Source organism: Pituophis catenifer, unplaced genomic scaffold, assembly GCF_029215685.1.
Source record: "Pituophis catenifer annectens isolate HBS135680 unplaced genomic scaffold, rPitCat1.0.hap2 SCAF_2, whole genome shotgun sequence".
In the NCBI taxonomy this organism is placed as follows: Eukaryota; Metazoa; Chordata; class Lepidosauria; order Squamata; family Colubridae; genus Pituophis; species Pituophis catenifer.
Window position 1 is genome coordinate 171,630,315 of NW_027256882.1, and position 72,089 is coordinate 171,702,403.

Sequence of the window (72,089 nt, forward strand, 5' to 3'; positions counted from 1 at the left end):
TTAAATTGAAAATGAATACAGCAATAGAGAGAGATGAAGGAATTGGAGGGGAGCAGGAAAGAGAGAGGGATGGAAGAGTAAGGAGGAAGGAAGGGAAGGGAAGCCGGGGGGGGGGGGTAAGAGAGAAAGAGAAGAAGAAGGAGGGGAAAGAAACTTGGAAGAAGAAGAGGGAGAGGCTAGGTTTGAGGAGAAAGATTGCTGTACAATAAAAAAAGAAGATGAAGTGGAAGAAAGGCAGCTCTGAACAAACAAATATAAATATATTAGGAAAAAGAACGAATTGTTAAAGAATAAAAGAAGACAAATATGTACAACTAGTGAAGTTAGAATTTAGGGATAAATGAAGAAGGTGTTTATATATGCAAGCATAGAAATACTGAGGTATATTCAAAAAAAAAGGAAAGGGGGGAAGACGATATTGACAAAAATTGTAATTGAGTAAAATGTATTTGAATTTGACTAATTGTATAAGATAAGAAACTGCCAACACTCTGTTCAAAAAAAAGAAAGAAAGAAAGATGTGGGTGAAGGTGGGAGAGGAGAAAAGAAAAAAACCAATAAAACTTGTTTTTTTTAAAAAAAAAAAAAAGAATGAAGGTCAGATTCCAAAACTGGGAATACACACCTTCATCTCAATAGGATATCTCTCCCTCCCTCTCTCTCTAGCTATCATCTATCCAACCATCCATTAATTGAGGTGCAGTGGCTTAGTGGTTCATTGATGGTGGAGATGGTCTCAGCTCCAACGGTTCAAGCCCAGACACTGTGTGGCAGGGTGAGCTCCTGTCACTCTCCTCAGCTTCTATCCACCTAACAGTTCAAAAGCATATTCTATACAAGTAAGTACTACTTCAGTGGGGGAGCTGGTGCTTTTTTCAGATTGTCTGATTCCTAATAGCTCTGAAGCTTCCCGGCTGCAGTGCCCTGTTGCGAGGCAGCTCTGGGAAGTGAGGGGGCTTTGGGTAACACTGCAGGAAAAGCCACTTGTTTTTTCACTGGTATGAAGTCATCTCGCCCTCCTGTGGCACATCTTGGGAAGTGTGCAAGCATGTCTTAGAGCTGGTACCTTGGCAAGCCAAACTATTACTCTGCAATAGCATTGTGATTTCATTCATTCATTCATTCATTCATTCATTCATTCATTCATTCATTCATTCATTTAACCATGAAGTTGGTGGGAGAAAGTCTTGGGGAAGGATTATCTCTGCCATTTAAAGCAAAAATCTTTACTTCCGATAAATAGGGATTAATAAAGTGATAAATTGAGAGGAACCCTGAGAAAATCTGCTTGGAGAGAGTAAATCCAGGATAAAAGTGTTCTAACTGAGGTCTCAAACAATGGCCATCAAAGCTGCCGCCTGTTACATTCTCTGTGCCTTCCAGCATCCAATGAAGATGAACACTTTGCAAAGAATAATACTTCTCTTGATACATCTAAAGGAGTAGTTTGTCACTGAGTCTATATCAAAGTGTAACATCTCATCACTTTACATTATAGAACACTAGCTGGACGCCTGTGCTTCGCTACAAAACTATGTGATCGGGTGTGATAAATTGACACTTAAAGCCTGAAACTTAATGTAGAATGTGTAACTCCGTAGCATCAGAGCATGTTAATATAAGGCAATTGGCAGTTGGAACAGAGGGGGAGGGGGAGTAGAATGTCCCAGCCTGCAGGCCTGATGAGTCACACACTGGCCACGCCCACACCTGATTTAGCGAAGGGATAGCATCACAGTCTGTTAATATAAGGCAACTGGCAGTTGGGACAGAGTTTCTTTCAGGTGGGGAGGGGGATCTAACTCCTTAGCATCAGAGCATGTGAATATAATACTATATATGAAATAATCATGATTTGATGGTCATTTCAAAAAATCCTTTCTTAGCAAGCCAAGAGGAACATACGTGCCAAATTTCAAGTTTGTAGGTTTTACGGTTCTGGAGATTTCATGATGATGTGTGAGTGGTTTTCACTTTTATATATATAGATAAGCAGGCTTCCTAATGAGAAGCTATTTAGCCATTCCCTCCCTCCCAGTGAACTACTAATGTTAGCTGAAGTTCCTGCTGTCCATGCCTCATGAAAAACAGACTACATGATATGTTTCTTATTGCTGACATTACCAAAGACATGCTGGCTAATGGCACTATGTATTTACATAATGTTAAGTTTGATCCAAAGGGCAGAGCTTTTTTTTTTTTAATTAGATTGCAATCCTGTAGACATTTGAAATAAGTCTAATTGAACTCAATGGGTCTCAGTTCTCACAACTCCACATAGTTTGGGTTGTTTGTGAAGAGGTTTCAAGGAGATACTTAGTGGTTAATGTTTGAAAACTAAAGAAAGTCAGAAAACAGTTAACTATAACTGCAGTATCAGCTGGTCTTGGGGGGCATTTTTGGGAAAGTACAAGTATTTAAACAAATTGGAAAGATAAATATGAAGTCCAAGTATTTAAATTACACAATTAATTAAGGATCAATCAAAATCCAAAAGATGAATGCACTTGACCGCAATCCAAACAATTTCATTTCATAATCTTTATTTCTCAGCTGCCAGCAATAGAGAACTGAAAGGGCTCTTAACCAGACAAACAGCCCTTAAAACACACTCAGATACTCAAAATCCACCTATTTTTTTACTTTTGTTTCTTGATTTGTCTTCCAGGGACAGAGCAGAGGAACTTATTCACTGCATTAAAGCAATATGTCTGCCTAAGTTGGTTACAAATCTAGTTACTGAATTAGTACAACATGCTAACTTTGGTTAGTTTTAACATTTGTTAGTGTTTTTGGTTCACTGTATTTATTTATTTATTTATTTATTTATTTATTTATTTATTTATTTATTTATTTATTTATTGGTTCGATTTATATGCCGCCCTTCTCCAGAGACTCAGGGCGGCTTACAATACGTTAAGCAATAGCCTTCATACTTTTGTATATACCTGCTTAGTAGGGCTTTTGCCCGCCCCCACCCAAGTGATGTTCTAGTATTGTTCAACGTCATAAAATGGGTTGAGTAACCAGGTTATGTTTGTTGTGTAAAACAGTCTTTGGTTTCTTCTATGCTAACAAGTTTCCAATTCAAGAAGACTTAGAGCTTAGAACTTAGAATAACTTTATTGTCACTTTGAATGTACACTAACCAGCATACATTAAAATGAAATTTCATTGCATACAGCTCTCAAAGGATCACCACCTCCAATATACTCTACATAGACATGACATGACATGATTAATTTAATTAATTAATTAATACATTAATTAATAATATGTATATACCCACATATATTATATGACACAGAGAAAGAACACAGTCTAGTTCAGATATATAAAGGTACATGGCGAGAAAAACATGCAAGTTTACCAGACGGATGGCATAAGGAACAAATCTGTTACAGAATCTGGTAGTCCTGCTAGAAATACTTTGAAACCTCCTCCCAGAGGAGAGCAAAAGAAGCAGACCGTGAAGTGGGTGTGTGGGGTCTCTAACAATGCTTTGAGCTCTGAGTACATAGCACTTATAAGCAGTATCCTGAATAACAGGAAGTGAGCTTCCTATAATCTTCTCAGATGTCCTTACCACTCTCTGTATGGACCTTCTATCTGAGGCACTGCAGCCACCAAACCAAACACTGATGCAGTTTGTTAAAATGCTCTGTAAAAAGTGGTGAGGACAGAAGGAGAAAGATGTGCTCTCCTCATCAGGTGCAGGAAATGCAGACACTGGTTGTGTCTGCATTTCCTGCATTTCCACACAAGGAGGATGTGTGGAGAGACCAATTGAGATCGCTGGTTATCTGAAGTAGCTGAAAGAGTAAATCTGTAGTTTTAATTGAAGCTTTCTTTCCTGGGCTTCTTTGTTCCAGCTCAATTATTTCTCAACAAGTTTGGGAGATGCCATTTGTTTGAGAGGGCAATATTGGGAAAGAGGAATCTAGCAAACATTGCAGTTATTAAGGAAGAATGAATATGCTGGACAGCCAAGACATCATACAATAGATCATCCATCATATTTACCTCTGAGGTTAAAGATCAGTAGTGAATTTCAGGAAAGCTGATTAACTGTTTATCAAAGACATGATGAATCTGTCTTTCCCTCTAATTTCCCCCCTAAAGTTGTTCTATTTTCAGACTCATTTACTTCAGCAAAGGTTGTTTGGCCAGAAACAGTTCTTTCTCTTCTTTTAACCAATATTACTTATATTTCACCATAATATAATAACAATACAATACCACATAAATATGTGTGTGTATATATACATATCAGGGGTGGGTACTTACCTCCGTTACTGGTTCGCAACGCATGTGCAGATCATTCATGATGACATCTGGGTGGGTGGGCGGAGCCTCCCACCGCTGTTACTATCGGTTCGCAAGAACAGGACCGAACCGGGAGCAACCCACCACTGATACATAGATACATAGACATAGATATACAGTACATACTGGTAGATATATGTATAGTGTATTCAAAAAGTATTCAGATCTCCTTCACTTTTGTCAATTTGGTTATGCTGCAGCCTGATATTACAGTTGTTGAAATTCATATTTTTCTCATTAATCTACATTCAATACCCCATAACGACAAAGTGAAAACAGAATTTTAGAAATGTCTGTTAAGAAGACAACCTAATCAATCAATCAATCTTCTTACCTGGGAACTTTTCTTCCCCATATGGATTGAAATCTCACTTCCGTTTCTTCACTTCTGATATAGCTGAAATACATTTCGAAAGAGCAGGTTTACTTACTTCCTAAACTCTGAACAGCCTTGCACAATTGCATATACATCAAGAATAACCAGTTCCAAAATATTACAATTTTAGTTACTGGAAAAGATTTCACATCACATTTCAGCATTTGTGCAATTTTGACATATCTGGGGATATCAAAATTGCATTTTATGAATAATTGTTCTATTTTAGATATAACTTAGGGACCTAAATAAGCATGGTCCAAATTAGTAATGCCAGTGGCTATTTTATAGATATTTTATAAAATATTTTATAAAGGTGATGGCAGTGTGGAGGGTGGTAATTGGTAATAACTTGCAGTGCTATCAAATTCATTTTGTCTCATTTTTGAGGCTGATAAACTGCTTTGGAATATGCGGTCATTATTATGATGAATATGAATTGTACGTTACTTTAAAATAGTTATATTCAAACATAGTATATAATAATGAAGGATTATATTAAGATAGGAGAAATTAAAATTGTCTTCCCAATTTTGCCCATTTGCTGTTGGGGAGAATTTCTATGACAAAAATGAGTGTTTTGACTAGAATGATTTTTTGTTGATTGTTGTTTTAGATAATACCTGTTCCAACAATGATGTACCATTCAAGCAATGGCAAGCAGACATATCTAAGTTTGGAAGACAAGAGAAAAACCATCAGATAATTATAAAGGCAAGATGCAAAAAACGAAAAGAGAGAGGGGGGAGGGAAGAAACAGAGAAAGAGAGAGAAGAGACAATTTATGAATTTAAAATTGTATTCTGCAGCTTGTAGTTTGGTTTGGATAAAAGAACGGGGGTTGCTGAGAAACAAAAGACTTTTAGAGTTAGAAGACCATGACCTGAGGTATGGATATTTATAGTAAATGAATGCATTACGCACTATAGACAAATAGTTGGTGAAATTGACATAATTTGCTGAGATGGACAAACTGACATCTTTGATTAGAAAAAGTTCATTATTAACATTCATCAATGACTGAAAACTCCTTATGGACTTTTTACATTAAAAAGAAAATGATTTTATGACTTATGGTTGAGATTAGAAAGAACAGGTTATAGCAGGGTGTCAAACTGGTGGCCTGCAGGCCGGATGCGTCATGAACAGGCCACGCCCACCGCACTGGGCGGTGGGAGGCCGATAGGAGGTGGTCTTGCAAGTACCCCGGGCCCATGCCATGAAGGGCTTTATAGGTAAGTATCAACACCTTGAAGCGGATCCGAAGGGCCACTGGCAGCCAGTGCAGCTCGCACAGGAGAGGTGTTACCCGGGAGTAACAGGAAGCTCCCGTAACAACCCGCACGGCTGCATTCTGGACCAGCTGGAGCCTCCGGGTGCACCCCAAGGGCAGCCCCATGTAGAGGGCATTGCAGTAATCCAACTGAGAAATAATGAGAGCATGAGTGACTGTACGCAGGGCATCCCTGTCTAGGAAAGGGCTCAACTGGCGCACCAGGCAAACCTGTGCAAAAGCCCCCCTTGTCACGGCCATCAGAAGATCCACCAAGGACAGCTGTGAATCAAGGAGGATGCCAAGATTACGAACCCTTTCAGAGGGAGTAAGCAACTCCCCCCCATCCGAAGTGATGGGGTTACTAGATCATGAGATGCCGGCATCCACAGCCACTCAGTCTTGGAGGGGTTGAGTCTGAGCCTGTTCCTGCCCATCCAGACCCATACCACCTCCTTAGACATCATGGAAAAGGCATCCCTGGGTTGATCCGGGGTGGAGATGTACAGTTGGGTATCATCAGCATACTGATGATACCTCACCCCGAAACTGTGAATAATTTCACCCAGCGGCTTCATGTAGATGTTAAAGAGCAGGGGGGAGAGAACCAAGCCCTGTGGCACCCCACAAGTGAGGGGCCTCAGAGAGGATCTGTGACCCCCTGCCCAAACAAACTGTGTACGGCCCAAGAGGTAGGAGGAGAACCACTGTAAAACAGTGCCCCCCACCCCCAACCCCCAGAGCCGTCACAGTAGGATACCATGGTCGATGGTATTGAAAGCCGCTGAGAGGTCAAGTAGCACCAGAATGGAGAAATAACCCCCATCCCGGGCCCACCAGAGATCATTCACCAGGGCGACCAATGCCATTTCTGTGCTGTGTCCGCGCTTGAAACCCGATTGGTACGGGTCTAGATAATCCGTTTCCTCCAGGAATTGTGGAAGTTGGTATGCCACCACAGACTCAACAACCTTCGCTATGAAGTGAAGGTTGGAGACGGGATGAAAGTTGTTCAGGGAGGCCAGATCCAGAGCAGGCTTCTTGAGAAGGGGACGAACCACCGCCTCCTTAAGTATGGCGGGGAAGACCCCATCCCTCAATGAAGCGTTGATAATTGCCTGGTTCCAGTCTCCAGTCACCTCTCTGGTTGCCGCAACAAGCCAGGAGGGACATGGGTCCAACAAACATGTGGAGGCCCCCAATCTACCCACAATCCTGTCCACTTCATCTATGGAAACAGGATCAAAATCAACCCAGATGTTACCTTCAGGACTTGCTCCCACCTCCGCGTCGGATCCTGCCCAGTCAGAGTCTAAACCCGTCCGGATCTGAGTGACTTTGTCTTGCAGAAATTGTGCAAAGTCCTCAGCACTTCCTTGTAAGGGGTCCTCTCTCGCTCCCTGATTGAGAAGAGAGCGGGTCACTCGGAACAAGGCCGCTGGGCGATTTTCTGCAGACGCAATGAGAGCAGCAAAATAGTCACATTTCGCCGCTTCCATTGCCACAAGGTAAGACCTAATATGGGTTCTTAACTGTGTTCGATCAGGTTCGGAACAGGAAGATCTCCAACAGCTTTCTAGGCGTCTCTTCTGATGCTTCATCTACCGCAGCTCCACGGAAAACCATGGAGCTGCCCGGGATCCCTGTCGGAGGAGAGGCCGCAAAGAGGCGATTCGATCCAGTGCCCCGGTGGCAGCCCGTTCCCAGGCATCTACCAGGGCCTCTGGCAAATTGCGGGATAGGTCAGTGGGAAATGTCCCAAGCTCCGTCAGGAACCTGTCAGGGTCCATCAGGCACCTGGGACGGAACCAATGAGTCGGTTCCGCCTCCCAGCGGTGGGGGTTGACGGATGGAAAGTCTAGCTTAAGGAGGGAATGGTCGGTCCATGACAGGAGCTGAATGGAAAGTTCACCCCTACTCCAAGCATTTATCCACTGCCCAGACATAAAAATCAGGTCGAGTGTGTGCCCACCACTGTGAGTTTGGCCCTGTACAACTTGAGTCAGGTCCATGGCCGTCATGGAGGCCATGAACTCCCGAACCAACTCAGATGTCTCACTGGCTGACGGGAGATTAAAATCTCCCATAACCATCAGGTTGGGGAGCTCAACCATCAGTTCAGCTAAGACTTCGAGCAGTGCGGGCAGGACTGAAGACAAACAGAAGTGATTCACACCCACCTATCTGAGGGACAGTGACCTCCCTAGGTCTAAGACCTTCCCTAATAACAACCACCACCCCACCACCTCTCCCGTGGAGTCACGGCTGGTGTAGTATATGGAAACCTGGTGGACATAAATCAGAGAGAGGGATCCCTCCCTCCGGACCCAACCAGGTCTCAGTGATACAAGCCAGGTCCGCACCCCCCTTGTCAATCAGATCTCGCACGAGGGGAGCCTTGTTAACAACGGACCTGGTGTCCGTTGTTAACAAGGATAACAATAGAGTTGTTAACAATAGAGTTATATATAAAATTGGATGGAATAGGTAGAAGCATTCACACAATCAGCAATTGTATTATTTACTATGAGTTGAGAGGGAGCTGTAGTAGGTTTTAATGGCATGAATGACTGGTAATTTAAGGGGATGTTGGGGAAAAATATTTTCAGGTAAACAGCTGATCTCTTCTCAAAACTCAAATCATCTTTAGAGAGATTGTCTTTCTTTCAAGATCTTCACAATTTGGTTAGTCTAGTGATTTACTATGTGAAGATATTAACTATAGGTACGGTAATGTGGAAACAATTCCTAGTTTAGTGCCAGCTGATGATCCCTCTACAAATAAAATTTTGGGGCTTTGTGAGGAATCCCTAGCAGAAACTGGGACCTATAACCTCCTGGTAGGTGCATGGTGCAATACATTTAGTTAGAAATTCATAAAGAATGGAAGAAGGAAACAAAAACAAAACTAGTAGACTTACCATTTTCTAAAAATAAGAAAAGGAAAGAACACTGTGGTAGTTAATAATCTTTTATCTGACCTCTGGGGAAATCCAGAGATTCTTCTCAAAAATCAGAAGCATTTTTAGGACTTCCCCAGAGGTCAGATGAAAAGATTATTAATTACCACAATGTTCTTTCCTTTTCTTATTTCTAGCCAACTGTTTTAAATCTACCACATACTGGTTTCATTCCCCATCCTTCCTCCTTACCACATTTATTTATTTATTTATTTTTATATTTAAATTTCTATACTGCTCTTCTCCCAAAGGACTCAGGGCGGTGTACAGCCAAGATAAAACCCACAAATATAAAAGTTAAAAGCAAATTAAAAGTATTAAATAATTTGGCCGAAACTAAAATAACATAAAACAACCATTAAAATAACATTTAGGCCAGTCTTGCCTGCTGAAACAAAAGCGTTTTGAGGGTGCGGCGGAAGGTGCGAAGGTCGGGAATCCTACGAATCTCCGGGGGCAGCTCATTCTATAGGGCAGGTGCCCCCAGTTCTCCCCCTGGGGGTCACCAGTTGACACTGTTTGACAGACAGCATCCCGAGGAGTCCCTCTCTGTGGGAGCGTTCTGGTCGATGGGAGGCTATCGGTGGCAGAAGGCAGTCTCGTAAATACCCAGGTCCTAAGCCATGGAGGGCTTTAAAGGTGGCAACCAACAGCTTGAATCGCACCCGGAAGATCACTGGGAGCCAGTGCAGCTCGCGCAGGAGCGGTGTTACATGGGAGCGACGAGTCGCTCCCATAATCACCCGCGCGGCCACATTCTGGACCCGCTGGAGCCTCCGGGTGCTCTTCAAGGGGAGCCCCATGTAGAGAGCGTTACAGTAGTCCAGACAGGAAGTGATGAGGGCGTGAGTGACTGTGCACAAGGCATCCTGGTCCAGAAAGGGACACAACTGGTGTATCAGGCGAACCTGATAAAAAGTTCCCCTGGCCACAGCCATCAAATGGTCTTTTAAAGACAGCTGCAAATCCAGGAGAACACCCAAGTTGCGAACCCTCTCTGAGGGGGTCAAGGTCTCACCTCCAATAGTCAGTGATGGAACCAGCTGATTATGACGGGACGCCGGAAACCACAGCCACTCGGTCTTGGAGGGGTTGAGCCTGAGTTTGTTACTCCCCATCCAGATCTGTATGGCCTCCAGGCACCGGGCCATCATGTCAAGGGCATCATTGGGGCGGCCCAGGGTGGAAATGTACAGCTGAGTGTCATCAGCGGACTGATGGAAATCCACCCCAAAGCCACGGATGATCTTGCCCAGTGGCTTCACATAAATGTTGAACAGTAGGGGTGAGAGAGACCGACATCTTACAGCTATTTCAAAATTAGGAAATAGGGGAGTCAGGTTAGCTACCTGGCTCATTCATTAATTTTGGCATTGGGAAAACTTCTCAGTAGCAACAGCACTTAGACTTATATACCACTTCACATTGCTTTACAGCTATCTCTAAGCAGTTTACAGAGTCAGCATATTGCCCCCAACAATTTAGGGTCCTCATTTTACCTACCTCAGAAGGATGGAAGGCTGAGTCAGCCTTGAGCCTGGTGAGATTTGAACCGCCAAATTGCAGGCAGCCGGCAGTCAGCAGAAGTAGCCTGCAATACTGCACTCTGTGCTGTACCACTGTGCCACTGTGGCTCAAAGGAAATATATCAGAAGCAGAATTGCTAAGAGGAGAAAAAAATAGTATGAAACCACACCAAATACCTCTTCAGACTATGCATTATCCCAACTGGCCAGCCAGTCAGTTAATGCATATGAAAAATCTTTATCTTCATAATAGGGGAAATTATTTGTGGTTTCCAAATGAGGCCTACCCCACTGTAGCAGTGTATGATGTGCCTTACATATGCATGTATTTTATTTCCTAATCATATAACTAACTTAGAGTTAGAGGAGGGAAAGATAAGTCCCTCTTATAACTCCTCCTCCTTTGGTAGAAGTAGACTTGAGAAGGGTAAATTTTACAGGAACAGGAAGAAATACTGCTTGGCAAATATATTACATAATAGAATACAGATAATAGCCAAGTACAGTGCTATTCAGACAACAGGAACTGGATCATTATTGACACTATAATGATTAAAGTAAACTGAAGCTTTCAAAACAGAACAAATACATCAAGGTCAAATATAATTTCTGAGATGTAAATAGACAGGGTCCAGCTAATTCTAATATAATCTTGATAAAAATAATGACTGAATGAGTTCATCGATCTCTTGAAGGCAAATCAACAAACAAAAGTGGGAAGTTTCCTCATTCCTGAACCCAGGTGCTTTTTGTGAATCTGGGCGTGTTTTAAGAACTGTTTGTTTGGTAAAGAGCCTTTTCAATTCACTGTTGCAGGCAGCCAAGAAATAAAGATTATCTGTTTAAATTGATTGTGTACAACTGCATTAATCTTTTGGACTTTGATTGATCCTTAATTAACTGCCCCATTTAAATTGCTGAGCACATTGTAAGCCGCCCTGAGTCTTCGGAGAAGGGCGGCATATAAATCAAATTAAAAAAAAAAAAATACTTGGACTTTCATATTTATATTTTCAGGTTATTTGTACTTCCCCATAAATTCCCCCAAGGCCAATGATACTGCAGTTATGTTAACACATGCATTTCCTGACTTTCTGTAGTTTTGTGAATACTGACTACCTAGTAAGCATCTCCTCAAAACCTCTTCAGAAACAACCTGGAAACTATGTGGGGTTGTGAGAACTGAAACCCACGGAGTTCAATTAGATTTATTTAAAAATGTCTACAGGATTGCGATCTAATTTAAAAAGCAAAACAAAAGCTCTGCTCTTTGGATCAAACTTAACATTATGTAAATACATAAGGGCAGTGGTGAAATCCAATTTTTTTTACTACTGGTTCTGTGGGCATGGGTTGGTGGGCGTGGTGTGGCTTGGTGGGCATGGCTTGGTGGACATGGCAGGGGGAGGATACTGCAAAATCCCCATTCCCTCCCCACTCCTGAGGGAAGGATATTGCAAAATCTCCGTTCCCACCCCACTCTGGGGCCAGCCAGAGGTGGTATTTGCTGGTTCTCTGAACTACTCAAAATTTCCACTACCGGTTCTCCAGAACCTCTCAGAACCTACTGGATTTCACCCCTGCATAAGAGCCATTAAACAGCACGTCTTTAGTAATGTCAGCAATAAGAAATCATTACCGGATTCTGTGCTTCATGATGTTTGGACAGTAGGTAACTTCAACAGATTTTTCTCATCAGAGTTGGTTTATGTTACATAATGTAAACACGATGGAAGAAAGCAGGATGCTTTATAATTAATAACAGTTTTATAAAAATGTTCCTCATAATGACAACATTGGAGATTCCTCTCCTTGGACTACTGCAGTGAGCCAAAATAGCAAGGAGGTTGGCATTCCATGGAAACAATTCACAAAGGGGACCTGGTTCAACTGAACCCTTTACCGCAATGTGTTTGTTCTACGCATGTAAGAAACCACACTTTCTGGTTCGTGCATGTCTCTAGGATTATTAGGGCCAAGAGAAATGTGTCTAGGATTTGGGAATACTCAACCGTTAAACCTTTTCTCAGTTTCCTACATGGTAACCAGTGGTGGGTTTCAAATATTTTTACTACCAGTTCTGTGGGCGTGGCTTGGTGGTGGCTTGGTGGGGGTGGCAGGGGAAGGATACTGTAAAATCTCCATTCCCACCCCACTCCAGGGGAAGGTTACTACAAAATCCCCATTCCCTCCCGATCAGCTGAGACTTGGGAGGCAGAGAATAGATGAGGGCGGGGCCAGTCTAATTTTTTACTACTGGTTCTCTGAACTACTCAAAATTTTGACTAACGGTTCTCCAGAACTGGTCAGAACCTGCTGAAACCCACCTCTGATGGTAACACTGATTTCCTTTTTTAGTAGTTGTTTTATGAAACAGTGAGAGGATGGACTTTTTTTTAAACCAGGAAGAATGATAAAGATAAACATAAGGGTAGGCTCCACATTGCTGGATCTGTCCAAGCAGAAAATAGACAACATCCACCAGGGAAACTGAATGTGCACTGCCCTCAACAGTCCAATTCAAACAGAGGATTCTAACCAAACATGGGATTGGTTCAGGGCCTCTCTTTTCCAGATTAGATCCTGCAAATAATGCATAACACATCTGAGAACAATTTTTGAACTACATAGCCTTGATCAGTGGTGGGATTCAAGTAATTTAACAACCGGTTCTCTGCCCTAATGATTTCTTCCAACAACCAGTTTGCCAAACTGCTCAGAAAGTTAACAACCGGTTCTCCCGAAGTGGTGCGAACTGGCTGAATCCCACCACTGCCCTTGATATGTTCTTGTACTACATCCTTGGGTGATCACCAAAACCATGTTCAATCTATTGCCTGAAAGCTTGTTTTGAGCCCTTTCTCTGAAAACATGGAAGCCAATTTATGGGGATGGCAAACCATAGTACTTTAGCAGAGCACAGATCTAACCAAACATGGGGTTGGTTCAGGGCCTCTCTTTTCTAGAAGTGATCCTGCAAATAATGCATAATACATACTGAGAACAATCTGTCCTCTTTCCAAATGCAGAGTATATTTGGTCACTGTGTGTCAGAGCACCTCTGGCACAAGTCCCAATTTTGGAAGTTTATCTTCAATACGATCTTTGAAGCGGAACAGCATTTGTCTGGCAAGATAAGAGGAATCAAGATTTGGGGCTGAAAATTAATCATTTATTAATTTTTAAAAAACCACTAAGTCTTGCTTGAGTTCCAGTCTAGCAGCCAGACCTCCTGCCCAAGGGCTGTACTGGAATGAATAGTTTGCACTCTTGAACAGTTGAACAGTTTGCACTCTTCCTGGTTAGTCAATGGAAATTGACTGAGCTCCATATGGAGCTGGGCCAAGGGTTTGACCTGAGATATTCACAAAGCAAAGTTGTGTGCTTCTGGAGAAAAAGAAGCAGCAAGAATTACTGCTGAATTTCTCTGCGTCTTCCAACAATTTGAGTTTGCTCAAAGGGATTAAGTCTCTAAACTAGTCAAAAAGCAACCACATATAGCCGTGATGGCGAACCTATGGCACGTGGGCCCAAAGTGGCACACGGAGCCATGTTGCCCGACATGTGTGGCGTCGTCTAACCCTCTTCCGGGTTTCTGGCACGCATGTGCGCACGACGAACAGCTGGCCTTCATGCGTGTGGCAGTGCCGGAAACTGGAAGAGCTGGTCTTCCATTTTCCGACGTGGGCATGTGCACTGGCCAGCTGATCATCGCGCACACATGCGCCCCATAACTGGAAGACTAGCTGGTCATTGCACATGTGCATGTGCACACTGGAAACCGGAAGTTAATTTCCCGGCATGCACATGCGCGCACATGCCCCCTTTGCAGCTCTCTTCCAGGTTGCGGGTCTGATGAGCGCATGTGTGCGCGCAAAGCACACAACACAAAGCGCTCCCTTTTCGGGACTTGGTGCCAAAAAGATTCGCCATCACTGGCATATAGCATAATTTTCTGTCTTAGAAAATTTTATACCCTGAAAGGTAACAAAAGACCATCACAGTAATATTCCGCAGCCTTTATTTTTTTGGAAGGCATGGAAATTTTGTTTTTATCAAATTATCGTTCCTCAAAATATCATGCCTGAAACACTCTAGAGAATTCATGGCAGAAGAATTATCAAAAATGTTTGCCAAGGTTTGAAAGGGAAAAGGAAGGAATCGTTCTAATGTCTAATAATTTCTCCATTACAGTTCCTTCTCTAATACAATCATTACATTCTAATTCTAACCTAATCCATCTTTTCATATTCCTGTTATTCTTAATTTAATGCCAGAGAAGCAAGTCAGGTAGACATTTCTGTATCCACAAAAAGAAAGTTTAGTAAGGCTGATAGCCTTCTTTTTTGGGCAAAAGGAAATCCCACCCTTGCAGAAAGTTAAGGGGCAGAAATGAAGCAGTCCCACTTTTCTCTAGTCTTTCCAGGGCTGGGATATAGGCTGTCTGTGAACATCAGGCTGGTTCCCTGCCTGGTAGTTTTTCAGAAACTTTAAAGACTGGGTTGTTTTAGAAATACTTTCACTGATTTAACGCTGCCACTTTATTTTTTTAAATGGTTTACTGTTATATAGTGGTTGTGGTTTCTTTTTCTCTAAGTTATGTCATGGATATTTTCTGTTGTATCTTTTTGTGTGAGCCATACAGAATCTTTTGATTGGGGCAACATATAAATCAGGGGTGAAATGCTCCCAGTTCGGACCAGATCGCCTGATCTGGTAGCAATGGAGGCGGGTGGTTCGGAGAACCGGTAGCAAAAATCCCTGCCCCCACCCCCATGCCCAGCTGAGCTGCACAATCATCAGAGGCTTTTTTTTTTACTTTTAAAAGCATTTTTTCTACAACCTCTTCGGAGGAAAAAATGCTTTTAAAAGTAAAAAAAAAAGCCTCTGATGATCATGCGGCTCAGCTGGGATTGTTAAAGGCTTTTAAAAGAAAAACAACCCTTTTTTTCTTTTAAATGTCTCTGACGATCCCAGCTGAGTTTTTTAAAAAGCCTCTGCTGATCAGGCAACTCAGCTGGGATCGTCAGAGCCTTTTGAAAGCATTTTTTTACAACCTCTTCGCCCACCCAGTCACATTACCCCCCACCACCAAGCCACGCCCACAGAATCGGTAGTAACAAATTTTAGATTTCACCACTGATATAAATATATAATTATAATATTTTTATACCATTGCTAGCTCCCGTATATCCATTCTTGAAAATACCTATAATGCCATAGGGCATTTATTTGCTTTACATTTTGTTAACTGCACGAAAGAAAGAAAGAAAGAAAGAAAGAAAGAAAGAAAGAAAGAAAGAAAGAAAGAAAGAAAGAAAGAAAATTTTAAATCAAATAGGAAGATAGCTAAGTGGTGCTAAGGAAGGCATAGCTAGGTATAATGGGTGTTTAATTTGTGGTTCTCCTGCTGTTTTCAATAATGAATTTAATTACCTGTAGTTGACAAATAAATCATTACTATAGTGTTTGTACTGAAAAGTATAAAGTATAACCAATACCAGGATTTAACTATGCCCCATATGGAACTGGACCAATAATTTTACTTCAGATAGTCACAAAGCAAACTTTTGTGCTTCTAGAGAAAAATGAAACAAGAATTGCTGCTGAATTTCTCTGAGTCTTCAGAGAAAACAAGGCAAGCTGGACTTTTCACTATCCTTTACATGCCTGATGGATCAGCTTCCTATCCAGGCTGCAGAATTTGTTTTATTTTATTTTATTTTATTTTATTCTTCCCCAAGGTGCATGATCTTTGTTTTCCTCCAAAGAATTTGCAGGTTTACTGATATTTACAGAAGTAACAAAATGCTCTTGTGGTCCTTCTTGGTCCACAAATTCCACAGGAATCTCTGATGCTATTATTATTTTATTTTATTTTGCTTTGTAGGAAGTTAGTACTCACCCCTCTCCTAGAAAAATGAAATATTTTAGGATATGCTAAAAAGGCAGAATATTTTCCCTAAAAGAGAAGCAGAAACTCAGCCCCCCACCTTTGTTAATGGGCCATTAAGGCCCGAGCCAGTCTATTCTACATAACAAAGATCGACCCCCTTCAGGCAGAGCCATTTAATTGCCCTTTATTGCAACACCCACCAAGTTTCAACCAAACTTGGCACACAGACAACCTAAAAAGCTAGCTATGAACTCTGGCAGCAACCAATCAGGATACTCTTCCCGGGCCCCAGGAAGTTCAAAGCCAGAGAGGGCATAAAACCAAGGCACACTCAGCATCTCTGCCCTTTTCTGTTCAGGAACTCAAACCATGTGATCCTGTCCACCATTAAACCATCTCTCCAAGCAGTCTCCATATTTCCAGTGTCTTTTTCCCCATTTGGAGCTGAACCCAGAGGATATTTCTTCTAATAGCTTTATATTTTATTTTATCTTGTGAAATGTATTGGTTATCCATCTTACCCAGGGTAACTCTGGTTGGCTTATAAAGCTATATAAAGCTATACTGCTGCCTAATTAAAAGATGGGGAGGGCAGGACCAGAATGAGGGAGAAGGTGGGATCTGTTGTCGATCTCTCAACCACCTCCAAGGTGATGTGCTACTGACAGAATCTACCCCACTAGATGCCCATATACCTCCTAAAACCTGGGAACTTCACTTTCGGAGATTGTATGAAGGCCCCTCCAGCGAGAATATAAGGGATACAATGAAGGCTCCCTCTCAAAGTCAGTCAAAACACAAAAGGGGGTTAAACAGGGGTGCATTTTGGCTTCTTTGCTTTAACAATTACAATTACTTTGCTTGCTCCATTAATCCTCCAAGACAAATTCTCCTCATCATGGATCAAGACTGTCAAGTCCAACCTTACCAAACTAGGCTTCTCCCCAGCTGCAATACTCAAGTTGGACTACGACCAAGCACAACAAACCTTGCGAAAAAGGGTAGAGGACATTGAAAAGCAAACGGACTTAGAGAAAGCTCCATTGTTTCTGGCTCCAGACGCCATTAGATATGTTGTTACTCCTGCCAGCTCTCTCAGATACTTGGAATCAGCAAACCATTGGAAAGCATTTTCGCTCACATGTTGCCATGCGCTTCCATCGGCTGTCCTGTACAAGTATAAAAAGATACCAGTGACTGAAAGACTCTGTTCCTGTGGCTCAGGAGAGGTGGAGACTGTTAGTCACATATTCCTTCAATGTTCTGTAGGAAGTTAGCACCCACCCCTTTCCTGGAAGAGTGAAATATTTTAGGAAATATGAAAAAGGCAGAATATTATATTTCTCTGTATGAGAAATATGAGAAGCATATTTTACAGACAAAGCAGCTCCCACCTTCCTGCCCCCCACACTTTGTCAATGGGCCATTAAGGCCTGGGCCAGTCTATTCTACATAACAAAGATCTGCCTCCTTCAGGCAGAGCCATAGTAGGAATTGCCAAAGATAGGATTAGCCCTCTACACAATAGCAGCAGAAACTCACCACATGTGACCTGGGAAGCACATGTGACCATCAGCCAGCAAGGCCCCCACCCCCTGGGAGTCTGACAACCAATCAGGATACTCTTTTGGGGCCCCAAGAAATGCAGAGCCAGAGAGAGCATAAAAACCCAAGGATTTACTGTATCTGCCCCTTTTATGTTCAGGAACTCAAGCCATGTGATCCTGTCCACCATTAAACCATCTTTCCAAGCAGTCTCCATGTCTCCAGTGTCTGTTTCCCCACTTGGAGCAGAACCTAGAAGGATGTTTCTTCCAACAGTTCCTTTAACACAGAGATTCAGAAAATCCTTCCAATTATTGCCAGGTATCTGGCCATTCTGACACTGCTTACCTCCAGTGGCTGTTTAAGAACAAACAATCCAAAACTACAGCACAGGTGGCTAAATTCTGCACAGCAGCACTGGGGATTCATTGGAAACACGTGTCTAATTCACCATAGCTATTTTATACAACAAATGTGGCAAATCCTTTGCATTGCTTATTTCTTTCCCTTTTAGTAATAAACTGACTACGGGCCACACAGTTTATGGATTATAATTTTAGTATAGTTAGACCATGTGTAATTGACAGACTGAATTTTATCATAGATTTTATCTGTTATTTGTTATTTTATTCTAGAATTTTTAATTGTATATTTATTGAGTGTTTTTATTTGTTCTGGTCTCTGATATATGACTGTAATAAACTGAATTGACCACATTATCTGGATAAAATAGAATAAATATAGACCTATTTTCCAATCATGATGATGCTCTTTTTATCAGATATTCTAGTATTACTAGATATAATATGTAACTGAACAATGAAGCACTCAGGATATACCATTGCTTAAGTCTATTGCTAGTTTGCACTACATCTGAGAAACATCCAGCTGTATTGCATCTCACCTTGAGCCTATAATTTATTTGAAATGCATGTAAGAGGGGGAGTCAATTGTAGAAGATATAAGTTTGTGCTTAAAGGCAGGACCAGCTTTGGGCTAAGGCAAAGAAGGCACTGGACTAGGATATCAAAACTTAGGGAGTACCAACCCTTTGCATTGACTGGAAGTGGAGCCATCACTCAATGTACCTTAGGGGTGCCATATACAGTAATCTTAAGCGAGTACCACTAAAAGTTTTCCATGAAAATTGAATCACGTTTGCTTTGGATCTACAGATAAAGTGGAGGCTCCATCCACCTGCCTGGACATAATATGCGAGCACTGCACATGCGCAGAAGGCTGTGTGCATACGCACTCACATTTGCGAACCAGTAGGGAAGGTAAGTGAATCCCACCTCTGTGTTTTAGCCAAATTTCCAGTAAGTATGTCTGGCATTGATTCACCAATTGATTAATTCGCTGGCCAGTTAGGGCAGTTATTTAGAAGAAGTGACTTCAGTGTTTATATTGATTCAAATTGTTCAGCCAACATGCAACTAGAAGAAATCCCAGCTTTCATTTCCAAGCTTGTTCTCTCACCTAGCCTGTGTAATGGCTTCTGATAATCAAGGGGACGAGGAGATGAAGTTATTGGCTTGTGTTATTATGACATGTACCTATGCCATTTTTTTGGTTCTCTGTTCCACTGGGCATGTATGGCTGTTTTACAAAAGTAGAAATTTGGAATTGAAAAACTGAACTTTTCTCAAAATTTCTGAAAAGAATAATTGAGTGGATGGAGGGCATTTCTTTTTTCTTTAATGTAATTTTTATTAAGACTTTTTACATATATAAAAGAGAAATATAAGAGTGTGTGTGTGTGTGTGTGTGTGTGTGAGAGAGAGAGAGAGAGAGAGAGAGAGAGAGAGAGAGAGAGAGAGAGAGAGAGAGAGAGAGAGAGAGAGAGAGAGTATGAATCGTAATTCAAACAAACAAAAACTCAAATAAGCATTGGGTCCCCCAGAGAGGAATGTTTATGTGTGGAATCTGAAAAATAACGCTGTCAGAAGCCACCACACAATGAACATCCTGTTCCTTTTTCATGTGCAAGACCATAAAATGATTGAGCTTCAAACTCTCACTTGCAGCCCCCACTTGTACATTTTTGTTACCCCTCATGTAGAGTCCTTTGACTCAGGATCTCCTCAGGTGCCACAAATGCTCTTCTCACCCACTGTTAGTTAGGTTTGGCTTTTTATGAAATTGAAAATGACAGTTAAACCTTTTTTATGGTTTGTGTTCCACTGATTCCTCAACCCTCCATCACATCCATGACCTTTCTTTTTCTTCCTCATTGTTTTTTTGCCCTCAACTGTCCCTGCTTGTCAATCCATAATAACCACAGATTGGGGAAATCTTATTGCTACATACTTTGTTTACCATCCCTCCAAAGGAGCCAGTTTCTCAAGTTGTGACTATAAAACCTAGTAGCCATCCTGGAAAAATCAGACATCATCTTCCAAGGAGCTGCAGCAATGAAGGCATTAGTGCTCACCCTCCTCTTCCTCCTCATTGCGGCCAGTGAAGCCAAACGATATTCCAGATGTGAACTGGTTTCAATTCTAAAGTGAGATGGCCTGGATCGATATCATGGCTACAGTTTGAACAACTGTGAGTTTACTCTATCTTTTTTCTCCACCTTTACAAGTTTCAGGTTTGCAAGGCGGATGCAAAATGAGGAACTTCCTTCCCAGAAAGAATTCATCCAGACCACCCAATGAATAAAAAGCTCTGTTCAATTTTCTTAGAATGGTAAAATATGCTTTTGTCCCATCCCAAATGTCTCAGAAGATCTCCCTGCATTAACACCCTTATTTTAAGAGGGTGATCAATATCCACTTCATGGCCTGTTTGCACAACAGCAGAATAGGAGTGTGGTTAGACCACTTCGGTTTTTGTATTTTCACAATCACTGGCTTAGATTTCTTCTCTTCAAAATAGAGTTTATTTGTGCCAGGATAAGCATCCTCTCAAATGAAAGATCCTTCAGATTGCCCCAAATCATTTTAATTCAGGATACAGTTGAAGGGGCCATCACAGAAGATTTTCCACATTTGTGATATTGCAAAAGTCCCACAATGGAAAAGTACCTCCTCCTTGGAAAGCCCAGTTTAAGAAAAGAGAAGAAAGGAGAGGTGGCTTTATGTGCCATTAACAACGGCAGGAATATCTTGGAGATAAGATTCAGTTTTATTCCAAATTCTCTTGAAGGTGTCCAATATATATTGGACTTCTCAGGTCCTTCTTTGGTTCAGGAAGAATGAATATATGGTTAAACATTCTGTTTTAAATGTTCTGTTTAAAAAACTAGAACAGCTTTTTCATTTACAGCATATGCTTTTTATAGACCTATGCCTGTTTGTTTTCTTCCAGGGGTCTGCATGGCTTTTTATCAGAGTGGATACGACACCCAAGCTGTGGGACAGCAAAACTGGGATGGCAGTTACGACTATGGGATTTTCCAGAGAAACAGCAGCTGGTGGTGCAACAATTACCAGGGCCATACAGCTAATGGCTGCAATAAGCCTTGCAATGGTAAGACACATATTTTAGAGGACAGATAAAGAGATAAGCTTTAACAAACTTTCAAAATTCAAGAGAATTGACACAATGAGGTGGTATGCTTATATTCCTTGCAGTGTTGCTTCCTGACCTGACCTACTACTTATTTCACCTACTGTATTTTCTGGCGTATAAGACGACTTTTTAACACATGAAAATCTTCTCAAAAGTCGGGGGTCGTCTTATACGCCGGGTGTCGTTCTCCTGTAACCAGACAGACCAGCCCGAAAGGCTCTGATGAGCCTTAAATGGCTCTGGCGATCCAAGCTCTGACGATCCCAGCTGCGTTTCCTGCTAATCAGGCAACTCAGCTGGCGATCCAAGCTCTGACGATCCCAGCTGAGTTGCCTGCTAATCAGGCAACTCAGCTGGGATCGCCAGAGCCATGTAAAAGGAAAAAAGTTTTCCCCCTCCAGCTTGCTTACCTTAGCTGCTAGTCGCAATGCTTGCCTTGCTTCACTTGCCTGAATCCATTCCATCAGCAAGCCACTCCCTGCCTACAATCAAGCAGGCAGGGAGTTGTGGACTTCAACTCCCAGAATTCCTCAGCCATCAAAACAAAGCTGGCTGAGGAATTCTGGGAGTTGAAGTCTACAAGTCTTAAAGTTGCCAAGGTTGGAGACCCCTGTTCTATTGGGTAACTTTTTTTCCCCTTTGGAAGCTTTAAAAAAAATAGTTAATTGGGGTTTTTTTAGTTGTTCTTTTTTAGACCTAGCCATTTAAAGTTTAGGAAGTTTTAAATTTAGTTTTCATATAAAAATAAAAATAAAATAAAATAATATTTCTGCAGCTTTCTGAGATTTAGTGTGTTTCTGTAGTGTTTCACTCTAACTACACAAACACATAAAATCTCACAAAGCTGTATGTGGAATTTTGTGTGTGTAAAGTGTGAAAGTTGTTTTTTGGGGCTTTTTGTGGCTGTGTGAGGTTCCTGCTTGTTGCAGGGGCCATTTTGGGTCTAGCACAGCTGCTTTTACATTGTGGGTGAGCCAGTTGATGTTTTTTAATTTTTATTTGGTGTGCGTTGGAAGAGGGATAGTCTTATACGGTGAGTATAGCCCAATCCCTATATTTTAACAGGAAAAGTCGGGGGTCGTCTTATACGCCCAGTCATCTTATACGCCGGAAAATATGGTATTTCACTAGAAAAGCAAAACACGTAAAATATCTCTCTAAATCAGATGAAATTTTGTAGGCAAATTCTAGTCCTTCTTCCCCTTTATTGGTCTCTGTAATTGTCCAACTGCATCCAATGCTTCATGAAGATTGGCATCAAATCACCCTGTCTCTCAAAATTCTGTCATGTTCCTACTTCTGTCATCTTTGATAGTATCTAGTCAACATGTCTCCAGCTGGTCTCATCCTTTTTCAATCTGCTTCCCCACTGAGTACCCCATTTCTCAATTTGTCACAAGTTCTCTAACTTCCATCACAAAGAAAAATCTCACTTTGTACCTCCACAGCACCCATCCCAGTGTGGTCTGAGTTCTAATGAATACCAGACACATATTTGATGAGGTTCCCCTGTCCCACATCAACAGTCTTGTGATCTCTTTTGCTTTTTTCTAGACTGGAGACACTAGACCAAACTAGCTCTCCATCCACAATGTAAGAGGTAGCTTGCCTAGCAGAGCCACCTGATCCCAACTTCACTAAAATTAATCAATGTCCTGCCAGAGAGAGAGAGGTTAAGGGCAACAAATTCAGCACCAGAACACCACCTGGCTAAGGAACCCAATTCTCTGCTTTCTGTCTTTTGTCAGAGAAATCTGGTTCTGGGACTCCAGTGAGACAATTCTTCTCTCACCCCTTTCCAAGAGTGCAGTGAGACTGCCAGGAAGCCTGCATATCCAGCATATTCGGCTCCAGAGAGAAAACAGATTCCTAGCGTTCTATACTTTTCAGAATTGTTCCTCTACTTGGTTAAATGGTCCATGAGAAGAGGATTTTATGGTCCACACCAGGTGTACAGAAAATAGGTCATACCATTAAAAATGTAAATGTATTGCATACATAACTAATGAATTCCTATAACTAAAATTCCTGTTAGGTAGGAATCTGCTTTAAATAATAATTTTATGCAAATCTTTGGAAATACCTTTGAAACATCTGAACTTGGACATATTCTAACTTGCCTCTTTTGGCAGCTTTCATAAATGATGACATCAGAGATGATATTATTTGTGCTAAGAGAATTGTGCATGATCCCAATAGGATGAATGCCTGGTGAGTCAATCTCTCATTAACATCTTTCTACTTGTATCATTCAGTAGCAAATGAACTTATTCTTGTGGTCATGAAAGTTAATTACCTTTCTTTAAATTATTGTACAACTTTTAGCCTGGGTGGTAAAATACATTTTTTGAATTTGGAAAATTACATTTTTGTTTCTATACTTGCACTTTGGTTGTTTTAGAAGATAGTTTGGTTGTTTTAGAACCTCTAAACCTGGGATTAGTGGATTGTTAAATCCAGGTTTTAAGCAAAGAGATACCCAATTTACCAGCATGAGTGTTGATGCCCATTATAACTGAATAATTCCTTCCCATTAATTTCACATCCACTTTCGATTTCTGTCTTTCTCACCTAATTTAAAGTCTCTTTAAACACAGAGTCAACATTGGGGTTAACAACCAGCTGGGACAAGTAGCAGAAAAATTTGGCCAATCGCCTTTTAAACACCAGGGCTCTGATCCCAGGAACGAGCTCCCATGGGAACAGAGATCTGGTAGGAAAAGAACATAGTAGTGAGGGAAGCAGAGAGAGAGATAGTTTGTGAAGCCTCCAATCATAGGATAAATAGCAAAGGGGGTTGCAGCCACAGATCATTAGATGGAAATCCCATAAACTGAGCATCTAGAACAGGGGTATCAAACTCAATTTCATTGAGGGGCGCATCAGTGCTGTGATTGACCTTGGGGGGGGAGGCGGGGGGACAACTATGTGGGCATGGCTAACCGGGTGGGCATGGCTAGCTTGACGCCACTCCCCAAACTACTGACATGTTTCCTCTTCGCATTGGGTAGACCAGGCTGAAGCCACGCTGGCCTGATCTTTCCTCTTCACACTGGGTAGACCAGGACAGCCCCGTGTGCGGGATCCGACCACATTGCAGGCTGGATCTGGCCTGCGGGCCTTGAGTTTGACACCCCTGATCTAGGTCAAAGCATAAACATTTTATGTGCTCAATAACCAGAATTATTTAAAATTTACTCTGATATATGCGATTCTCAAGCATTCTAAGAATTTGGATAGAATTTTGTGAGCTTTTTAGTGTTAACCCAATTCTCCAGATCTTAACTGCCCTGGGCAATGGCTGGTATGGACTCTGGCAAGGTTATGTGGGAGTCCAAACTATATTGAGCAGTAGTGGCATATAAACTTTATTGTGAGGAATATAACTCAATCAATCGTAGTTCTTTTCACTTTAACCTGGAGAGAAGGAGATTAACAATTAGGAAAGAAAGTCAAAGACGAGGAAAAATTAATAAACGAGAGTTGCCCTTGCTCACCTTCCTCAATTTCTCCAAGGAGATTTACATCAACTGAAATTGTCAAAGAATCAAACATATGTGTGATCAACAAAGGCATACATTATGTTTATTTTTAATTTGCATTCTTATTTTTAGGGTTGCCTGGAAAAACAACTGCAAAGGAAAAGATCTGTCACAATGGACCCGTGATTGCGAGCTCTGAGATTGATGATCCTGCATTTCTCTTCCTCCTCCTGTGATGCAAATGATATTATTCCTTATATAACCACGTAGAAGTTTGATTTTATTCTTGCATTCCACATATTGGGAACAATGAGTTTCTTTGCACAAAAATGATGATTTTTAAATGGTTTATAGTTGGAAAAGAGGGAAGGTGTTTTGCTTTTTAAAATCTTTGAAAATTGCTTCAATAAAACGAGTTTTGCGCATTATGCCCTTGCCCTGTTTCATGCTTTATTTATTTCCTTTTCATATTTCATTATTCATACATATGGTAATTGAACTGGTTACCAATCATTTCTATGGAAGAGCAGACCTGTGCAACAAAATGCAGCATTGATTCAAAGCTTGGTGGTACTTAACAAAATACCAGAAAAGAAAAAAGAAATAGCGTATCAGTTTTTTCAAAAACTCTATGAACAAGATAGAGTGACAGATGAAGAAATAAATAAATATTTAAATGGAGAGGGAATGTCGACCTTAACAGAAGAAGAAAAGGAAATATTAAATAGGGATGTCACCATAGAAGAGCTAAGAGAAGTGATCAAGAAACAAAAAAATAATAAAACACCAGGGACCGATGGAATACCAAGTGAATTTTATAAAGGACTAGGAGAAACATTGGATTGGATATTATTAGAAACATACAATGAGGCATTAATAGAGGCAAAGCTATCAGACTCATGGAGAGTAGCATACATTTTGTTGATACCAAAGGAAGGAGCAGATATAACACAAATAAAAAATTACAGACCAATCTCTTTATTAAATACTGATTACAAAATTTTTATGAATATAATGGCAAATAGGATGAAAAAAAATATTGAATTGTAGGATACACCTAGATGAGAACAGGTTTTTACCAATGAGACAAATAAAAAATAATATAAGAACAGTAATTAATGTATTAGAATATTATGAGGTGCATCCAGAGAGGCAAGTAGCCCTGATCTTTCTGGATGCACAAAAAGCTTTTGATCAGGTCAATTGGCAATTTATGCTCCAACAAATAAAAAACATGAAATTCGGGGAGAGATTTGAAAACATAATAGCCTCCATATATACAAAGCAAAAAGCAAGTATAATGGTAAATGGAGACTTTATTAAATTTTTTGAAATAAAGGAGTATGGCAGGATTGTCCACTCTCACCCTTACTTTTTATTTTGACATTGGAAAATTTATTGATAAAAATCAGAGCAAACAAAAAGATAAAAGGGTTAAAAGTAAAACGAGAGGAATACAATGCCCAAGCATTTGCGGGTGGCCTTGTATTCTTCATAGAAGAACCATTAAAAACAGGACAAATATTGATAAAAGAAATAGAGGAATTTGGGAAGGTAGCTGGTTTAAAAATTAATAAAGATAAGACCAAAATGTTAACAAAAATATGATAGGAAAACAAATAGAGGAATTAATTAAAGAATCAGGATTACAGGTAGTAAAAAAGGTGAAATATTTAGGTATATATTTGACAGCCAGATGCGCAACAATAAAGGAGAATAATTATGTAATCTTAGTCCAACAAATAAAAGAAGATTTAGAAAAATGGGGGAAACTGAAATTATCATTATTAGGGAGAATAGCAGCAATAAAAATGAACGTTCTGCCGAGGCTGCTTTATTTATTTCAGACAATTCCAGTAAAATTGGACAATTTTTTTTTTGTAAATTTGAACAAAATAACCACAAAATTTATATGGAAAGGAAAAAAGAATTAAATTAAGTATATTGCAAGATGACAGAGCCAGAGGTGGATTCGGATTACCAGCATGGGAAAAATATTATAAAGCAACAAGTTTGACATGGATTAAGGAATGGGTGAGTTTGAAAAATCAAAGATTGCTAATATTGGAGGGACACAATCTGATGATGGGGTGGCACGCCTTCTTATGGAACACCAGGAATAAAACACATAGGTATTTTTGTAACCATATATTAAGAGACTCATTAATTTGTACATGGCAAGAAATTAAAAATTAACATATATGAAAGTTCCTGGAGGGCTATCCACAATAGAGGCAACGATACACCCCAATACTTTGACAATTCAAAAAATGGTAAGATGTTATGAAATATTAAATCCCCAGGGAATATTAAAAACACAAGAGGAACTTAGAGAGCAAGGAATACAGATAGACTGATGGCCCTATTTACAGATAAAAACAAGATACAAAAAAGACCAAGAGGAAAGAGGAATTGAATTAAAACCAAATCGGTTGGATAAACTTTTAGAAACCACAGACGAAAAATTGATTTCAAAAATTTATAAATGTTTATTATAATTTGATTTAGCAGAAGAATTAGTAAAGGGACAAATGATAGCATGGGCAAGAAACAATGGACATAACATAGAATTGGAGGACTGGGAAAGAGTGTAGGAAAATAATTATATTATAACAAAATCAGTAGCTCATAAAGAGAACCAGTACAAAATGTGGTATGGATGGTATCTGGCCCCTTCGAGATTAACAAAAATGTATTCGAATGTAAGTCCAACTTGCTGGAAGTGCAAGCAGGCACAAGGCATTTTTTTCCATGTCTGGTGGCTTTGCCCCAAAATTAGGAAGTATTGGAAAAAATAAGGATTTGGCTAATAGAAATAATGTCGGAAAAAATAGAACTCAAACCAGAATGTTTTTTAACAGGGATTATTAAAGAAAATTATAAAGTATTTAATACTACATATAATCACTGCGGCCAGATTGGTGTTAGCTCAATTTTGGAAAACTGATCAACTGCCAACAGAAAACTGATAATCCAAAAAATCTAAAATTGTGTGGAAATGGATAAATTAACATTTGAATTGAAAGATAAGGCAGACTCAAAATATTATATAGCATGGAATAGATGGTATGATTGGATAAATCGGAGAAATAAGGCAAATGTAAAATTCTGAATGATAACCAAAAAAAAATGGACCATCAATAAGACAATGGATATGTGACTAAAGTCACCTTTTTTTTAATGTAGTGTTGTTTATATGGATATATATGTGTTTAGTGTATATATGATGTAGCATTTCGTTTTTAAATGTTTAATAAAGTTTGTTTTTTTAAAAAAAAAGAAAAAGAAAAAGAAATTTGTGGTGCTATATTGTGTTTAGGAGTCTGACAGCCCATGGGTAGAAGCTGCTGGTCCGGCTGGCTATTCTTCGGTGTCTTCTGCCCGATGTTAAAAGTGAAAAAAGACACTGGCCAGGGTTTGAATCATCCCTAAGTATCTTCCTTACTCTGCTGAAACAGCGAGACCTGGCGATGTCAGCCAGTGGTGTTAGAGAGCAACCAATGGTTTCTTGTGCTGAATTAATCACTGTTGTGGTCCGCCAGCAGCCTGCAGAGCTGGCAGCAGAGTGGGACAGTGATGAGGCTGAGGAAGAACATGGGCCAGTCCTGGAGGCTGGGGAAGGCCCGGATGAGGGCTCTGCGTCAGAGGCAGAGATGGGGCCAGGGCCATCGGGGAGTGAGGTACGGACTCCAGAACCTCCACAGACTGATAGGAGTGAGGCAGAGAAACAGGAGGAGCCTGTTCCTAATGCAAACATGAGAAGAGCTGCCAGAAGGCAAGAGCAGTTCAAGCAAAAAGGACAACTCGGGAGTAGGGCCAAGAGATGATTGGCCCCTCCCATAAGGCTTAAAACAGACCAGCAACGGCGTTTGGGTTTTGCCAGAAAACAACTTTGGAAGCTTTGTTTTCTCCTTCGTCTACGTCTTGTATTTATTTTTTTATCTGTGACTTCTGAACGTTTGCCAAGAAAGGCCTTTGGCAGTTTGCCTAATTGGAGCAAGATTTGTGAGGAATTTGTTTTGTGAGGAATTTGCTTTAATTTAGTTGAATGACGCTGGGAGTGAAGTAATTCTCAACTGTTCGAATAAAGTTTGTTTGTTTTTTCACTGACTGATTTTCCTACTACTTACTTGGGCCTGGGTCACAACAATCACTCTCTGTAGTACCTTCCTGTCTGCGGCTATTAAACCAGCGTACCATACATTTATACAGTATGTGAGGACACTTACTTTCGTGGACCGATAGAAAGAAGGAATCAACTGTTGTTCTACCTGATTTTTCCGCAGGACTCTAAGGAAATGAAGTCTCCTTAGTCTCTGAATAATATTAGATAAACAGATAAAATTGGAGATGAGGCATCCTGTGACTACATAGAGTTTTTGCAGATAAAAACCAGCACCTTGAATTCCCCCTGAAACCAAGTGGCAATTAACTAACCCCATCCCTGCCTCTGCTGCCCTCTTCGGGACCAGATCTGGCTTCTGGATAGCCTTCTGGGACAGCCGATGTAGAGTTCACTGCAGTGACCCATACCATGAATAATTTACAAAATCCAGTTGCAGAATTCAGCAATTTCAGATCATGATGGAGAAAAAAACATCTGTATGGTCATTAAGAGCTAACAGAGACTTGATGACACATAATCAAGCAATGTTATTCAGAGGAATCGATGACTAATCTAACACAGTAATTTTTGCTCTACCAATTCACGTCCATATCTCTCATCATGGCCACAAGCCAAACAAATTAAATTAAATTAAATTAAATTTTAAATTAAAAGAATTCAAGATCATGTTTCAGAAAGTTTTTAATAAAGCATCCTGTTAAGAGTGACAAGTTGCTAGAAGGTATGAATTCATTGTGCATCCATGTCAGATTCTCCTATAAGAGCAGAAAATACAAAACTAGAGCCTCATCCTCATCTTTCTCCCTCTCCCTCTTTATATGCCCTCAAGGAGGATAATAAGGCAATAAAACCAAACTGAAATAATACAGTTCTCTGAGTAATTTCAGTATGTTGCATTTCTCCGCAAACTTCATGAGACCAAAAAATATGCACTGAAACTAGAGTTGTATTGAAACAACCAGACAGAAACCACAATCAAATGAGAGAGAGGAATGTCTTTGGGATGGGGGTCCCAAAAAATCAAGAAGGCAGCAGTCACCACACAATAAAAGCCCTCTTCCTTTTTCACATACGTCACATGCAAAACACATAAAAAATGATGGGGCTTCAATCATGCAATTGGAACCATCACTTGTTCATTTTTGGCACGTCATTCCCTTTGACCCAGAATCTCTCAGGGAGCTATAAATGTTTTTCTCACTCTTTTTAAAAAATTGGTTTAGCTTCTTACAAAATTAAAAATGAGTGTTAAAAATATTTTTTCTTCTACTTTGCCCTCAACATTCTCTTCTGGTTACTCCATTATTGCTTCAGCTTTGGGAATTACTATTGCCACATACTTTGTTGTCAATCTCTCCTGAGTTTCCACTTACACAAGCTGTGACTATAAAATCCAGTAGCCGCACTGGAGAAGTCAGACATCCTCCTCTGAGAAGCTGCAGCAATGAAGGCCCTATTGCTCACTCTCCTCTTCCTCCTCATTGCAGCCAATGAAGCCAAAGTATTTACCAAATGTGAACTGGCTTCACTTCTGAAAAGGCAGGGGATGGAAGGATATCACGGCTACAAATTGGGTGACTGTGAGTTTACTTTTTCTATCTCTCTGTTTTAGCCTGGTTCAGGTTTTCAAGAGGAATGGGTCCGTGGGTCCTTCCTTGGTTGAGGGAAGAATGATTGAAGATGGTTAAATATTCTGTGTAAGAAACCAGGATAACTTTTCACTTATAACAATAACCTTTTATACTCCTTTCCCTGTTTGCTCTCTTCCAGGGATCTGTATGGCCTATCATGAGAGCAGATACAACACCCAAGCTGTGGGGCCACCAAACACGGATGGCAGTCGCGACTATGGGATTTTCCAGATAAACAGCCGCTGGTGGTGCAACAATAACCAGGGCCCTACAGCTAATGGCTGTCATAAGCCTTGCAGTGGTAAGACACCTAGTGTAGGGAAGAAATTATCTTGATGAAGGAATACAAGAGTTGTTAGGAGAACTGTTAGGGTTTTAGTCCTTCTTCTCCTTTATTGCTCTTTGTACTTGTTCAATTTTGTCCAGTGCTTCATGAAGTTTGGCATTAAATCATTCTGTCTCTCAAAGTAGTTTCAAGTTCCTGCTTGGGTTACCTGTGATGGTATCTAGCCACCATATTTTCTGTTGGCCTCTTAGCCTTCCTCAATCTGCTCCTCCACTTTGTACTCCATTTCCCAAATTCTCACAAGTCTTTTAACTTCCTTTTCACAGCCATATCTCACTTTGTGCCTCCAAACACCACCCACCACAACATTAGTCAAGGTCTTGCCCAGAGGCACAAGTTAAAGGCAGCCATAGAACTTCAACTAGCAAGGAACCTGATCCAGTGTTCTCTGCCCTTTGTCAGAGAAATCTGGTTCTTGGACTTTGGTGAGACAATTCTTCTCTCACTCCTATCCAAGAGTGCAGAAAGACTGTCGGGAAGTCTGCATATTCAGCTCCAGAAGGAAAACAGATTCCCAGTGTTCTACACTTTTCAGACTTGTTACTCTACACACTTAGAGGATGAGAAATGTCATTTCATGTTCTACACCAGCTGTATAAAAAGTAGCTTACACTGTTAAAGAAGTGAAAGCATTACATAATAACTATTGAGGTCCTACATCTAAAGTGCCACTTGGGTAAGAATCTGCCTTAAATAGTAATATTATGCAAGTCTTTGGAAAAATTTTTTTGAAACATCTGGGTTGGGACATATTTTAATTTGTCTTTCCTGGCAGCTTTCACAACTGATGACATCACAGATGATATTGTTTGTGCTAAGAGAATTGTGCATGATCCCCAAAGGATGGATGCCTGGTAAGTCAATCTTTCATTAACATCATCCACTTGTAACTTTGGGTAGCAATTGAATTGTCTTGAAAGTTAATTATCTTTCTTTACATTATTGTACAACTTTTAATCTTGATGGTAAAATACAATTTCTGAATATGGAAATGTGTATTTTTCTTGCTAGAGGGGTTTGTTGATACCTATTATAGCTGAATAATTTCTTCCCAGTAATTTCCCATCCATTATCCACTTTTGTGCTTCTCACTAGTTTTAAAATCTTTTATCACAAGTTCAGCATTGGGGTTTGGTACCGAGTTGGGGCAGGTAGCAGAAGAATTTGGCAGATGGCCTTTTAAACACCAGGAATCTGATCCCGTGGAGGAGCTCCACAGGATCAGAGAACTGGTAGATAGAGGGATCCTGACGGATTCTAGGATATGGGGTAGGATTTTGTGAGCCCTCTGATGATCACCAAAGACTTTGGATGGGAACTCCTTTTACCTCTAGCTAGTATAGACCCTACCTAGGATATGTGGGAACCAAAGTATCTCTTGGGCATTACTGGTCATATAGGCTTTATTGTGACAAATAGAAAGTCAGGAGTATTTTAGCTAAAACAAAAAAAGTGTTGGATTTTAGCCTGGAGAAAAGGAATTCATTGACAAACCAGCAAAGGAACTTTATCAATCAATAAATAGGAAAGATGAATGAAAGATAGTTGCCACTAACTCACCTGGAAATTCCTGTCTCCTGCTTGAGCGGGGGCCAGGGGGGAGTTGGACCAGAAAACCTCCAAGGTCCCTTCCAATTCTGTTCTTCTCATATTCTGTTACTCTTGAAGTAGATTTACATAATCAAACAAACCACTCCTGCATGTGGTTTGGAAAGACATGCAATATTCTTCTTCTTACTTCTAGGGTTGCCTGGAGGAACCACTGCAAAGGAAGAGATCTGTCAGAATGGACTCGTGGCTGCCAGCTCTGAGATGGATGATCCTGCATTTCTCTTCTGTATTTCTCTTCCTCCTCCTGTGATGAAAATGATACTACTTCTTATACCGTATAACCAAACTTTCATAATGCATGTACCCCAGAAGTTGGGAAGAACAAGTTTCTTTGCATACAAATGATGATTTTCAATCTCTTTTAAACTCTTCAAATATTCCTTGAAAACTTTCAATAAAATGAATATTCTGCATTTTGCCACTTTCATTTCATCCTTCATTATTCTCACATAACTGAACTGGTTATTAATCTTTCCTATGGCAGGGGAGAACTGTGTAACCAAATACATCACTGGTTCAAAACTTGGCATCATGTAATAGAGATCCTGATGCATCTCTTAATACAATATTAGTAAATTATCTTGAAATTGTTACATGAAAATTCTAAATTGGCAGTCAAGGCCAGACAATATCTAGGATGTACCTCCAGTTATACTAAGGCTTGGTTTTTGTTGTGCAGTATAACTGATGTCTGAATTTAGAATCTGGTGGCTATCTTACTACAATCCATTGTCCTGGCAGATACCAGAGTATCCAAACAAGAAAGCAACATTAGCAGATTAAATTATACAGGCAAAATTATTGTGATTTACCCTGTTCCAAACTCCTCGTTTTACCTTCTTTCAAAGTATAGATTTGTTATTGTATTAAATCTAGTCTATTCAGTGCATCATCAGTTCCAGGATATAGTTAACAAGTCAGAGGAAGACTGACCCAAAGTCACCCAGCTGGCTTGGTGCCTAAGAGGGGACCAGAATTCACAATGTTTTGGTTTCTAGTTTGGTGCCTTAACCATTATTCCAAACTAGCTGTTCTGCATACAGTGAGCCACAGTGGCGCAGTGGTTAGTGTGCAGTACCACAGGCTAATTCTGCTGATTGCTGGCTGCCTGCATTTGGCAGAATCTCACCAGGCTCAAGGTTGACTCAGCCATCAATCCTTCTGAGGTTGATAAAATGAGGACCCAGATTGTTGGGGCAATATGCTGACTCTGTAAACCACTTAGAGGGGGCTGTAAAACACTGTAAAGCGGTATATAAATTTAAGTGCTATTGCTATTATAATTAAATAGAATGACTTGATTTATATTCAGTCCCCTAAAACACCCCACTCTCCCACCATGCTGGTACTGCAATGGTCTATTGCACCAGGGAATTGCAATTTGTTTCCTTTTTTGTATATATTTTTTATTCACGGTATTAAACAAGAAGATAAAAATTAATATAAACTAATGTAAAGAAAAAGAAAGAAAAAAAATAAAGCAAAGAGGGCAAAACATACAAGAAAAGAAAAAAGTTGAGGAAAAACAAAATGGAGAAAAAATATCATAAAATTAATATACTTTTACTTTCTAAAATTACACACTACTCTTTTTTCCATAATCTATCCTATCTAATCATCAAAATCATATATCGTTCCTTTTTTATTTTTATGCAAAAGTTCCATAAGAGGCTTTCAGTTACCTATATATACAGTATATATATATGTTATATATGATATATATATATGATATATGCAAAATATATATAGATATATTATGATATATATATATGCAAAATCCTCCACAAACATAACATCAAGACAGCATTCTGCACAAACCGAAAAATATCCACCATCCTAAGGAACCCCAAAGACAAAATTGAGTTAGAAAATCAAGGAGTATATGAAATCCCATGCACCGCCTGCCCCACCACATACATTGGACAAACCAACAGACGAATAAGTGCACGCATAGAAGAACACAAGAACTCAGTCAGAAAAGAGGAACCAACTTCTTCCCTGGTCCAACACCTTAAAGCCACAGGACATGATATTGACTTTAAAAAGACCAGAACTATCGCCAAAACTGAACACTTTAACAACAGAATAATCAGAGAAGCCATCGAGATAGAAAAACGCCCACACAGCATGAACAAACGAGACGATACCTCCCGCCTACCAGCCATTTGGAAACCTGCCCTTATTGACAAACGAGTCCCTAACACGACGAATGACACCAGACCCACACTCACGAGAGCCACACAGGATGTCACCACCACACATCCACACAGAAAGCAGACTCAAACCCACACTGATAATGAGCCACGACCAAGGACCAGAAGCCAGACCGTAGCTGCATCATTAGCCACTTTAAACCCCTCCAATCCATACATGAAGCAGACTGACACCCACCATGAAGAGGTCGCACAGCCACAAACACGAAGCCAAACAACAACGCAGCTCACCAGCTCAAATCCCCCTGCAACTCAGACTAAGCTGAGCACAACCAAGCCCCCACCCAAACAGAACACACCCCCAGCCAATCAGAGCACAACCAACCCCCCATCCAATCAGAGCACAGCCAAGCCCCTAACCAATCAGAACACACCTCCACCCAATCAGAATACAGCCAAGTTCCCACCCAATCAGCTCACACCCCCACTAGCAGTTAAAAGGAAGAGACAGCTGCGATCTCACATTGCTCCTGGAAGCACGAAGCCGAGAACACCAGCCTGAAGATGACGAATGAGACTTTGTCGAAACGTCGCCAAGACACTTCCAATTTTATGTGGGAGAAGACCCGAATAACCAAAGACCTACATATATATATATATATATTTGCATGAAAATAAAAAAGGAACATGATATTATATTATATATAATATAATCAACAGGTCTTGTTCAGGGGTGAAATCCAGCAGGTTCTGACAGGTTCTGGAGAACTGGTAGTGGAAATTTTGAACTGTTTGGAGAACCGGTAGCGGTCACTAGCGGAAATTTTGAATAGTTCAGAGAACTGGCAAATATCACCTCTGGCTGGCCCCAGAGTGGGGTGAGAATTGAGATTTTGCAATATCCTTCTCCCAGGAGTGGAGAGGGAATGGGGATTTTGCAGTATCCTTCCCCTGTCATGCCCACCAAGCCACACCACACCCACCAAGCCACGCCCACAGAACTGGTAGTAAAAAAATTTGGATTTCACCACTGGTCTTGTTGCATGGGGGATGGGATTGCTGATGGGACAGAGAAGCTTCTCATGCCCAGGTGCCCATCAAGTTGGTTTTTAATTTTTAATTTTATACTAATTGATTTTGCATTTTTAACTTTTATTATATTGTAAGCTACTCAGAGATGTTGCATTGGTCAGATGAGAGGCATAGAAATCCACTAAAGATTTCGCCAACTGGTTAGAAAATTCTGGGAGTTGAAGTCCACACATCTTCAAGCTGCCAAGGTTGAGAAACATTGATACACTGAAATGATCCACTGTGGCTTTCTTCTAACTGTTTATCCATTAATCCTAAAAGGGAAGGTTCTGGCTCCCATAGACTATTGATCTATAAAATCATCTGTATTGGCCAGGGGTGGTTCTACTTACCTTTACCACCAGTTGGCAACGGTGCTTCTGCGCATGCGCAGATTGCTGCTGCTGATGATCTAGGGTGGTGGGTGGGATCTCCCTCCGGTTTTACCACTGTTTCTTGCGAACCGGTCTGTACCAGGGGTAACCCACCACTGGGATCGACGTATATCTTTGAAATCAAATATTTTTAATTTTTTTACATGACCACCAAGCATGATAAAATGTCCCCTCGTGATGTTCATATTTCCAATATGCATTTGAAGAGACTTTATTTTTCCAGCCTAATGCTGTAAATAACGCTGGCTCTGCCCTTCCGCAAAAGTGTCACGCACACGTGTGACCGTGCGTGCACCCACGAGCAAACCGGTAGCAACGGGTCTTGAAAAAACCACATGCACCCCGGATAGAAGGCCAGACAAATTCTATGGTCAATCTCCAATTAAGTTAAGGCTTGGCTTTTGTCCTATTGTGTAAAAAAACACGATCTCCAAATTTAAAATTTGGTTGCCATTTAAGTCCCATCAGTTTACCTGCCAAATACTAGAGCAGCGGTTCTCAACCTGGGGGTCGCGACCCCTTTGGGGGTCGAATGACCATTTCACAGGGGTCGCCAAAGCCCTCTCTCGCCCCCCCCCACGCCTTCACTCACCCTCACCCTCTGCCTCTGTTGGATCACCCGGTCGCCTTTCACTTACCCCACCCACTCCCAATCTATTGCTGCCTCCGGAGTCCCAGCTGATGGCTAGAGAGAAAAAAATTTTAAATTCTTGCCGCGGGGCTTCAAAGAGCTAGCTGCAAAGAGGTAAATTCCTGGAGCAAATTTTTTTTCCCCTAGCTATGCTGAAAAAGCGAAATTGAAAGTAAGGAAGCAGGGTCTTTGCTGCAACGTGACAAAATGAGGCAGAGAGATTTCTTTTTCTTTTTCCTCACCAAAAAAGGTAGGTGCAAAACTGCAAACAATGGGAAATTTAGGGCAAAAGAGGAGGTTCAAGATTTTAAAACACAAAAGAAAAAAAAGCTCTATTTAAGTAGGGAATTGTAATAATTGAGATACTATTAATTGTATATTGTGTTGAAAGCAGAAATGGTTAAGTTGTGGTTTGGAGGAATATATGGGGGAAATTATTTGGTTTATTATTATTGGTAAATATAATTAATTGATTTGTAAGAAATTGGATTGCATGGAAATAATTGGAATATTCATGTTCATATTGATTAATATACAAAAAAGGTAGTTATATAACTAATTGATTTATATTAAAATGTTGAATTTGTATTAAACAACTGTATTACATAATTAACCAATGTGAGGATGGATATAAAAATAGATGACAATGCGAAGGGGTATAATATAGAATAGAAGGGAAAAATTGAATTTGATTAAGATTAGAGATGAGGATGAAGGGTAATATTGGTTTTTTTAAAAAATAGATGAGGAATAAATATGGTAAAAAGGAAATATAGAAATTGTAAATTTAATTGAAATGACTAAACACTGTGTTGGAAGAAATATCCTTCTGGGTTCTGCTCCAAGTGGGGAAAAAGACACTGGAAACATGGAGACTGCTTGGAAAGATGGTTTAATGGTGAACAGGATCACATGGCTTGAGTTCCTGAACAGAAAAGGGGCAGATACAGTAAATCCTCGGGTTTTTATGCTCTCTCTGGCTTTGCATTTCTTGGGGCCCCGAAAGAATATCCTGATTGTTTGTCAGACTCCCAGGGGGTGGGGGTCTTAGCTAGCCTTGCTGGCTGATGGTCACATGTGCTTCCCAGGTCACATGCTTCCCAGGTCATGTGTGGTGAGTTTCGGTTGCTAGATGGGGCCCATTGTGTTAGTTTCTGTTGCTATTGTGTTGCAAATGTCCTTTGACAAAGGATTGACTTTCTGCCTCTGGCCCATTAACAAAGAGTGGAGGGCAGGAAGGTGGGAGCTGCTTTGTCTGTAAAATATGCTTCTCCATTTCTCATCCAGGGAAATATAATATTCTGCCTTTTTAATATTTCCCAAAATATTTCATTCTTCTAGGAAAGGGGTGGGTGCTAACCTCCTACAACTGTTTAAATTTGTGAACCGGCCAAATACTCTGTTCAAATAAAATACGTTGTATGTTTTTATGTATGTTTCTAATTATTGCTATTTATTGCTATTTGTTCTCTTTTATTCTTTAAAGTTTAACAATTCATTCTTTATCTTAATATCTTAATTGTCACATGTAAATGCCTTATTCTCTAATGTGTAAATAGTATATGAACGGGGTATCAGGGGTTAACTTATTCTTCACTCCTTAATGTATTCATAATTCACCACTCCCACACCTAGCTCCACCCATTGTATATATAAGGAGCTGTATGCACCCATTTCCTTGCTTCTATCTGTGAATATTCAGTGAATATAGAATGCCTAATGTAAATAAAAGGAGAAATATTTAAACCTTTAACTCTTACTAGATTTATTGAGTCTGATCCTGAAAATATTGCAACAAGCTGGTAGCAGAGGATGGTTAATTGACTCAATAAAAAATTTAAAAATGTCCAAGAGAGATAGGCCCAACACCAGGGCATACAGCAAAGAAATGGAAACGGACAAAGAAATAATCGACGAATCCACAAACGCGATTTCGAGAGAATCCGAAGAATACACCACTGAAGACGAAGAAATAATAGATGAAAATGATGATCGGGAGGAAATCGAAATAGAAAACAACGAACTCAGGTCAGAGATATTAAAACTATTAAAGAGCCAGAAGAATGATGAAAGCCTCATCGCGAACCTCCAAGATATGCTGAAGAACAGCGGAGCAGCGAGAGAGAAACACATCACTACCGAAAAACCAAAAGACCCGAAAATAGTGAGTGATATGACTGCAGAAAAAAATACTATGAAGAAGAAAAACGGTGATCCCGCGCGAAATTTTGAATGGCAGCCATCTTGGTTTCAACAGACCTCCAGGGTGAGCGAAGCAGAGCCAATCAGAAAACTCGATTCAAAATTTCTGGCGCGAAAAACATTACTAGACAACGAAAACGAAAAAGAAAACTCAAACGCCTCAGAAGAATCAGAATCGGAAAGTGAAGGTGATTCAACAGATAATCAGATAAAATCAGCAATGAAAACGCTTTTTGCTGCATTTGGGCCAAAACTAAAAATTACCAAAAAGCTAACTAAGAAGCAAGCGAGTAAACCAATGCTTCAAAACCTACCCGCTCCCATCCTGACTACGAGAGCGCCGACACCCGAACCCAGAGAGCCCTGCCGATACCGCCCCACACCACAGACCGAAGCAAGCACCAACGCTCTCAAAAGAAGAGGAAGAGCTGCCGCCATCGTCAGGACTCCCAAAATCGAGCCAGAGACCGATTCATCTGAGGAGGAGCAGAACGAGCGAGCCGCAGCGACGAGAACCTCTCACGACGACTCCAGGGACGAAATGGACAACGCGCATGCGCAAGACTACGCAGACGGTCCAGGAAGACATGAATTGATGAGAAGACCGTGCAGGCTCGTTGCGAGCATCCCCACGCCGTTTTGTAACTTTCAGCATTTACGAGACCACGGACTACCTCAGGTTGTAAGTAATGGACCTAATAATGTCGGAAATTTGCCCAGTGACTTCCCAAAGCTGAGGATAGATGGCATTAATTTACAAGAATGGTATCAGCAGCTCCAGGTTGTCTTTATGAAAGAAAACTTACTGTTTTTTATCACTAGTCCCCCAAAAAGACCTTGGACTCTAAAATTAGACTGTTTACACCATAGAGCATTTTTCTTATTAATTTCTAGTGTATCTCCTACTATGTATCACAGCATTAAGCAAAATCTGACTGTTTCAGAAATTATTCAATGCATGTTCAATTTATTTCACAGTGACAGTGTAGCTACTACCACAAGAATGTCTAAAGATTTCTTTTCATCTAGGATAAAACCAGGGGTTTCCATAAGTGAGCACTTAATATCTTTAAACAAAATAAGAGCTGAACTGCATTTAAGGGGGGAGGTGATTTCAGACCAAACAATGAAAAGTGTTATCATCAACTCACTTGACCCATCATGGGATAATTATATGTCACATTTAGACACAATCAATCTAGGATACTTATCCATAGAAAGTCTATCCAATAAGTTAATAGCAGAAGACAATTCAAGGAGGAATCGCTCTAACAATCACATTGAGCACAAACCATATAGAAAAGTAGCTTTTCAAGAAAAATATAATGAAACTTTTAGATGTCACAACTGTGGATCCAGGGAACACAATAGAAGAGATTGCCCCAAAATTTCAAAAGAAAGACATAGGTCAGAATACAGAAACAAATACAATTATAGACAGTCTTCCATTGATAGACATAGATATAGAAGCCCACCAAATTACAAAGAGAATAGAGGGGGCAGAGATAATTCAAAGGATAGAAAATCTGGTTCACTAAATGGGTTAAATAAACAAGACAACATTAACATACAGCAGACTGAGAACAATAATTGGCTTATTGATTCTGGAGCAACTAATCACACCACTAATAACAAAAATATATTATCTTCATTTGTAGAGGATAAATTTGTAATAAAGGTAGCTAACCAAGAAAAGGTTCAAGTATTAGGTAGAGGGAATGTAACCTTATCTGGCCTAGGAAAAATAGAGGGGGTATTACTAATACCCGAAATACCTCATAACATACTAAGTGCCATAAAACTAAGCAGAGATTCTGATATTAACATTGTTTTTTCTAAAGGAAAAGCGACTTTGGAGAGAAATAAAATAGATATAGGCACTGTGATGATCAAAGGAGGCCTACCTTATTTAATAACAAAGGAAAAATGGTTGCACAACATTGATTCAAATATGGAAGATTGTATTGAAGTAGATGATGAAAACATTAGCAACAGTGACAATGATGAATGTAAAATATCTCATGATCACAAAGATGCACATAATGAAAAAAAACCAAAAATAGGTAAGCCAATTCATGATGAGTGTGCTCACATTTTACATAGGAAGTTAGGACATGCCAGTTTTCCTGTAGTACAAAAAATGACTGAACACGCAGAAGGTGTTAAAATAAAAAATTGTGAAAACTATTTGGAATGCTCAGTATGTAAATCTACAAAACTAAAAACTAGCCCCAGGCCAAGGAAATCAACTAGGTCAACCAACAAAATTTTTGATTTAGTACACATGGACTTAGTTGGTCCACTAACTCCATCAATCACTTATAGAAAACGTTACTTCTTAACCATAGTGGACGATTACAGTCGCTATGGATTTGTTTATACATTAAAACACAAAGATGAAACCTTTCAGAAATTTAAAGAATTTTATAAACGCGTAGAAACACAACACAATATCAAAATAAAACAAATCATGACAGATAGGGGATGTGAATTCATGTCTAAAGAATTCTCCCAATGGCTGAAGGACAAAGGAATGTTACATTACACATCTAGCCCATTTTCTGCGTTTCAGAACGGGATTGCAGAGAGGAAGAACTCAACGTTACAAACCATGATTAGATGCACATTGGAAGATGCTGGCTTAAGCAAACAATTCTGGTCAGAAGCCCTACATTATTCCAATTACACTCAGAATAGAACCTGGTCCAGCATTGTAAATAAGACACCATATGAGGTGATGTATAATAGGAAACCAAAATTGGCACACATGCACATATTTGGAGTCACTGCAGACGTACACATACCTAAGCAATTAAGAAGAAAGGGAGAAAATGTGTCCAGGAGACTCAGATTTATGGGATATGAGACAGGCACTAAAGGATACAGATTCATTGATAATAATAACAAATTTATAGTTTCCAGGACAGCTGTGTTCCATGAGCAGGCCAACTGGTCTAAAATACATCTTAATGAAATATTTCCAAGTAACAACAAAGATACAAAATCTCAAGAGAAAGGGACTATAGAAAAACAAAATGACAACAAACATATGGTGAATCAACAACACCTAATACATATGAGGAAGTGTTAAAACTTCCTCGTAAAGAAAAAGAAAAATGGGAATTAGCAATGAAAAAAGAGATGGAAAGTTTACAAGGATTAAACGTATTTACTCCTGCAATTGCACCAAAAGACAAAACAATTATTGGTACTAGGTGGATATATAAAATTAAAAACTTAGAGGGAGGCAATACTCTATACAAAGCTAGACTAGTTGCACAAGGTTATGCACAGAAATATCCGGAGGACTATACTGACACATATTCCCCCACAGTAAGAACTGAGAGTGTCAAAACAGCTCTAGTAGTAGCGTCAGCACTCAATCTCGATGTATTTCAATATGACATACAGACTGCGTATCTACACGCAAAACTAGATAAGGAAATATATGTAAGAGCACCTCACAGTCAATACACAAACAAGAATGAGACTTGGTTGTTAAACAAGAGTTTATACGGGTTAAAACAATCTGGTAAACGATGGTATGATTGTTTAGTAAAAGTACTTAAAACTATGGATTTCAATGCTACTACTGCTGATAACTGTTTCTTTGTTAAAAAAGGTGATGATTACATAGAATTTGTATTGATCTATGTGGATGACATTTTATACATAGGTAAACATAAAGAGAGAAGAGAAACATTCGTAACTAAGCTAAATGAACATTTCTCATTGAAATCTTTAGGCAAAGTAAATAAGTATCTTGGTGTTCAAATAAATAAGACTAAAAGAGGATTCAAACTTACTCAGAGAGATAAGATCATAGAGCTCTTAAACAAATGCAATCTAAGTGATGCCAAACCTTGTGATACTCCTATGCAGACTGACTTCCTAAGAAATGCTGATGAATCATCCCCTGAATTCAAAGATAACACGTTTTATAGATCAGTCATAGGTTCACTTCTTTATATCTCTAATTGGACAAGACCTGATATCGCTTTACCCCTCAATTTATTATCCAGACATGTCAGCAAACCAACAATGTACCATTGGGAAGCTGTTAAAAGGATATTAAGATATTTGAAAAATACATTAGACTTTTGTTTGATGTTAGAACCTAATAATACTAAAGAACCAAACCTCACATGTTACGCAGATGCAGATTGGGCTGGAGACACCTCATGTAGAAAAAGTACATCCGGTTATATATTCCTCTTAAATGACTGTCCAGTTTACTGGTACACTGGCAAACAAGAATTAGTGGCCACTTCAACGACAGAAGCAGAATATGTTTGTTTATCCAAGGCTGCAAATAACCTTGTATGGTTTAATGATTTAATTTCAGATGTTTGGAAAAAACCTGCTTTACCTTTTGTTATGCATGAAGACAATAAAGCAGCTATTGAAATATCTAGATCTGACGCCATTGGACAAAGGTCCAGACATATAGATATAAAATTTAAACATGTGAGACAATTATCTCAGGATGGATTTATTAAAGCAGTGCATTGTGAAACATCAGAACAATTAGCTGACATACTGACAAAGCCTTTACCTTCTAAGCAACATAAATACTTGACTTCCAAGTTATATGTTTTGTATTGTCCTGAATCTGAATGTAATTGGTGTAGCATAACGAATCGGCATTTAGAGGGGGATTTGTCACATGTAAATGCCTTATTCTCTAATGTGTAAATAGTATATGAACGGGGTATCAGGGGTTAACTTATTCTTCACTCCTTAATGTATTCATAATTCACCACTCCCACACCTAGCTCCACCCATTGTATATATAAGGAGCTGTATGCACCCATTTCCTTGCTTCTATCTGTGAATATTCAGTGAATATAGAATGCCTAATGTAAATAAAAGGAGAAATATTTAAACCTTTAACTCTTACTAGATTTATTGAGTCTGATCCTGAAAATATTGCAACATTAATATTTATTTGGGGTTGGCTTTCTTCCCTTTCATCTTTTTTATTGTACAGCAATCTTTCTCCTCAAACCTACCACCTCTCTCTTTTCTTTCCTTCTTACTTTCTCTTCCCCCCCTCTTCTTCTTCTCCCTACTTCCTCTTTCTTTCTCCTTCTCCTCCTCTCTTCCTCCCTCTCTTACCCTCACTCCTACTCTAATTTCCCTTCCCTTCCTTCATCCCTCTCTATTGCTGTATCCTTTTATGCATATGGACTACTCAGAGGGCTGAAAAAGTTATTTCTGACTGGTCCTCGCACTTTTGACCAGTCCTCGAATTTACGACTGTCCTCACAATTTACGTTTTTGCCCTATCTTGTCACCATGGTGAAGAGAAGCAGTTGTGAAATGGGTGACACGGTTGTTAAGAATGGGCATAAATGATGACCAGTCATAACTGCGAAAACCAGTCAAAAGTGCAAGGACCAGTCAGAAATCACATTTTTCAGCCCTCTGGGTAGTCCTTTTGTGCACAGGGACTACTCAGAGGGCTGAAAAAGTTATTTTTGACTGGTCCTCACACTTTTGACCAGTCCTCGAATTTACGACTGTCCTCACATTTTACCTTTTTTGCCCTATCTTATCACCATGTTGAAGAGAAGCAGTTGTGAAATGAGTGACATGGTTGTTAAGAATGCTGCACAGGCATAAATGTGAGGATGGTCATAAGTGTGAGGACCAGTCAAAAGTGCGAGGACCTGTCAGAAATGACTTTTTTCAGCCCTCTGAGTAGTCCCTATACACATAGCCATGCCCACCCAGTCACATGACCTCCAAGCCATGCCCACAAAATAAGCCACGCCCACAGAACCGGTAGTAAAAAAATTTAGAACCGACCTCTGGTTGGGGGTCATCACAACATGAGGAACTGAATCAAAGGGTCGCAGCATTAGGAAGGTTGAGAACCACTGTACTAGAGCATCCAAATAAGACAGCAACATCAGCAGATTAATGACGCAGATCAAACTATTGTGATTTTTGCTGTTCTAAAGTCCTTTTCGCATCTCTTCTCATAGTCCAGATATGCTAGTCTGTTGAATCTAGTATATTCTGTGCATCCTCAGTTCCAGTATGTACAATAAATCATGGCCCAGCTGTGGTACCTGCATACATAGAAAGTTGAGAAGATTGCTGGAAACTCTGTTCAAGTAAACATACACAGAAAACCCCAAGCAGCAGTTGGCAGAAAAAACTAATGGCAGCTCCTGGCTAACTTGAGTTAACATAAGATGGATTCGTTTTTTTAATTTCAGCAGGAACTAGATATGTCTTCAGTTGCAATTTCCCACAGCCATTTGCAGCCCCATTTTGTGGCACAAGACCTCCAAGGCTGTGACTCAGAATTCAGGAGCACTGGGGGCTCTTGTCAGGGATTTTGAAATCAGAAAGGTCACCTGTAACTTCAGAGGTAGGAGACACCCATAAATTATGCATGTTACACATTTATGGTGAAAGATTAGAAGAAGTAGATGGATGTAGCTTGGTAGAACGGCTCATCCTCATAAGGATGAGAAAAAAGATATAGTTTACCTGATAGAAAGTTAGTGTGCAGCATGTAATCTGTTGAAAGGATCATACGTTTATTGAAATAAGCAGAAAGCTTTATATGTAAGAGGGTTTCTCTTCACTTTAATAGGTGGAACTGAGGGTTGGAGCCATGAAATGAATCCCAGTGCAGCAGGAATGGTATCCTGAAGTACTTCTGCTCACAATTTCATGGTGGGATAAGATTAAGAATTCATGAGTGATAGAAGGCATGTGGGTTGAATGCACCAGTGAGTGACCATTACAAAGAACATTGTAATGTACTTTGATTTGGGTGAGTGATTTGTTCATATAGAGGCAATGAGTGAGGATCAAATTCCAAAATAAATCTTTGAAAGAAGTATATTTACCCAGAGTGTTTACAAATACTAGCAATAGCATTATTATAGCAAATCCTACTGATTTGAGCTGACAGTGTTAGGACATTAGATCCAGATTGTACCTGGGACCACTAGACTAAACTGAGTCTCCATATGCAGTACAAAGGGTTGCTTCTTGGAAAGCCACCTGATCCTATCTTCGCTGTAATTAATCAATACCTTGCCTGAGGCACAAGTTAAAGGCAGCAATTTCAGCTTCTGAACTGAAAAATCTTAAAGGAAACAGAAATAAAAGACCCCAGCTCCCTGCCCCCAGCAGATATTTTGGTGCCATTTTATCTACAAGAAAAAAGACTGGGTCAGTCTATCTACAAAACAAAAGACCTCAGCTCCAAAATGATGGGATTATCCTTCAGGGCAAAGCCATTCAGCCACAATAGGAAACTGCCCTTCATTGCATCACCCTGCAAAATTCAACTAAGCCTGGGACACAGACAATCTACAAAGTTAGCTAAGACCCCCGCCCCCTGGGAGACTGACAGCCAATAGGATACATTTCTTGCACAGGAACAAGAAGCTCAAAGGCAAGGCCCAAGACAGGATATAAATATATATATATATATAATGTGGTCAGCTACCGAGGACATCAAACCCATGTGGGACAGTTGCAGAAGAATTTGGCAGACGGCCTTTTAAACAGCAGGATTTTGATCCCACGCACAAGCTCTTCTGAAGCATTCTCAGATTTTGGCTAGGATTTTATGATTCTCTGGTGCTCACCGAATACTTTGGAATTTAATTTTCTTTAGGCATAGACTCCATCAAGGTTATGTGGGAGTCCAAATTATCTATTGGGCATCCGGGGCATCTACTTCTGATTTTATTGTCGGAAGTTAAAAGTCAGAACTATTTTAGGCTTATGTTATTATGATATATAACTATGCCAATTTTTTTGGTTCTCTGTTCCACTGGGCATGTATGGATGCTTCATAAAAGTAGAAATTTGTTAATGCAAAACTGAACTGAAAAGAATAATTGAGTGGATGGAGGGCCCTTCACTTTTCTTTAATGTAACTTTTATTAAGAGTTTGTACATGTATAAAAGATGAATAAAAGAGAGAGAAAGAGAGAGGGGGAGGGAGGGAGAGGGAGAGGGGGGAATATATATGGGTGGGGGTCCGAAAAATAACGCTGTCAGAAGTGACCACACAATGAACATCCTGTTCCTTTTTCATGTGCAAGACCATAAAATGGTTGAGCTTCAAACTTCCCTTGACCCAGGATCTCCTCGGGTGCCACAAATGCTTTTCTCACCAACTGTTAGTTAGGTTTGGCTTTTTATGAAATTGAAAATGACAGTTAAATCTTTTTCATGATTTGTGTTCCACTGGTTCCACAACCCTTCATCACATCTGTGCCCTTTCTTTTTCTTCCTCATTGGTTTTTTGCCCTCAACTGTCTCTGCTTGCCAATCCACAATAACCACAGATTGGGGAAATCTTATTGCTACATACTCTGTTTACCATCCCTCCAAAGGAGCCAGTTTCTCAAGCTGTGACTATAAAACCCAGTAGCCATCCTGGAAAAAGCAGACATCATCTTCTAAGGAGCTGCAGCAATGAAGGCATTAGTGCTCACCCTCCTCTTCCTCCTCATTGCGGCCAGTGAAGCCAAATTATATTCCAAATGTGAACTGGCTTCCTTTTGGAAGTGAGGTGGCCATAATATCCTGCAGCCATAATATCCTGGATGGATATTATGGCTACAGTTTGAACAACTGTGAGTTTACTCAATCTTTTTCTCCACCTTCGCAAGTTCCAGGTTTGCAAGACGGATGCAAAATGGGGAACTTCCTTCCCAGAATGAGTTCATCCAGACCACCCAATGAATAAAAAGCTCTGTTCAATTTTCTTAGAATGGTAAAATATGCTTTTGTCCCATCCCAAATGTCTCAGAAGATCTCCCACTTCACCCTGCACTAACATCCTTAGTTTTAAGGGTGATCAATATCCACTTCATTGCCTGTTTACACAACAGCAGAATGGGAGTGTGCTTAGACCACTTCGGTTTCTGTATTTTCACAATCACTGACTCAGAGTTCTTCTCTTCAGAATAGGGTTTATTCATGCCAGGATAAGCATCGCCTGAAATGAAAGATATTTCAGATTTCCCCAAATCATTTCAATTCAGGATACGGTTGAAGGAGCTATCACAGAAGATTTTCCACATTTGTGGTAGTGCACAATACTTAGAGCACACTAGACCAAACTAGCTCTCCATCCACAATGTAAGAGGTAGCTTGCCTGGCAGAGCTGCCTGATCCCAACTTCACCGAAGTTAATCAATATCTTGCCAGAGAGAGAGAGGGGTTAAGGGCAACAAATTCAGCACCAGAACACCACCTAGCTAAGGAACCCAATTCTCTGCTTTCTGTCAGAGAAATCTGGTTCCTGGACTCCAGTGAGACAATTCTTCTCTCACCCCTTTCCAAGAGTGCAGTGAGACTGCCAGGAAGCCTGCGTATCCAGCATATTCAGCTCCAGAGAGAAAACAGATCCTAGCATTCTATACTTTACATCTAATTTAAAATCTCTTTAAACACAGAGTCAACATTAGGGTTAGCAACCAGCTGGGACAGGTAGCAGAAGAATTTGGCCAATGGCCTTTTAAACATCAGGGCTCTGATCCCAGGAACGAGCTCCCATGGGATCAGAGATCTGGTAGGAAAAGAACATAGTAGTGAGAGAAGCAGAAAGAGAGATACCGTGTTTTCCCAAAAATAAGACCCTGTCTTATATCTTTTTGAACCCTGAAATAAGCACTTGGCCTTATTGCCATGCGCTCAAAAGCCTGATTGGGCTTATTATCAGGGGACGTCTTATTTTGGGGGAAACAAGGTAGTTTGTGAAGCCTCCAATCATAGGATGAATAGGAAAAGGGGCTGCAGCAGCAGATCATTACGTGGAAAACCCTTAAGCCTAGAAGCAAAGCATAAAAATGTTATATGCTCAATAATCACAATTATTTAGAATTTACTCTGATATGTGCGATTCTCAAGCATTCTAAGATTTTGGATAGAATTTTGTGAACTTTTTAGTGCTAACTTAATTCTCCAGATCTTAACCGCCCTGGGCAATGGCTGGCATGGACTCTGGCAAGGTTATGTGGGAGTCCAAACTATATTGAGCAGTAGTGGCATGTAAACTTTATTGTGAGGAATATAACTAAACCAATTGTAGTTCTTTTCATTTTAACCTGGAAAGAAGATTAACAATTAAGAAAGAAAAACAAAGAAGAGGAAAAGTGAGTGAATGAGAGTTGCCATTAGCTCACCTTCCTCAATCTCTCCAAGGAGACTTACAATACATCATCTGAAATTGTCAAAGAAACAAACATATGTGTGATCAACAAAGGCATACATTATGCTTATTTTTAATTTGTATTCTTATTTTTAGGGTTGCCTGGAAAAACAACTGCAAAGGAAAAGATCTCTCACAGTGAACCCGTGGCTGCTGGTTCTGAGATTGATGATCCTGCATTTCTTTTCCTCCTCCTGTGATGAAAATGATATTATTCCTTATATAACCACGTAGAACAGTTTGATTTTATTCTTGCACTCCACACATTGGGAACAATGAATTTCTTTGCACACAAATGATGATTTTTAAATGGTTTATGGGTGGAAAAGAGGGAAAGACCTTGCTTTTTAAAATTGCTTCAATAAAATGAGTATTGCGCATTATCCCCTTCTCTGTTTCATGCTTTATTTCCTTTCATCCTTCATTATTACAACATAATTGAACTGGCTACCAATCATTCTTATGGCAAAGCAGATTTGCAAATGATAGAAGCAGTGGTGGGTTGCTACCAGTTTGCCCTGGTAATAAAATTATTTCATGCTTTATTTATTTCTTTTTCATCATTCATTATTCCTACATAATTGACCTGGTTACCAGTCATTTCTATTGAAGAGCAGACCTGTGCAATGAAATGCATCATTGATTCAAAGCTTGATGTCACTTAACAAAGAACCAGATGCATCTCTTCACACCATATTAGTAAAGTATCTTGAAATTCTTATATGAAAACCCTAGACTGGCATCCAAGGCCATACAGATTCTGTGGTTAACCTCCTGTTTTATTAAGGATTTTGCATTTGCTCCATAATATAAGAAAAACTCATTCCGAATTTAAAAATTGGTGGCTATCTTCTTCCTATCCATTCACCTGCCAAATAAGACAGCTTCCAAACAAGAGGGCAACAGCAGCAGATTAATGATACAGGCCAAATTACTGTGAATTCTGCTGTTCCGAGGTCTAGATCTCATCTTCTCACAAAGTCTGGATATGCTTTTCTGTTAAATCTAATCTATTCTGTGCCTCCTCAGTTCCAGGATGTAGTCATTGTCCATCTGTGATACCTGCACATGCAGATACTTGGAGAATACTAAGCAAGATTCAATCTGTAAAATCTTCCAGTCTGTAATAATTTCAACTAGAAAGAATGCAGATTCCTTTTTGAGATTTCACTCAATGGGATTTGCTGTACTGCATTCTAGTGAGAACTGAGGGCCAAGCTAATCTATATTTCAAGGACCCAGCGTAAGGAGGATTCAGCTGTTAATTTCAGCAGAACTAGATATGTCTTCAATCTTAATTTCCCATAGCCAAATGCAGGGGTGGGTTCTAAACTTTTTTACTACCGGTTCTGTGGGTGTGGCTTATTTTGTGGGCGCGGTTTGATGGTCATGTGACAAACGATTATTTAGGATTTAGCAGAGGTACTGGTTTACCAGGCTTTTAAACTGCTTGCAGAGCCGTACCGGTCTACCCATTTGTTTTTGAAGCATACTGGTCTACCACCACACTGCCTTTTACCACTGATCAGCTGTAGGGCAGCCCTTTGAAGTGCCATAGCAAGAGTTTAAACAGTTTTTTGCCACTCTGCCACCACCGAGAGCATCGGAAACCGCTTTCAGGCAGCTTGGCCTCAATTGCCAATCTACCACCACCGAGCGGTTTACAAAGAGTGGATCGGTTCTAGCCGATCAGTTGGGAGGCTTCTTGGCTTCTCAATTTAAAACTAAGGTGTCTTGTTTTTTTTTTCTCTTCTTTGTCAAGTGAGCCCTGATTTTTTCCTTCTAGCCGATCAGCTGGGACTCAGGAGGCAGCGAATAGATTGGGGGCGGGGCCAGGCAGAGGTGATATTTAACGGTTCTCTAAACTACTCAAAATTTCCACTACCGGTTCACAAGAACCGGGGAGAACCGGTAACAATCCACCACTGGCCAAATGTAGCCTCATTTTGTTCCCAAAGACCTCCAAATCTGTATTTGGAGTCGTATTTTCTGCAATCGAGTTTGGAGTTGTTTACCTTAAGTTTGTATCTATTGTTTGTATCTATCTATTGTGTGCTTGTGTATTATTGTGTTTGAAGCTTAAGTAATCATTAATAGGTAGGACATTGTAGCAGATAATTTTGTGCACTACGCTTACGTCAGACTGAAGGCGGCATAGTTCTAAGTTGCCTAAGCCCAAAATTTCAAGCCTGGTGGTATAAGCAGGAGTGAAATGCTTCCTGTTCAGTCCGATTCACCCAAACCGGTAGTAAAAAAGGCTACTGGTTAACATTTTTTACTACTGGTTCTTCAGAACCGGTAGTTAAAAATGCTTTAAAAAGTAAAAAAAAAAAAGTTCCAAAGATCGCACATCACTCAGCTGATCCTTGGAACTTTTTTTTTACTATTTAGGCATTTTTTTACTACCAGTTCTCCGGAACCGGTAGTAAAAATGCTTTTAAAAGGTAAATAAAAAGCTCCGACGATCACAGCTGTGGCGCGCAATCATCAGAGCCTTTTTTTTTTTACTTTTACTCGGCCGAATAGGTTGTAAAAAATGTGGAGCAGGGTTGAAATGTACTTACCTTTTCTACTGGCTTGCAGATGTGCATGCTTCTGCAGATGCGCAGATGGTCAAAACTGGGACATGACGATGTCCTGAGTGAGGGTCATCTACGAGCTCATGTCCACCCAGCTTGTATTTGGTGTTCTGATTTTTTTTGCCAATGTGTAAGGCACAACATTTGTTGGTTGAGATTTGGAGTTGCCAATTGTTTGACCAGTCAAGGTCTCTTTGTAGGGCAGCAGCATTGTTGGTGGTGTTGAATAGTTTTATATCATCAGCGAAGAGAATGCAGTTGCTTACAATATGATCGCAAAGATCATTTATGTAAAGTATAAAGATTGTGGGTCAGAGGTGGTATTCAGCAGGTTCTGACCAGTTCTGGAGAACTGGTAGTGGAAATTTTGAGTAGTTCGGAGAACCAGTAAATACCACCTCTGACTGGCCCCGCCCCCATCTATTCTCTGCCTCCCTAGTCCCAGCTGATCAGGAGGAAATGGGGATTTTGCAGTAACCTTCCCCTGGAGTGGGGAGGGAATGGAGATTTTACAGTACCCTTCCCTGCCACGCCCACTAAGTCATGCCCACCAAGCCATGCCCATAGAACTGGTAGTAAAAAATTTTGAATCCCACCACTGGTGTGGATCCTAAAATGCTGCCTTGGGGACACCACTGTTAATAGGTGCAGGGTCAGATCTGAAATATGCCAATCCTGTTAGATATTATTAGATAGACAGATAAAATTGGAGATGAGGCATCCTGTGACCACATAGAGTTTTTGCAGATAAAAACCAGTACCTTGAATTCCCCCAGAAACCAAGTGGCAATTAACTAACCCCATTCCTGCCTCTGCTGCCCACTTCCGGACCAGATCTGGCTTCTGGATAGCCTTCCGGGACAGCCTGTGTAGAGTTCACTGTAGTGACCCATACCGTGAATAATTTACAAAACCCGGTTGCAGAATTCAGCAATTTCAGATCATGATGGAGAAAAAAATATATCTCTCACCATGGCCACAAGCCAAACAAATTAAATTAAATTTTAAATTAAAAGAATTCAAGATCATGTTTCAGAAAGTTTTTAATAAAGCATCCTGTTAAGAGTGACTAGAAGTTGCTAGAAGGTATGAATTCATTGTGCATCCATGTCAGATTCTCCTATAAGAGCAGAAAATACAAAACTAGAGCCTCATCCTCATCTTTCTCCCTCTCCCTCTTTATATGCCCTCAAGGAGGATAATAAGGCAATAAAACCAAACTGAAATAATACAGTTCTCTGAGTAATTTCAGTATGTTGCATTTCTCCGCAAACTTCATGAGACCAAAAAATATGCACTGAAACTAGAGTTGTATTGAAACAACCAGACAGAAATCACAACCAAATGAGAGAGAGGAATGTCTTTGGGATGGGGGTCCCAAAAAATCAAGAAGGCAGCAGTCACCACACAATAAAAGCCCTCTTCCTTTTTCACATATGTCGCATGCAAAACACATAAAAAACGATGGGTCTTCAATCATGCAATTGGAACCATCACTTGTTCATTTTTGGCACGTCATTCCCTTTGACCCAGGATCTCTCAGGGAGCTAAAAATGCTTTTCTCACTCTTTTTAAAAAATTGGTTTAGCTTCTTATGTAATTAAAAATGAGAGTTAAAAATATTTTTTTTCTTCCTCTTTCTCCTCAAGACCCTCTTCTGATCCGTTATTGCTTCAACTTTGGGAATTACTATTGCCACATACTTTGTTGTCAATCTCTCCTGAGTTTCCACTTTCACAAGCTGTGACTATAAAATCCAGTAGCCGCACTGGAGAAGTCAGACATCCTCCTCTGAGAAGCTGCAGCAATGAAGGCCCTATTGCTCACTCTCCTCTTCCTCCTCATTGCAGCCAATGAAGCCAAAGTATTTACCAAATGTGAACTGGCTTCACTTCTGAAAAGGCAGGGGATGGAAGGATATCACGGCTACAAATTGGGTGACTGTGAGTTTACTTTTTCTATCTCTCTGTTTTAGCCTGGTTCAGGTTTTCAAGAGGAATGGGTCCGTGGGTCCTTCCTTGGTTGAGGGAAGAATGATTGAAGATGGTTAAATATTCTGTGTAAGAAACCAGGATAACTTTTCACTTATAACAATAACCTTTTATACTCCTTTCCCTGTTTGCTCTCTTCCAGGGATCTGTATGGCCTATCATGAGAGCAGATACAACACCCAAGCTGTGGGGCCACCAAACACGGATGGCAGTCGCGACTATGGGATTTTCCAGATAAACAGCCGCTGGTGGTGCAACAATAACCAGGGCCCTACAGCTAATGGCTGTCATAAGCCTTGCAGTGGTAAGACACCTAGTGTAGGGAAGAAATTATCTTGATGAAGGAATACAAGAGTTGTTAGGAGAACTGTTAGGGTTTTAGTCCTTCTTCTCCTTTATTGCTCTTTGTACTTGTTCAATTTTGTCCAGTGCTTCATGAAGTTTGGCATTAAATCATTCTGTCTCTCAAAGTAGTTTCAAGTTCCTGCTTGGGTTACCTGTGATGGTATCTAGCCACCATATTTTCTGTTGGCCTCTTAGCCTTTCTCAATCTGCTCCTCCACTTTGTACTCCATTTCCCAAATTCTCACAAGTCTTTTAACTTCCTTTTCACAGCCATATCTCACTTTGTGCCTCCAAACACCACCCACCACAACATTAGTCAATGTCTTGCCCAGAGGCACAAGTTAAAGGCAGCCGTAGAACTTCAACTAGCAAGGAACCTGATCCAGTGTTCTCTGTCCTTTGTCAGAAAAATCTGGTTCTTGGACTTTGGTGAGACAATTCTTCTCTCACTCCTATCCAAGAGTGCAGAAAGACTGTCGGGAAGTCTGCATATTCAGCTCCAGAAGGAAAACAGATTCCCAGTGTTCTACACTTTTCAGACCTGTTACTCTACACACTTAGAGGTTGAGAAATGTCATTTCATGCTCTACACCAGCTGTATAAAAAGTAGCTTACACTGTTAAAGAAGTGAATGCTTTACATAATAAATTTTGAGGTTCTACAACTAAAATGCCGCTTGGGTAAGAAACTGCCTTAAATAGTAATATTATGCAAGTCTTTGGAAATTTTTTTGAAACATCTGGGTTGGAACATATTTTAATTTGTCTTTCCTGGCAGCTTTCTTAAATGATGACATCACAGATGATATTATTTGTGCTAAGAGAATTGTGCGTGATCCCCAAAAGATGGATGCCTGGTAAGTCAATCTTTCATTAACACCTTCCACTTGTAATGTTGGGTAGCAATTGAATTGTCTTGAAAGTTAATTATCTTTCTTTACATTATTGTACAACTTTTAACCTTGATGGTAAAATACAATTTCTGAATATGGAAATGTGTATTTTTCTTGCTAGAGGGGTTTGTTGATACCTATTATAGCTGGATAATTTCTTCCCAGTAATTTCCCATCCATTATCCACTTTTGTGCTTCTCCCTTGTTTTAAAATCTTTTATCACAAGTTCAGCATTGGGGTTTGGTACCAAGTTGGGGCAAGTAGCAGAAGAATTTGGTAGATGGCCTTTTAAACACCAGGACTCTGATCCCATGAAGGAGCTCCACAGGATCAGAGAACTGGTAGATAAAGAATGCAGTGAGAGAAACAGGGAGAGCTATTTGTGAAGCCTCCAATCCTAAATTGAATAGGAAAGGGGGCTGCAGCAGCAAATGGTTAGATGGAAAACTGTTAAGCTGGGAATGTAGAACCAAACAATAATGCTATTATGTGGTCAAAACTTAAGAATAATTTAAAAGTTATTTTGCTGTATGCCTTTCTGAGGGATTCTAGGATATGGGGTAGGATTTTGTGAGCCCTCTGGTGATCACCAAAGACTTTGGATGGGAACTCCCTTTAGCTCTAGCTAGTATAGACGCTACCTAGGATATGTGGGAACCAAAGTATCTCTTGGGCATTACTGGTCATATAGGCTTTATTGTGACAAATAGAAAGTCAGGAGTATTTTAGCTAAAAGAAAAAAAGTGTTGGATTTTAGCCTGGAGAAAAGGAATTCATTGACAAACCAGCAAAGGAACTTTATCAATCAATAAATAAGAAAGATGAATGAAAGATAGTTGCCACTAACTCACTTGGAAATTTCTGTCTCCTGCTTGAGCGGGGGCCAGGGGGGAGTTGGACCAGAAAACCTCCAAGGTCCCTTTCAATTCTGTTCTTCTTATTCTGTTACTCTTGAAGTAGATTTACATAATCAAACAAACCACTCCTGCATGTGGTTTGGAAAGACATGCAATATTCTTCTTCTTACTTCTAGGGTTGCCTGGAGGAACCACTGCAAAGGAAGAGATCTGTCAGAATGGACTCGTGGCTGCCAGCTCTGAGATGGATGATCCTGCATTTCTCTTCTGCATTTCCCTTCCTCCTCCTGTCATGAAAATGATACTACTTCTTATACCGTATAACCAATCTTTCACAATTCGATGTGATGCGTGTACCCCAGAAGTTGGGAAGAACAAGTTTCTTTGCATACAAATGATGATTTTCAATCTCTTTTAAACTCTTCAAATATTGCTTGAAAATGTTCAATAAAATGAATATTCTGCATTTTGCCATTTTCATTTCATCCTTCATTATTCTCACATAACTGAACTGGCTATTAATCTTTCCTATGGCAGGGGAGAACTGTGTAACCAAATACATCACTGGTTCAAAACTTGGCATCACATAATAGAGATCCTGATGCATCTCTTTATACAATATTAGTAAACTATCTTGAAACTGTTACATGAAAATTCTAAATTGGCAGTCAAGGCCAGACAATATCCAGGATGTACCTCCAGTTATACTGTACAGCTTGTTTTTTGCTGTACAGTATAACTGATGTCTGAATTTAGAATCTGGTGGCTATCTTACTACAATCCATTGTCCTGGCAGATACCAGAGTGCAAGAAATTGGTGGAGATAGTGTTGTTTTTGCAAAGAAAGCATTTTTTGAGAGATGTGGATTTAAAAGTTCAGTAGGACATTGGGACATTAAAGGTAAAAAGTTCAAGACTGGAAAACAGGAAGGGTCTGCTATTCTGATAAGCGAGTCAGCTTGGGCAAGCAGATTAGTTAACAGTTTTAATCACACAAGTCTAATATATAGTGGAGAAATTAATTAACCGCTTGCCTCAATTTATTATATTTATGCTGCATGGCAGTGGTGAAATCCAATTTTTTTTACTACCGGTTCTGTGGGCATGGCTTGGTGGGTGTTGTAGCGCGGGAATAATGAGAGGCACAAGCAGGCTAGTGACAACAGCTCTTTAATTAAGGGTGAGACTTCAGCAAAGGAACACAGGCAACAGCCCTCTTTATATACTTTTCAGAGGCGACCAAGAACCAATCAGAATTCACTGTACATTTGAATTTCCTGCACAAATTAGATACATACATAACACCCCTCCACTCCCAGAAGGCACTTATTCTATCTATTTACATATTTACATACAAAATCACGCAGGTGACCAGGGCGTGTCTTAATCCTGGTTGACCTGCGCAGTTCAGTTGTTGGCGAGGCGTTGAGCCGGTCGGAGGGACCTCCCGTCTCTCCCGGCTCTGCCAATGGAACCTCCTGGATTTCTCCGGAGGTGTGGCTATCTCCGGCTGGGAGTGTCGACTCGCTGGGGCAGCGCTGGAACTCTGGGTTTCCAGATAAGTATTCCGGTTTACTCGGGCTTGAGGTAGCTGTGTCAGAAATACCTTGATAGTTAGGACATGAGTTTTCGTTTTGTAAACGTTTACGCAATTGATCTATGTGTCTCCTCCAGATTTTAGCATGCCCTATATCCACTGTGTATGACTTTGGACCAGTAATTCCTACGATGGTTCCCTCTACCCATAAGGGCCCATTGGTGTAGTTTCTAGCAAAAACTGGTGCTCCAACTTGGAATTGTCTTAGTCCTCCCCCTTCCCCCTTGAAGCTATCAGAGGAGTAATTGGGATGCAGTCGGTCGAGGATGCATCTTAGCTTTCGGCCCATTAAGAGCTCGGCTGGGCTGCGGCCCGAGGTGGGGCACGGGGTGGCGTGCTGTACCGCTAAGAACTCATCTATTCTAGCCTGCCAGTCCCCTGCATCAAGCCGGGAAAGAGCTTCTTTGGCCGTTCTTACAAATCTTTCTACAAGGCCATTTGAAGCCAGATGAAAAGGAGCGGATAATGCATGTCTAATGCCTAATTCAGCTAGATAGCCCTCAAATAGAGTGCCGTGAATTGGGGCCCATTATCAGATACCAGGGTGTCCGGCAACCCGTGTGTTGCGAATAGTTTTCTGAGTACTTTGATTACGGCCTCAGAAGTGGTAGATGGCATTAAAGCAATTTCGAGCCACTTAGAATATGCATCTACAATGATAAGAAAATTCTGACCGTGGAACGGGCCAGCGAAATCAGTGTGAATCCTCCCCCACAGACCCTTTGGTTTTTCCCATTCCCGAACGGGAGCTATGGGAGGATCTGGGTGGGACTCCTGGCAGGGCCTACAGTTCCCTACCCACTCAGTGACATCTTGGTCAAGATGTGGCCACCAAACATAGCTACGAGCTAGGCCTTTCATGCGAACAATACCAGGGTGTCCCTCATGCAGCATTTCTAGAACCCTGTGCCTTAAACGCGAAGGAACGACCACCCTGTCTCCCCACAACAAGCAACCCCCCAACATTGACAGTTCATTTTTTTTGTTAAAGTACAATTGAAAGTCACCACCGTCCACCTTGGTAGGCCAACCCCTCGTTACCCAGCCCATTACAGTGCGCAAAACAGAGTCTCTGGCAGAAGCCCTTGCCACCTTGTTTGAAGAAATGGGACCTGGGGAAACAACGTCAATAAGTAAAACCGGGGTCGGGTCGTCCAACAATTCGGGCAAGGGGCATCGGCTGAGGGCGTCAGCATGTCCTAAAGTTTTGCCCGGCCGGTGGATCAGTCTGTAAGAATATGCAGCTAAGAAAATGGACCATCTGGTCATCCGGGGGGAAAGAGCAGCCGGGATCAGTTTATCTCCAGCCAAAAGTCCCAAAAGAGGCTGGTGGTCTGTAACAAGTTCAAAGGAGCGGCCAAACAAATACTTGTGAAATTTTTTGACCCCAGCTACAGCCGCTAATGCCTCCCTATCTAGCTGGCTATAGTTCCTTTCAGCACTAGACAAAGTGCGAGAGTAATAGGCGATGGGCGCCTCTAACCCATTCGGCAGTCTATGGCTTAAAACCGTGCCTACGCCAAAGGGGGAAGCGTCACAGACCAACACTAGAGGTAGTTCAGAATTGTATTGTATAAGGAAACTGTCCTCAGACAAAAGTCTCTTTACTGCGTTGAATGCGGCCGCTTCTCATTTGCCCCAAACCCACGGAACGTTTTTTCCAAGGAGCCTGTGCAGAGGCTCCGCAACGGTGGCTTTGTGTTTCAAAAACATCGTATAGAAATTGAGAAGGCCCAGGAAGGCTTGCAGTTCGGACTTTGACTTGGGGGTGGGCGCGCTTTGGATAGCCCTGACTTTGCTTTCTGTGGGGTGAATGCCTGTGCCGTCGATTCGGTAACCTAAGAATTCCACTGATGGAACCGCTATTTTGCATTTTGCCCGTTTGAGTTTAAGTCCTGCTTCTCTGAATCTGGTTAGGACTTGTCTAACCCTCTGGCCTAACTGCGTCTCATCTTGGCCACTAATCAAAACATCGTCGAAATATGGGACGACGCCTGGGAGGCCTTGTAGAAGGCACTCCATTGTGCTCTGAAATAGCCAGGGGCGATGCTGACCCCAAATTGAAGTCTGGTGCATTTAAAGGCACCTCTGTGAGTTACTATTGTCTGTAATTCTGCCGTAGCGTCATCTACAGGCAGTTGCTGGTACACCTGCGCAAGGTCTAGTTTTGTGAATAGCTTGCCAGGCCCCAGGGAGTGTAGTAGATGGTGGACTATCGGAACCAGATAGGCGCTCTGCTGCAACGCCTTGTTAATCGAACACTTATACTTAGCGCAAATTCTAATTGAACCGTCCGATTTGACTGGCGTGACTATTGGGGTTTCCCACTTAGCATGATCTACGGGAATTAGCACCCCTTGCTTAATGAGCTTGTCGAGCTCCGCATCAATTTTGGGTTTTAAAGCAAAGGGAACTCGTCTTGCTTTCAGTCTGATTGGCGCTACATTGGGGTCTAAATTAAAGGATATTGGGGTCCCCACATACTTGCCTAGAGTCTCTTCGAAAACGTCCCGAAACTCGTGGAGAAGGGTTTCTTTGAGGGATGGTCCGCTGATGCTGTGAACGCCCGTGAAGCCCATGCCGAGGGCTCGGAACCATTTCATGCCCAGTAGACATGGTAGGGGCTTGCTAACGACGGTCAGGGGCAGCTCTTTCTGGAACTCGCCGTAGGTGACCCGGAACGTGCCCACACCTTCAACGGAAACTCGGTTTCCCTGGTAGTCGAGGAGGCGGATCTTCTGATGGGACAGCTGGGTTTTCTGGAACTTGGGGAGGAGCGCCTTGAATGTTGACCAGGACATGATCGATAACGTAGATCCGGTGTCGATTTCCATTTCGCACGGTCTGCCATCGATTTCTACTTTCGTGTAGACTTTCTCATCGTCGGTTGTGCTGGCTTGGCCGATTCTCGTGCTGTAGGTCTCCCGCTTTTGAGGTTCGTGCTGTTTTCTCGCGCCGTCATCTTTGATTGGCTGTTTTGAACGAGCCGGTTCTGATTGGTCGCGGTAGTCACGTGGCCTTCGACTACGCGGAAATTGAGCTCTGCAAACTCGTGCTAAGTGGCCTTTCCTGTCGCAACGCCTGCAAATGGCTTCTCTGTATTTACACGATTGTCTCTCGTGATCCCCGCCACAGCTAGGGCAGTGCTCGTGGTGGCGGCTTTGTTCACTCAATTTCTTTTCTGTATGGAAGACGTCCTCGTCCAACTCTTCCTCTGTGCTGGTTCGCACCTCTTCTCTGTAGATGGGGGCTGTTTTCGGCCTGTCTTTGCTTGAATTTGGTCGCTGCAGCGCTTCCGATGCTTTCGTTGATGCCTCGTGTGCTCGGGCTTCATCTAGCGCGCCGGCTAGTGTTAGGTCTGGCTTGGCTAGAAGACGCCTTTGTAACCGGGTATCTCGAACCCCCACAAATCAATTGTTCAAGCAGTGCGTCGTCTACGTCTCTGTAGTCACAATGCGTTGCAGCTTTTCGAAGCGTGGCCACATAAGCGCTGTCCGGCTCTCCTTCTTTTCGAACTCGTTGCCGGAGTTTGTAGCGCTGTACAAATTTGGATGGAACTGGAGCGTAGTGGGCTCTCAGGTTGGCCTGAAGGACGTCCCAGGGAACCGTCTGGACTGGGGTTGGCTCACAGAGGGATTCGGCCATCTCGAATAAGTCTAGCCCGCAGTGGCTTAAGAACAGGGCCCTTTTTCTGTTCGCCGAGAGCCCTTGCATTTCGCTCACTTCCAGGGAGCACTCGAACCTGGTCAGATACGATCCCCACTTCTCTCGGGTCAGGTCGAAGGGTTTTGGCGGAACGTAGGCAGACATGCCGTGTCTCCATGTTTGCTAGTCACCCTGGCTGAAACTCAGAGCTCTTTTTGAATTGCCTCTTGTGGCCTCAATCCCACCTTCGTTGCCAATGTTGTAGCACGGGAATAACGAGAGGCACAAGCAGGCTAGTGACAACAGCTCTTTAATTCAGGGTGAGACTTCAGCAAAGGAACACAGGCAACAGCCCTCTTTATATACTTTTCAGAGGCGACCAAGAACCAATCAGAATTCACTGTACATTTGAATTTCCCACACAAATTACATACATAACAGTGGGCATGGGGTGGCTTGGTGGGAATGGCTTGGTAGCATGGCAGGGGAAGGATATTGCAAAATCTCCATTCCCACCCCACTCCTGGGGGAAGGATATTGCAAAATCTCCATTCCCAACCCAATCTGGGGCCAGCCAGAGGTGATATTAGCAGGTTCCCTGAACTACTCAAAATTTCCACTACCGGTTCTCCAGAACCTGTCAGAACCTGCTGGATTTCATCCCTGCTGCAAGGATTGTAAGGAAACAAGAAAGGTTAAGAAATAAAAAAGAGACAAAAGGTAGTCTGGAAAAAGGGGAACTGGGAAAAGGTGAGGAAACAGATTAAGTATGGGGAGATTCATGGAGAAACAGTCATTCTGGGAAGATTGCAACCCTGTGGTCTTTGTCAAAGGGGGCTGCAGGGAGGGATTTGTGGTTTGGGCTGGAGGGAATAAAAAGTTGGAGAAATGTATTACTCAGTGTCCCTATCTACTAGCCATCCGTTCTTGCTAGGAAGTATTTACATGCAGTAAACCGCTTGCTGCTTCATGTGCTTCATGACCCTGTCAAATTTCTGACTGGTGAGTCTGTTTCTCACAAGAGTATCCAAACAAGTAACAAGTAATGTTAGCAGATTAAATTATACAGGCCAAATTATTGTGATTTATGCTGTTCCAAAGTCCTCATTTTACCTTCTTTCAAAGTATAATGTTATTCTGTTAAATCTAGTTTAGTCAGTGCATTATCAGTTCCAGGATGTAGTTAACAAGTCAGAGGAAGACTGCTCCAAAGTCATCCAGCTGACTAGGTACCTAAGGTGGGACCAGAACTCACCATGTCCTGGTTTCTAGTTTGGTGCCTTAACCATTATTCCAAACTAGCTGCTCTGCTTACATTATATTTAAATAGAATGACTATTTGATTTATATTCAGTCTCCTAAAACACCCCATTCTCCACCATGCTGTTTCTGCAGTGGTCTACTGCACCAGGGAAATGCAATTTGTTTCCTTTTGCGTATATAATTTTTATTCAAAGTATTAAACAAGAAGATAAAAACTAATACAAACTAATGAAAAGAAAAGAAAAAGAAAGAAAAAGAATAAAGCAAAGAGGGCAAAAAATATAAACAAAGAAAAAAGTTGAGGAAAAACAAAACGAAGAAAAATGTTATATAAGTAATATATTTTTACTTTCTAAAGTTACATGATACTCCAGATTGTTGGGGGCAATATGCTGACTTTGTAAACCGCTTAGAGAGGGCTGTAAAAGCATCATGAAGTGGTGTATGAGTCTAAGTGCTATTGCTATAATGTGAATTCAACCTTTTTGACCGTGTATTTTCCTACTGATTATCTGTATAACCAAAATTCTTAGTCCATTTTATCATGTATTCTTTAACTTGTTCTTCCTCTGCTTCAAATATCAACAAGTTTGCACATTTTTATAATTACAGTTCATGTTCATCATCAAAACACAATTATATTTCAAATTCTAGCTCTCTGCTTTATACTATGCCTTTTTTAAAATCTATTTTAAATCTTTCAATGACTGTAAATGGGAAAATCATTGACAATTATATCCATCTGCTATTCATTACACTCTTGATCTGATTTTAAATTCCCCTTGAGGATTTTCCAATAAGTTTGATATGTCAGCTATTTATCTTTGCCAGTTCTCTTCCATAATATGCTTCTTGAGCTGAGAGACTTCAAGGTATTTGTTGCCACAACCTGGGTCTATTGTATATCTTTAATATGGCATGATGAAGGGAGTTATTTTGAGGGAAGGAGAACTCTTAAAAAATTTCTCAAAGTTGGAAAAAAATCCTGACCAAAGACAGGATGTGATAACTGAAAAAACCCAACTGAATTTCCTCATGGTAACTTCCTTTATGAATTAAGAAAAGCATGGAAAGTCCCCAAGGTTGCAGGCTGGTAGAGAGAGGATTTTATTGGACACAATAAAAGGTGGAACATAAATAAGTGTAATAGTATCTCCTGCTCATATTTCGAAAATCTAAAGAATATCTACAACAAACAAGAGAATAGAATAGAACTCGTGGCTAAAAAGAAGGTGAAATGGGAAAAGAAGGAACTAATTTAAGAGCCTTGGTGGCGCAGCAGACTAAAGCACTGTTAAGTAACACCAGCTGCCTGCAATTACTGCAAGTTCAAATCTCACCAGGCTCAAGGTTGACTCAGCCTTCCATCCTTCTGAGGTAGGTAAAATGAGGACCCGGATTGTGGGGGTAATAAGCTGACTTTGTATAAAAAAGAACACCACTTGGGGGGGGGGAAAGTCCTACTAAGCAGGTATATACAAAAGTATGAAGGCTATTGCTTAACGCATTGTAAGCCTCCCTGAGTCTCCGGAGAAGGGCAGCATATAAATCGAACCAATAAATAAATAAATAAAATAATTTTAACTTCTATACTGGAAACTGAGCTGAAATCGGATATGGATTTGTTTAGCTATTTCTATTCTATTTCTCTGAACACAGCTTATAATGGTTAAGATGAATGAGAACACTTTAAAATCACATAGAGGTTGTCATGGGGAGGTGCGAGATACACAACCATTTGTAACAATGATACCAATTCAGAAGTGATGTCACTGAGGCCCAGTAATGAGGAAGCAGAAAGGGGTTCTAGGTCTTTTAAGAGAGAGTAATGTTGGGGCTGTGTAGATCTCAAAGAATGAGGACAGATTCCTGCTTTCTGGGATACAAAATATATTATTGTACTGTTAAATAGATTGGATGTGAAATATGCCAAACATGGTAGATCTTACTAGATAGATAAACAGACAAAATTTGAGGTGAAGTAGTCCTGCAGGCACAAACTTGCTTCAATTCAATTAAAAATTAATTTACATTAATGGAATTTAAGATTGTGTTTCAGGAAAGCATTGAATAAAGAATACTGTTAAGAGTTGCAAATTCCTAGAATGCATGAATTCATTGTGCAACCATGTCAGATTCTCCAGTATGTTTCAGGTGCAAGAAATTAGGAATCAAGATTGTTCAAATGAATGCAACGCTCTCTACCTAGGGCTGCCCTTGAAAACCACTCGAAGGCTTCAACTGGTGCAGAATGCGGCCGCATGGGTTGTGATGGGAGTGTCCCGACACTCCCATGTTACACCCCTCCTGCATGACCTGCATTGGCTACCGGTTGCCCTTCGGGTGAGGTTCAAGGTGTTGGTTATCACCTATAAAGCCCTTCATGGCCTAGGCCCGGGATACTTGTCGGACCTCCTGCAGCCAGCAACAATCTCCAATCGCCCGGTGCGTTCCCACAGACAGGGCCTCCTCAGGGTGCTGTCGGCCAGACAATGTCGGCTGGTGACCCCCAGGGGGAGAGCTTTCTCTGTGGGCGCACCCACCCTTTGGAACCAACTTCCTTTGGAGCTCCGGATGGCCCCTGACCTTTGCTCCTTCCGCTGTGATTTGAAGACCTGGTTGTTTTGTAGCCTCGACTGATGCGGGGGAGGGTTTCTTAATAGTTTTAAATTGTTTTTAAACTGTTTAAATAGATTTAAATTGATTTAAATTGATTTTAAACTGTTTTAAATTGGACTTTTAATTTCATATTGTTTTAATGTGCAATTGTGCATTTTATTGTTGTGAGCCGCCCTGAGTCCATTGGAGATAGGGCGGCATATAAATTGCATTAAACTTAAACTTAAACTTATTCCATGCTACCTCTATGCAAGAAGACCAACAGTCAGGGCAAATTGATGGGAGATAAGAGTCAACTGAATTCAATGAGGACTGGACTTAGATCTCTTGTGCGCACAAAGGGATTCCAGATTGATGATATATTTAACCCCTCCCTTGGCCTCGGTCTGGTCATCTCCTGCAATATGATCCAAAAATACAAAATCAGAGCTTCTTTCCCACCTTTTTCTCTCTCCTTCTATGTGTGTTTTTCAGGAGGGTAATGTGGCAATAAAACCAAGAAATAAAATGCAGTTCATTGGGTTAATTCAATATATTGCTTTTCTTCACGAACTTCATCAGACAAAAGAAATATATACTGAAATCAGAGTTGCATTGAAACAAACAAACAAAAAATTCAAATAAACTTTAGATCTCCCAGAAAGGAATATGTTTGGGGAGGGGGTTTGAAAAGTCCAAAAAGTCAAGACAATAGTAATCACCATGCAATAAAAGCTCTGTTCCTTTTTCACACACATTACTTGCAAAACACATAAAAATGACACACTTGTTTATTTTAGGCCCCTCTCATGCAAATTTTGTTTTTGCTTCAACACTGTTCTTGTCCGACCATAATTAACTCAGGTTGGGTCTAAGTAATTATTACGGCTTTATTTACAATCTTTACAGAGGTGCCAATTTTTCAAGCTGTGACTATAAAACCCAGTAGCCATCTGGGGAGAAGTCAGGCATCATCTTCCAGGGAGCCGCAGCAATGAAGGCATTAGTGCTCACCCTCCTCTTTCTCCTCATTGCAGCCAATGAAGCCAAAGTATACTCCAAATGTGAACTGGCTTTCCGTCTGAAACAAGGTGGCATGGATGGATATTATGGCTTCAGCTTGAATGACTGTGAGTTTACCTTCTCTTTTTCACCACCTGTCAAAAAGTTCCACAAGTTCCAGGTTTGCAAGGGGGGTGGGTCCAAAATGGGGCAAATCTTTTGAAGAATTGAGTTCATCCAGCCCACCCAAAGAATAAAAGCTCGTTTCAGTTTTCTTAAATGTTAAAATATGCTTTTGTCCCATCCCAAATGACTGGGGAGGTCTCCCACTTCACCCTGCACTAACACCTTTATTTTTATGGGAACAAACAATATCCACTTCATTGCCTATTTGGCACAACAGCAAAACTGGAGTGTGATTAGACCACTGTATTATCTGTATTTTAAAAACCCGTGCCTTAGCCAATATTTTATATCTTACCAATATAATATCTTCAGAATATCAATATAATATCTTCAGAATAAACAGTTATCCCTGCCAGGGATCTGACCGTTGGATGCTAATCATCTTCTCAAAGGTGAAATTCTTCAGATTCTCCCAAATCATTTCAATTCAGGATATGGTTGAAGGAGCCATCACAGAAGATTTTCCACAGGTACAGGAGTACCTCCCCCCGGGAAGGCCTGGATAAGGAAAAGAGAAGAGGTGGTTTATGTGCCATTAACAACCCCAGAAATATCTTGGAGACAATAATCAGACTTATTCCAAATTCTCCTGATGGATTCCAAAATGTATTGGACTTCTTGGGTCCTTCCTTCCTTCTTTGGAAAAGGATATTCTGCTAAATATTCTGTTTTAAATGTTCTGTGTGAGAAACCAGGATAGCCTTTTCATTTACAGCAAAGGCCATTTGTGACCCTTTCCCCATTTTCTTTCTTCCAGGGGTCTGCATGGCTTTTCATGAAAGCAGTTTTGACACCCGAGCTGAGGGGCGGCCAAACAGGAATTATAGTCGTGACTATGGGATTTTTCAGATAAATAGCCGTTGGTGGTACAACAATTACCAGGCCCGTACAGTTAATGGCTGCAATAAACCTTGCAGTGGTAAGATATGTAGGGAAGAAGAGCTATAATCTTGATAAAGGAATGCAAGAGTTGTTAGGAGAACTATTAAGAGAAAGTTATGAGAAAAGAATGACAACTCAGACCTGGGAAAGAAGGAAGCATCTGAAAGAGATTGAAAATTACCTGACCTTGATCTTGTTTGTGTGTGAGGTGGGAGAGAGAAAGTTTTAAAATTCTGTTCTTATTATTGTGGTCTATGACAATGAAGTAATATAGATTCCCATAATCCTTGTAGTGTTTTTTTTTTCTGACCTGATCTACTATCAAGGGTTTTCCTTAGAAAAGGAAAAAAGTGAAATAACTCATTTGAAAATTTTCTAGGGAAATTCTAATCCTTCTTCTCCTTTATCGGTTTCTGTAATTGTCCAACTGCACCCATCACTTCATGAAGATTCAAGTTTAATCATCCTGTCTCTCAAAATTGTTTCAAGTTCCTACTTGAGTCATTGTGACAGTACCTAGCCACATCGTTTTTTGTTGACCTGATATCCTTCATCAGTCTACTCTTCTACTTAGTATCCCATTTCTAAGCTTCTCACAAGTTGTCTACCTTGCCCCACAAAGACATATCTGACTTTGTGCCTCCACACCACCCAATCCAGTGCAGTCTGATTTCTAATGAGCATCAGATCCATAGTTGGTGAGGTCCCCTATTCCACAAACATCAACATCAACAATCTCTCTTATTTTTTCTGCTTCATATATTAATTTTATGCAAATATTTGGAAATAACTTTGAAACATCTGGAGTGGGACATATTCTAATTTGCCTCTCCCGGCAGCTTTCACAAATGATGACATCACAGATGATATTGTTTGTGCTAAGAGAATTGTGCGTGATCCCCAAAGGATGAATGCCTGTTGAGTCAATCTTTCATTAAGATCTTCCACTTGTAACATTGGATAGCAATTGGACTGTCTTAAAAGTTAATTATCTTTCTTTTGTTGTACTACTGTTCAACTTTAACATTGGTGGTAAAATATAGTTTCTTGATATGACTTTTTTAAAAAAAAATTGCTATACTTGCATCCTGGTTGCTTTAGAATATGGGTGTAACAGTATTTTGAATTTGGGTTTAACCGTCTTTTAAATCCTGATTTAAAAGTAGATTGGCACACAGCTTAGCAGGATGAATGTTGATGCCTATTATAGCTGGATATTTTTTTCCCAATAATTTGACATCCCTTATCCAGTTTTGTGCTTGTCAGCTCTTTCTAGATCTTTTTAAACACAGGTTCACCATCAAGATTTAGCACCTAGTTGATTTTAAACCAGAAATATTTTTATTAGGGATTGTACCAGAAACATATAATAGAGAACTGAGATACTTAATTGTGAATGTCTTAACAGCGGCTAGAATTGTATTTGCTAACAACTGGAAAGGAAAGAAGATACCTACTGATGATGATGTTATTAAGAAAATTTTGGAATGTGCTGAAATGATCAAATTGACATTTGAAATTAGAGAACAGGAAGATAAACAATATTACTTGATATGGGACTTATTTTACCGATGGCTAGATAATAAAGCATGGAAATGAAATATGAAATATGAAATGGATGTAATAATAAAATACATAAAATGGTTTTTTTTTTAAATGGGAGATAAGCCATTGTTAAATAATTGGTAAATGAGAATATGGATATGGGATTAAGCACAAAAGATTTGTAACCGATTGATACACTTTCTGTAATTGTAATGGATGATGGTTTTTTTAAGTTTTGTTTAAAAAAAACCTGTTTTTCAAAAAAAAAATAGATTTAGCACCCAGTTTGGACAGGCAAGAAAAGAATTTGGCAAATGGCCTTTTAAACACCAGGATTCTGATCTCACGAATGAGCTCCAAGGGATCGGAGAACTGGATCTGTAAAGAACCTAGTAGTGAGACCAGCAGAGAGAGAAAGTTTGTGAAGCCTCCATTTATAGAATGGGTAGAATAATCTGCAGCAGCAGATTATTATATAGGAAACTCTTAAGCCAGCAATCAGCATTTAAAAGCAAATCATAAAGATATTGTGTGGTCAACAATTAGAGTTATCTAATAGTTGCTCTGCTGTGTGCCCTTCCAAGACACTCTAAGGTTTTGTGCAGGATTTTATTACCTCTCTGGTGCTCACTCACCCAATACTTTGGAGTTTAAGTGTCTTTAGCCCTGCCTAACATGGATTCTGGCAAGTTTATGTTGGAGACTGGAGTCCAATGTATCTGTTGGGCATCAGTGGCATTGTGAGAAATAGAAACTCAGGGCTATTTTAGCTAAAACAATTATTTTTCTTTGATTTTAACTTGGGGGAAAGGGATTTATTGAAATAACTAGCTCACCTTGAAACTTCCTGACTCTCTTGAAGCAGAGTTATAGCATCCAACAAATAAGCATGTGTGTGATGTAGAAAGGAAAGCAATCTTCTTATTCTTACTTCTAGGGTTGGCTGGAAAAACGAATGCAAAGGTAGAAATCTGTCTGAATGGACTCGGGGCTGCAACCTCTGAGATTGCTGATCATCCATTTCTTTTTCCTGATGAAAATGATGCTCCTTCTTACATAAGCCACATTTGACAACTTGATTCTATGCTTGTACCTCACATGTTTAAAATAATGGATTTCTTTGCATACAAATGATGATTTTTAAAAGATTTCTGGGTGGAAAATGGGAAAGTAGCTTGCTTTTTTTAAACTCTTCAAAAATCGCTTCAATAAAATGAGTATTTTGCATGTCCTTCCCTGTTTCATGCTTTATTTATTTCCTTTTTCATCTTACATTAGTTCCACATAACTGAACTGGCTACCAATCTTTTTTGTGGCAGGAGATACCTGTGTAACCAAACATATCATTGGCTCAAAGCTTGACTTCATTTAACAGAGATCCTGATGCATCTCTTCATACAATATTAGTAACCTACCTTGAAAATCTTACATATGAAAACTCTAGGTTAGCATCCAAGGGCAGACAATTTCTAGGGTTAATTTTCTGATGCTTTCTCTCTATGGTATAAGGAAAATGGATGTCTGAATTTGGAATTTGGCAGCCATCTTTCTCCTGTCTCTTTATCTGCCAAATTGCAAAGTGTCCAAATAAGAAGGCAACATCAGCAGAATAAAATAGAATGACAACTTGGTTTAGGAGACAATACTTAGAGATTCAATCTCTTAAAACACCCCGCCCTCCCACCATACTGGTTCTGCAGTGGTCTACTGTACCATGGAAATGAAACTTGTTTACCTTTTTATATAACTTTTATTAAAATTGTTAAACAAGAAGATAGAAACTAAAACAAACTAATATAAGCAAGGAAGAAGAAAGAAAAAGAAGAGAGAGAAACCAAAAAGTGCAAGAAAAGAAAAAAACTGAAGAAAAACAATTGAAGAAAAATGGTTTCTGATATCTTTACAGCGGTTATAAACACAAATTAATTTTAACCTCTCTCTCGCTAAAATTACATTGTATTGTTCTTCTTTCAATAATCTATTCTATCAAAACCATAAAATCAAAATTTTAAAATGATTTTCTATCAAAATCATCAAAACCATAAATCATGTTCATTTTTATACAAAAATCCCATAAGAAGTTTCTAATCACCAATAAATAGATCAAAGAAATCAATTTACCTATTTGAGCAAAATTCATCTACCAGTCATTCCTTCATAATGGGTAGTGTCAAACCTTTGCATCTCTCCATGTATAGTAATCCCATTTTAGTAATTATATATTGAAATCATCTTCCATGGATTTTTTTCTGTTTATCCATTAATCCTAAAAAGGAAGGTTTTGGCTTCAATGGTATATTGATCTATACCAGTGGTGAAATCAATTTTTTTTTACTACCGGTTCTGTGGGTGTGGCTTGGTGGGCATGGCCTGGTGGGCGTGGCAAAATCTCCATTTCCATCCCACTTCTGGGGGAAGGATATCGCAAAATCTCCATTCCCACCCCACTCTGAGGCCAGCCAGAGGTGGTATTTGCCAGTTCTCCCAACTACTCAAAATTTCCGCTGGATTTCCTGCTGGATTTCACCCCGATCTATACAATCATCTGTATCAAACTTTGCATTTGAATCATTTTGGAAGGTTTTTTTTACATGTCCACCAAGCATGAAGGTACATCCCTTCATGCTATTCACATTTCCAACATACACTTGAAGAGCCTTTATACGTTCTACATCATTTTTCTGACCTCATGTAGAATGAGATTCTCTTTGACACAATGTAAATAACCAAAATTCTTATCCCAATAGGCAATTACTGGAAAAGCCCAACTGGCGGAATTTTGTTATGGTAACTTTCTTTGTAAATTAAGACTGCTGGAGAGAGGATTGATGGACACAATGAAAGATGGGGTGTAAATGGGGTGTAAATAAGTGCAAAAGTGTTGTTATGCCCACTGCTGGGTTTGGCTTATGGTCAGTCTCATACTCACAGCCCTTATGAAGAGCCATATTCAAATCACTTTCAACCGAATGTAAGGAACAACCAGAGAGCGAATGAATTTAAAATAATAATAAAACTTCACTGGCTACAAGGTACATTTGCTCTTTCACACACACACACGCACACGCACACACACTAGCCACATTTTTATCAACTAGGATGACAAGCACTCATCAGAAGCTGCCAGACTTGATCCAAAGATGGCTGAAAGAGTGGATGGGCTTGTGGCTCTTTTATCACCCAAAATCTAATCTAATCTAATCTAATCTAATCTAATCTAATCTAATCTAATCTAATCTAATCCAGTGGTGGGTTTCACTTATCTTTGCTACCGGTTCGCTTCTGTGCATGCGCAAAGGGTATTTGATGATGTCTGGGCGGGTGGGTGGAGCCTCCCATCACCGCTACTACTGGTTCACCTGAACTGGGGTGAACCGGTAGCAATCCAGCACTGATCTGATCTGATCTAATCTAATCTAATTTAATCTGCTTTGCTTTGTTT

General features: G+C 40.4%; 3 protein-coding genes and 1 pseudogene across 3 annotated transcripts; all 4 read left to right on the top strand.

Annotated features, from left to right (window-relative positions):
- Positions 1-684: 684 nt before the first annotated feature.
- On the top strand, positions 685-25,259 carry LOC139310818 (lysozyme C, milk isozyme-like; annotated as a pseudogene).
- A 5,187-nt stretch (positions 25,260-30,446) lies between these two features.
- On the top strand, positions 30,447-32,814 carry LOC139310820 (lysozyme C, milk isozyme-like). Its single transcript, XM_070935050.1, has 4 exons — positions 30,447-30,606; positions 30,797-30,958; positions 31,779-31,857; positions 32,748-32,814. Exons 1-4 carry the CDS (start codon positions 30,471-30,473, stop codon positions 32,812-32,814), a joined length of 444 nt encoding a protein of 147 aa, XP_070791151.1. The 5' UTR covers positions 30,447-30,470.
- A 20,836-nt stretch (positions 32,815-53,650) lies between these two features.
- On the top strand, positions 53,651-56,282 carry LOC139310821 (lysozyme C, milk isozyme-like). Its single transcript, XM_070935051.1, has 4 exons — positions 53,651-53,786; positions 53,977-54,138; positions 54,957-55,035; positions 56,106-56,282. The coding sequence occupies exons 1-4, from the start codon at positions 53,651-53,653 to the stop codon at positions 56,170-56,172; spliced, it is 444 nt and encodes a 147-aa protein (XP_070791152.1). The 3' UTR covers positions 56,173-56,282.
- Positions 56,283-66,026: 9,744 nt separating this feature from the next.
- On the top strand, positions 66,027-69,651 carry LOC139310822 (lysozyme C, milk isozyme-like). Its single transcript, XM_070935052.1, has 4 exons — positions 66,027-66,162; positions 66,978-67,139; positions 67,942-68,019; positions 69,584-69,651. Exons 1-4 carry the CDS (start codon positions 66,027-66,029, stop codon positions 69,649-69,651), a joined length of 444 nt encoding a protein of 147 aa, XP_070791153.1.
- Positions 69,652-72,089: the final 2,438 nt, after the last annotated feature.

Bases quoted from the DNA above. Each gene is read 5' to 3' on its own strand.
- LOC139310820 (XM_070935050.1), top strand. From the start codon at position 30,471: ATGAAGGCCCTATTGCTCACTCTCCTCTTCCTCCTCATTGCAGCCAAT. The intron at 30,607-30,796 runs GTGAGTTTACTT...GCTCTCTTCCAG, and splicing joins CGGCTACAAATTGGGTGACT to GGATCTGTATGGCCTATCAT. The intron at 31,858-32,747 runs GTAAGTCAATCT...TCTTACTTCTAG, and splicing joins CCCCAAAGGATGGATGCCTG to GGTTGCCTGGAGGAACCACT.
- LOC139310821 (XM_070935051.1), top strand. From the start codon at position 53,651: ATGAAGGCCCTATTGCTCACTCTCCTCTTCCTCCTCATTGCAGCCAAT. The intron at 53,787-53,976 runs GTGAGTTTACTT...GCTCTCTTCCAG, and splicing joins CGGCTACAAATTGGGTGACT to GGATCTGTATGGCCTATCAT. The intron at 54,139-54,956 runs GTAAGACACCTA...CTTTCCTGGCAG, and splicing joins CTGTCATAAGCCTTGCAGTG to CTTTCTTAAATGATGACATC.
- LOC139310822 (XM_070935052.1), top strand. From the start codon at position 66,027: ATGAAGGCATTAGTGCTCACCCTCCTCTTTCTCCTCATTGCAGCCAAT. The intron at 66,163-66,977 runs GTGAGTTTACCT...TCTTTCTTCCAG, and splicing joins TGGCTTCAGCTTGAATGACT to GGGTCTGCATGGCTTTTCAT. The intron at 68,020-69,583 runs GTTGAGTCAATC...TTCTTACTTCTA, and splicing joins TCCCCAAAGGATGAATGCCT to GGGTTGGCTGGAAAAACGAA.